The 54,036-nt window shown below is 36.9% G+C and overlaps 7 protein-coding genes across 14 annotated transcripts; 4 read left to right on the forward strand and 3 right to left on the reverse strand.

The window, feature by feature from the left end:
- Positions 1-7,007: 7,007 nt before the first annotated feature.
- Positions 7,008-8,767, reverse strand: LOC121262832 (2-methylene-furan-3-one reductase-like). 4 transcript variants are annotated; one of them, XM_041165468.1, is made up of 4 exons: positions 8,448-8,767; positions 7,654-8,151; positions 7,155-7,408; positions 7,008-7,124 (listed from the first exon to the last, which is right to left on the reverse strand). In XM_041165468.1, exons 1-4 carry the CDS (start codon positions 8,665-8,667, stop codon positions 7,056-7,058), a joined length of 1,041 nt encoding a protein of 346 aa, XP_041021402.1. In that variant the 5' UTR covers positions 8,668-8,767; the 3' UTR covers positions 7,008-7,055. The 4 variants fall into 4 exon arrangements, with proteins under 4 accessions (XP_041021402.1, XP_041021409.1, XP_041021419.1 ...); XM_041165475.1 differs by having other exon boundaries at positions 7,654-8,140; positions 8,494-8,739; XM_041165485.1 differs by having other exon boundaries at positions 8,494-8,634.
- Positions 8,768-11,139: 2,372 nt separating this feature from the next.
- Positions 11,140-13,449, forward strand: LOC121262863 (serine/threonine-protein kinase Aurora-3). The gene is made up of 6 exons (XM_041165528.1): positions 11,140-11,354; positions 11,438-11,680; positions 11,971-12,066; positions 12,492-12,706; positions 12,805-12,877; positions 12,992-13,449. Exons 1-6 carry the CDS (start codon positions 11,226-11,228, stop codon positions 13,076-13,078), a joined length of 843 nt encoding a protein of 280 aa, XP_041021462.1. The 5' UTR covers positions 11,140-11,225; the 3' UTR covers positions 13,079-13,449.
- A 342-nt stretch (positions 13,450-13,791) lies between these two features.
- Positions 13,792-16,601, reverse strand: LOC121262849 (growth-regulating factor 9). 2 transcript variants are annotated; one of them, XM_041165508.1, is made up of 4 exons: positions 16,340-16,601; positions 15,846-16,200; positions 14,781-15,386; positions 13,792-14,336 (listed from the first exon to the last, which is right to left on the reverse strand). In XM_041165508.1, the coding sequence occupies exons 3-4, from the start codon at positions 15,343-15,345 to the stop codon at positions 13,921-13,923; spliced, it is 981 nt and encodes a 326-aa protein (XP_041021442.1). In that variant the 5' UTR covers positions 15,346-15,386; positions 15,846-16,200; positions 16,340-16,601; the 3' UTR covers positions 13,792-13,920. The 2 variants fall into 2 exon arrangements, with proteins under 2 accessions (XP_041021442.1, XP_041021450.1); XM_041165516.1 differs by having other exon boundaries at positions 15,846-16,601.
- Positions 16,602-20,960: 4,359 nt separating this feature from the next.
- Positions 20,961-25,998, forward strand: LOC121262872 (ankyrin repeat and zinc finger domain-containing protein 1; the record flags this gene model as incomplete). Its single annotated transcript, XM_041165540.1, has 7 exons — positions 20,961-21,284; positions 21,939-22,396; positions 22,818-22,932; positions 23,050-23,724; positions 24,318-24,395; positions 25,063-25,176; positions 25,573-25,998. Coding segments are annotated over 7 exons (2,037 nt in total), but the record flags the coding sequence as incomplete, so codon positions are not given.
- Positions 25,999-26,261: 263 nt separating this feature from the next.
- LOC121262880 (peptidyl-prolyl cis-trans isomerase CYP18-1) lies at positions 26,262-29,158 on the forward strand. Its single transcript, XM_041165552.1, has 5 exons — positions 26,262-26,430; positions 26,543-26,617; positions 27,386-27,547; positions 28,350-28,508; positions 28,764-29,158. The coding sequence occupies exons 1-5, from the start codon at positions 26,428-26,430 to the stop codon at positions 28,845-28,847; spliced, it is 483 nt and encodes a 160-aa protein (XP_041021486.1). The 5' UTR covers positions 26,262-26,427; the 3' UTR covers positions 28,848-29,158.
- Positions 29,159-29,923: 765 nt separating this feature from the next.
- LOC121262886 (nucleoprotein TPR) lies at positions 29,924-42,008 on the forward strand. 4 transcript variants are annotated; one of them, XM_041165566.1, is made up of 14 exons: positions 29,924-30,359; positions 30,516-30,682; positions 30,781-30,884; positions 33,412-33,492; positions 33,597-33,644; positions 33,836-33,939; positions 34,050-34,136; positions 34,535-34,737; positions 35,259-35,460; positions 35,563-35,613; positions 35,707-35,805; positions 35,885-35,944; positions 36,441-36,565; positions 40,520-42,008. In XM_041165566.1, exons 1-14 carry the CDS (start codon positions 30,081-30,083, stop codon positions 41,802-41,804), a joined length of 2,895 nt encoding a protein of 964 aa, XP_041021500.1. In that variant the 5' UTR covers positions 29,924-30,080; the 3' UTR covers positions 41,805-42,008. The 4 variants fall into 4 exon arrangements, with proteins under 4 accessions (XP_041021500.1, XP_041021517.1, XP_041021508.1 ...); XM_041165574.1 differs by having other exon boundaries at positions 29,925-30,359; positions 36,444-36,565; XM_041165583.1 differs by lacking the exon at positions 33,597-33,644.
- A 7,701-nt stretch (positions 42,009-49,709) lies between these two features.
- LOC121262917 (4-hydroxy-tetrahydrodipicolinate synthase, chloroplastic) lies at positions 49,710-53,005 on the reverse strand. Its single transcript, XM_041165616.1, has 3 exons — positions 52,448-53,005; positions 51,491-51,571; positions 49,710-50,806 (listed from the first exon to the last, which is right to left on the reverse strand). Exons 1-3 carry the CDS (start codon positions 52,516-52,518, stop codon positions 49,879-49,881), a joined length of 1,080 nt encoding a protein of 359 aa, XP_041021550.1. The 5' UTR covers positions 52,519-53,005; the 3' UTR covers positions 49,710-49,878.
- Between the last annotated feature and the right edge of the window lie 1,031 nt (positions 53,006-54,036).

Genomic DNA, 54,036 nt, shown 5'->3' on the forward strand with positions numbered 1-54,036 from the left:
TGTACTGGCCTGTATTGTACCGGCCGATATTTTAGCCTTTAATTTTTTTTTTTCAAACTACAAGCTCATTTTTTTACCTCCAATTTAGACTAGATTATTTATAATTTATATATATATTTATATATAATTTATTCATATATAGACTATTATTTTAGAATATAATTTATATATATAATTTATTCATATATCGACTATCCCGAAATGGTATACGAAACGGTACTGGTATCGAAATATTTTGTTCTAGTACCTTAACCGGTACGACATCTGGTACGGTATTCAAAACATTGATTCCATCAAGCAAACCCAGCTTATTTTTTTATTGAAATGGCTAGGGTGAATGAACAACTCCATGAAATGTAATTTGGTCTTGTAAGTAGAGGTGAGATGACTACGGTATGAGCATTGTCATTATGGTGAAGGTAAAAAGGTTTGGTTGGGTCTTCTGTGGGCGAAATGGGAGTATGTTGAGCAGGAGTAGATGAATCATTGTTTGCCATTGGCAGTTTGAATTTGAGAAAAAAAATGACAAATGAACGAGAAAGAGCTAAATGCACCGAAGGTGACTTTGGAAAAGCCTAAAAGATGAAGGAGTAGGTTAAGAGATCACTAGGCCCTCTCTGATACCATGATAAGAAAAGTAGAAAGAAAATACAAAGGATGGAGATGAACATTTGCTTTATTCTCATTACCTTGAATGTAGGTACATGACTGGTAATATATACAAGCTGGGAATATATTGGAAGTTAAAAGAATAAGAGAATCATAAAAATACAACCAATTCTGGTATTGTACTATCCTATCCACAAGAATGAAAACAATCCTAATTAACTTCTTCCACCGAGGCAGCTAAATTGTGGGGAATCTTTCCTTCATTCTTAGATAAGGACTTCGGCTGTTGTTTTGCTACATCTTGGCTACAGGGGAGTATGGTGGACTTCACTTCTATAATGTGTTTTCTTTGAGAGATACTTTAAATAAATTAAAAATAAAATGATAAACTTATAAATTAGTCTACGATTAGTTTGTTACTCTATTTAAAATAAAGGAAAGTTAAGTAAAATTGAAATTATCTTTTAATGAACGTCACAATTATATTAATTGGCTTAAAATGAATTATAAATTGATTATAAGTATATGATCAATCATTTTATCCAAACTCTTTGGTCTCTATGGCTTGCCCAACTTGCCCTTCAATATATAATTATTTACTATCAATCTATATTTATTGCTCTCCACTCGTAATAATCACAAGAGAAAATGTTCTTTTATCCTCGTGAAACAAGTTATGGTGTCATAAGCCTTTTGGTTGCTTCCAAAACCCTTCATATTTCGTTTGGTTATGTCATCAATCAATGTCATGAAACAGACCAATCCAAGCAATTTGTGTTTCACAGTTTGTCAAATGCATTAGCATTTCATCATGAGTCCTTAGAGTTAGATATTTGTTCACCCATCTCATCTATCCATCAATTTTGGCAGTTGCCCACTTGTTTCTTAATCCTAATTGATGTGATCATTTTGTCATGATCACACCCCACTTAATTGTTAGAGAAGTCATATTCGTATTAAATTGTAACCAATCCATTTTTTTCCTTTAAACAAGTATATATATTATTGTGTAAAAGACTCAGGTTCTTTCTCTCTTAAAAAAATATCCAAACCCATATCTGATTTTTTTCGCAGGAGTGGAGAGGGAGGCATCACCTTCATTTTCCCTCTCATTCTCTTCTTTCTCCATATATGCACTTTGTTTATAAAGTTAGTTCTCTTTTACTAGTTGGTTTGTTTCCTCAAAGGCTGAAAAGACAAATCTGCAGTTTTCCAGCAACATTCGAGAGGCACACAGTGCACGAGAAGACTCCCAAGCCACAAATTGTTCTGATAGAAGTGGCGGTTCCACAAAAAACACCGCACGTGTGGCACACGTGCCACCAAAAGCCGAGTGTGGGCTTCACGCACCACCCCTTCTGGGAGGTTTTCCTACCACACGCGTTGGGCCAACAAACTCGCAACCATCAGATCCTTCAGATCTGACTGTTGTGGTTGCAAAGATATAAGAGGTGGGTCCCACGCACCTCACAGATTCAGGCATTTACCGAAGTTGGTTCAAACTATAATCCGTCCATTTTTGCATCTATCTTACTGCTTTCCTTAATATTTTTTTCCAAATTTTGTTAGGATACTCTTATATGTAAAGAGTTAAGTAAAATATTTGAATCGTTGGCGCCCGATAATCACCATCTCTTCTTTGGTCCTTTGGCAATCTCTCTCCGCCACAACCCATGAGCCCCACTTTTTTTACTTTTATCCATAGCGCGAGAATCACATTTACTTCGTTGAGAGAATGTGGAGTTTTATGACGATGTATTACGCAATGGAGTTTCAGTTTTTTAACTGGTATTTTGTTATAAGAGTTATCCTATTTGGCCACAAGATCATAAAGACGAGGTAGTGAACTTCCCCAACAGCCACTTCAAGACAAAATATAATCACTATAATCACCATGGTCCACGATCATGGAACTACAATCCCACTCGTGGATTGTATAAAAGTCGTCACTAAGTGCAGCTCCCTCCTAGTAGGGAAGGGTAGGAAACATTTATTTATTTCTAGGGCCCATTTCTTTTTCTTTTTATATAAGGCTGCATTAGTTAAGAAATGGTGTTTGTCGAGGTTCCCCTACCCCTTACTCATGTATTTCTACATCTCTTAATTATAATAAATCGAGTTTGCTTAGAAAAAAAAAGTATATATATCATTAACGTAAGAAAAATGAAATACATGAGGATGAGGTGGAGTTTTCTAACAAACACATCATGACAACAACTATAGTACAAAAGTGAAAAAAAAAATCAGATTTTGGGACCAAAAACTTTATCCTAGGGGTGTCATATTGTGTTAACGGCTCGTATTCGTGTCGTGTCAAGGCATGTACATTACACTTAATGGGTTAACACAAACACGACCCGTTAAGGATTTCGTGTCAAAATTTCAAACCGTAACATGACATAATAAGATAACGGGTTGACACGACACGACTCATTATGACCCATTAGTGAATACAAAATAAATTGACACGATACAACACGACCCGACCTGACCCGTTTCAATTCATTTACGTTAATGGGTTGAACATACACGGCACGACCGTTTGACCTGATTGATTTAATATAAATATAAATAATATCTATAAAAAATAAAAAATTAACTACAAGTCTAAAATTACAATCCAAATAAATATGATCCACACACATTGTAATAATATATTAAAATTACATCCCAAATATAATAAACAAAACACACATTGTAAATATATTAATGTTACAATCTCAAATATAATAAAAACATAGATCTAAACAAATTTAGAACTTGAAGAAGGAAGTAGAGCGTCCTCCTTGCCCTTGTTGTTCTCAAACTCCATTTCATCTTTCGTTAACTCGTCCAAGTTAAATTTTGATCTGCACAACAAAAAAATTAGAAAAGAATCAAACTTTATACAATAACGCATGTGAATAAAAATTTCTCAAATCTACAATAAAATGTCCACATATATCAGAATTTATAAAGATAAGCAACAAAAGAACGCCGCATATGAAGCTAAAGTACATTGACCTAAAATGAAATGTCGACATCCGCCATGTTCAAAATATAAACAAAAAAAAATAGATCTAAAAAAAAAAATCAAATATACAATACAACATATTCGAACGAAAAATTTCTCAAATCTATAGTCAACTTTCTACAACTCTTCGCATAATCTATGAAGACCTGTTAAATTTTTTGCGGAAACAAATAAATGGAGAAGAAGAACTATACGACTAACAACAACAAAAAGAGTAAAATGAAAAAAATGAAAACAAAAACAAAATAAAAACAAAATTTTAGATGAAATTTGTAGTCCAACATATCTGAATCAGAAGTACTCAAATTTAGAATAAAGGTAAAAATCTGTTAAAATTTATAAAGATAAAAAGACAAAGAGAAATAAACGGAGGGATCTAACACAGGCAAACTAATTTACCAAAATCAAATTTACACAAATCCAGAATCAAAGACTAGCCACCAAGTTATAAATCTAGATGATTAGTGTACTTTAACACATGCAAACTAATTTACACTAGGTAAAGGTAGAGTAGAAATATCGGTTGGATTGACTTACAGTGGGCAACGAGCGTGGGCAACGGGCGGCGTGAGTCCGTGACTCTGAGTCTGCGTGGGCGACGAATGGGGTGAAGAGAACTGGATGGGCGACAGACTCTGAGTTTGCGTGGGTGACAGGCAAGTTGAAAAGGCCAAGAGTGGCGCAGTGAGCTTGGTGGAGCCGTGGGTGACGGGGTACTAGGTTGAAGTCGAAGAGGGGGCGGCGTGAGAAGTTAGAAACTTAAGACTTAAGAGTTAGAACTAATGAGGGGTGGCGTGAGATGAGAACTGAGGGGAAAAGGAGTCGCTGTGGGGCCATGGGTTGAAGACGAAGATAGGGGCGCGACGTGAGAAAAAGAAGAGTTAGAAAACTGAAAAAGTTAGAAAAGTGAGGGGGCGGCGTGGGTTAGGTAACAGGTTTAGGGTTCTTTTTAATTTTGGGTCAAGGGTATAAAGGTAAATTCAATTTTCTTAACATGTCATAACTGGTTGACCCGTTAGTGACCCGTTAAGCAATCATGTCTTAACGGGTCAACCCGTTTTGACCCGAACCCGTTAAGGCTAAATCCTAATCCGTTTTTATCGTGTCGTGTTAGTGTTGGATTAATGAGTTATGTCACATATTGCCACCCCTACTTTATCTCCACCCATACCCTGCAAAGAAGGTGTTGTCTTAAATGGTTTTATAGTTCATATAGTTGTGTGAACTATGATGCCATCGTTGGAGGCAGTGGATCTTGATGGTGCACTACAGTTTGTTGTTAGAAAAGAAGAAGGTGCAAAGAAGAGTTAGAAAACTGAAAAAGTTAGAAAAGTGAGGGGGGCAGCGTGGGTTAGGTAACATATCTAGGGTTCTTTTTAATTTTAGGTCAAGGGTATAAAGGTAAATTCAATTTTCTTAACGTGTCATAACGGGTTGACCCGTTAGTGACCCGTTAAGCAATTGTGTCTTAACGGGTCAACCTGTTTTGACCCGAACCCGTTAAGACTAAACTCTAATCAGTTTTTATCGTGTCGTGTTAGTGTTGGATTAATAGGTCGTGTCATATATTGCCACTCCTACTTTATCCCCACCCATACCTTGCAAAGAATGTGTTGTCTTAAATGGTTTTATAGTTCATATAGTTGTGCGAACTATGATGCCATCGTCGGAGGCAGTGGATCTTGATGGTGCACTACAGTTTGTTGTCTTGAGAATCTGAGATGTTTTTTTGAAGATACTCGTATTTCTTGTCTCAAGATCGTCGATTTGGGAAAGCGATAACATAATAGGAATACCGGCATCAAATGGCTTGGACTACGATTGATCTAGTTTCTTCACTCTCGCCCGTGATGGTGTATTGAGACCGCGCGTCGATGATTGTGAGATGGGGTGGGTCAAATCTAAAAGATCTTAAGGTGTCAAGACTACTGGTATGACACGTGTAACTGTTGGATGCATTTTGGCAATGCGGCGCGTGATAGCCAAGCTCAAAACAAGCTGCGAGTGAGGATCATGTGCCAAGATTTTCGTCACGATTCCGCTTTGTCCCTATAAGTCGGCGGCTGGGGGGTTGTGTGGTGGGGTGTGTGCAAGCAGTCGGTAGTCGGAGGGCAGTAGATTTGGCCAAAATCGAACCAATGGAAAGGAAGGATTAAAAATACTAGTAGAGAAATTTATGAACAGACGGGTACTGGAAAATAAACGATGAAGAAGATGAGCTCTTCTCTCATGTGGAAATATAGATAGGAATGGATGAGGAACTTTTATAAAGAACGGTAGTTTCTTTTTCTAGAAAGAGAGAAATGGTTTGTAACCAATCCAATTATTCGTGCATAACTAGGGTTGTAATCGAGCCGAGCCGATCTTTGGTTTGTCGAGCTCGACTCGACTCAAAATACAAGATTTTTATTTCTTCTTTGTTTATGCTCGACTCAATAAGCTAAATTTCTAACTCGAGTTCGAGCTTCGAGCTCAGCTCAAATTTTTTTTTAATAAGATTTAATAATTAATAAATTAGATAAATAAAAAAAATAAAAAATATAATATCAAATTTATATAACTAACAAGTATAACTTCTATTGAATTATAAGATTTTAAAATTTTATAAATAATTAATATCTAACTAGTTGATATTTATCCATAATAATAATATATTATATGCCTACAGAAATTATTAATATATACACATAATATGATATCATATATCTGTTTCATATATAGTTCTCACATACTGTTATATGAAATTATTAAATCTTATTGATTAATTATTATACAAATTATAAAATATAACTTTGAAGTATATTCAATATGTAAATATAAGTAATTACGTTACATATTATATATTTAATTATAAAAGTACTATGCTTATATTATTAGCTAATACATATAAATATGTGTATATACATAGGTATATGTATATATTTATCAATATATGAATAAGTTTTAATCGAGTCAAGCTAACGAGTTGATTTGGGCATAAACGAGCGGGCCTTAACAAACAAACCTTAGCTGAGTCGAGTCAAGATTTATCGAGTATGTGTCATTTACTAATTGCACGGGTATCTACTTTCATGAACGAGCTTTTTTTTTTCAAGAGCTGAGTTCGATTCGAGTTTAACCAAGCAGACTATCAAACAGATTGGTTCATTTACCTATGCAGAACCTATTTCGAGTTAACATAGCCCCATTATGATCCCAAGCGTTGGGTCAACAGATAAAGCTGATATGTTAAAATGGCCACATGTCATGCTTTGATTGGCCTTTTATGTGGCGTAAACCCCACTTGAGAAATTTATAGTTAGATCTTTTGGTAATAAAAAGTTTGTAGACGAAAGGAACTAATTGATAATTTGAAAATTGAAAACATAAAGAGTACAATGTAAAATAGAATTCAGATATATCAGTTGGCATATATGTAGTTCTGCACCACAACTCAGCAAACAGACAATTTCTGAGGAACCATTTCAGATGTTACGTTGTTCTTGCCGGCGGATGGAACAGAAGAAGGAAGATGATGTGAAGGGAAGGGAGAGATGACAACTTTTCCTCTTGCTCTTCCTGTTTCTAGATACCCAAAAGCTTTAATTACATCCCCAAAAGAATATGGGCCAGTTGGATCGATCACAGCATTAAGCTTTCCGCTCTCCAAATATGGCCTAAGCTTCTCCAAGTCATCACCGCACACTGTCAAGCTTGAATATATAGCTCTTGGATGAGAAGGAGGCCATGTTATGTCAACAATTGGGGCATCATCCTTAGCTACCACAAAAGAATTCTTGCAATCGCCTGAAGATCAAAGGTTTTAAGAGATGAAAACCAAAACCAGTTGAATAGTGACTATCTCACGGATAAGCATGCTTTAAGTTAATTCTACCATCTTTCCAACAAACAAGCAGAGCACTACCATTAGAACAACAAATTCCCAAATCCATTCAGCATACCAAGGTGCTGATATATAAGAGAGATTTATCACAAAGCACTACTCTAGGTTGGAGATTCCAAGGAAAATATTTAACCATAGAGAAACTTACCAATTGTATCGTAGAGAAAATCATATTTTTCATCAATGTCATCATATCTAGTCTTTCTGTAGTCAACAACTCTATCAGCACCCAATTTTTCGACGAATTCCACCTTTGGGGTACTAGTTGTAGCAACAACATGAGAAGCACCATACAAGTGCTTGGCTAGTTGAACGACCAAAGTTCCAACACCCCCTGCTCCACCAACTATAAAAACGGTTTGCCCCTCTTTAAAACCTGCAGTTTTGAATCCTTCTATTGCAGTCTGAACTGCTAAAGGCAAGCTTGCAGCTTCCTCAAATGAAAGATTATTTGGTTTTGTTGCAATCAAGCTCTCTTCCACGACTATGAACTCTGCCAGAGTTCCAAGCTGCTTCAGTTTTTCTCCTGCATTGAAATCTTGGATGTTGCCATAAACCTCATCACCCACATCAAATTTCGTAACGCCTCCACCTTTTCCTATCACTACGCCAGCCATGTCACAGCCAGGTACCACCTGCACCAACACTAACGTATATCTTAATGACTATTACATGGAAGATCGGTTTTGAAATATATAGTTCTATAGTAACAGATTATTTGCAAGCCACAAGTACGTATATTTTCAGCCTGCATTAATTTGCATTCTTTTTTCATTTTTGAATAAATTATCTATTGTTGTTTATCTTTGTCTTTTCTAACGGCCTTTCAACAGTTTCCCTATCTCAAAGTTATCAATATAATATATATGTTAGTGAAGTCAGTGTAAAGCATTCCAAACCAAAATCTTGGAAAAACCAGAACATGAATGGCTAAGAGAATAATATGTTTAAGAATACAGATTTGTCTAACACTTTGATTCCTACTTACTGGGAAGTCTGAAGGAAAGATGGGTCGCTGCCGTCTTTTGAAATCAATAGGATTCAAAGCAGCAGCTCGAACTTGGACTAGTAGTTGGTTATGCAGGGGAGTAGGAATAGGGAAGTCTCCCAGCTTGAGGACTTCTTTGGGACTATACTCCTCGTAAAACCAAGCTTTCTGCATATTGTAATTCCCACACAGAGCTATCTTGCCCTCTCCAGCTTATTTATACTGGTTTGGGGACATATGAACTGTCATATTTAATTAATGTATTAAAAACAGTGATTGATGTGTTTAAAGGAGTGGATGCCAGTGGAGACGATGAAAATATCTCTTCTCCTATATGACTGTTAACATGGTGATTTATTCTCTCTACTTCAGAATGATTCCAAGTAAATCTTCTGGTTTTGATCATGAAAAGCAGTACGTATGGCCATAATGTTGTTCTTGTTCTTGTTTATGAAATGAATGAAGAAAGATTGTCTAGCTAGCATTATTATGGTGCACGTAAAGTCCAATTGTTGCCACAGGTTCTATTGGCAGTACAAATTTGATGGAAAACCCAGCTTCCTGAAAAATACAGTTGTAGATGTTTAAACGTACCCTCTCTGAAGTGGTTTATCCTCTCTACTTTGGAATGATTCCAACGTGGGACCAAAGTAAATTTTCTGGTTTCCATGAAGAGCGGCGGCTAGCTATAGCGTTGTTCTTGTACGTGTATGGGACGAATGATGAAAGATTGTAACCAGCAAGCACTGTGAATGTGCACGTCAGTCCATTTGTGGCCATAGGTAGAATCGGGAATTTTGTGGAAAATCCAACTTCATGAAATACATTTCTTGATGTTGATACCCTCTCTGAAGCATTTAATACTCAAACATCTTATAGATATATAAGATCTTACATCTTCAATCTTGAAGGATGGTCATCCTCATCCGATAAATAAGATCCTATCTCTTCAATATAATTTGCGAGTTCGTGAAATATGAAAGAGAATCATTAATTGGAAATTGACCACCAATCCATCCCATAGCCACTCTTTGCAACAGATATCTATCAAGCACATGCAGGTGAGATGTTTGATGGTGATCCGCTGCTTATCTGCAGAATGAAAAATTCACAGCAATAAACATAAGATAGAGACCACACGACTAGTAAGAATTAGTGCCGCCAAGTTAACCATGGATAAGTGTTCAAATCACCGCCATCTTGGTGATGGGACTGAGGAGACGGGGATCACTTGTTGAGGACCACCATGTGCAGCAATCATGTCCAATAAAATATTCGGACGGTGGTCCGTGGAGGTGGTGTCGATTTAGATGGATGCAAGTAAAAGGTACTCGATGTCCCTGGTACTTCAGTGAGCTGTTTGTAAGATCAGATTGGACTTATAAAAAGGCAACGTACGCATTCATTAAATTAAACTAGATTTTGATACAAAAACTATTTCAACTCATCTCATCTTATCATTATAATTTTTATAAATTTTTACATAAAATATAATAAACAATTCAACTTTTTTAAATCTTAAAATAATAATAATATTAAAAAAATATTCTAACAATATTTTATTTAATTTTAAATTTTTATTTAAAATCATCTCATCTCATCCCACTATTTAAATTACGAAATGAACAACATGACAAACGCGCGCGAGGGAGGGATAACAGCTATGGATAGAGCTGGACTTCTGTAGTTTCGCTGTAAATGAGGTTTTAAGTTGTTTGGGTAGTAGGTTTGATAATGGTTTAATTTTTGGCACCTTGATTTTGGAGTTTTTATAGGACAATAAGGCGTTCGGACATTTGGTCGAACATGGTGCGTGCGAAACTACATTAAATAATTAATATATTACTTCAACACCGTTACAAATGATATAAAGGGTATATAATATGATTCAAATTAAAAATCTTAATGTCTTTATTAGAGATAGCAGGTAAGAGTAGTCATCATCACTATGCTACATAAACTTCGTTTGAAATCTCTTCCATAAAAATAATAATAATAAATTAATAAATTGTGGAAATATATTCCGGTTAGGCCCAACGGACTTAAAGCTAAGGCAGGATCATGGCCCATATGTGGCGGCCCACCACTACACAATGAAAATTCGCTAGCAGTATAAACGGCACGCCACAAACACATGCAAAGGGATTTAAGAATTACGTTGCAAACAATCACTTTTATGTATTTTTTATGCATTTTACGGATATGTTTGGCCATAATTATTTTATATTAAAAAAAAGGTGATACAATCAATCATACGATTGATTAGTGACGTGTAAAAAAATACAGAATATAACTGCTATTAAATTTTTCAGGATTTAAACCGTCTCTGAAATAATTTCGATACATTGGAGAACGTCCCGATTGGACGTCGTATTTCTTCTTGTATGTATGGACTAGTCTTTATATCCATTTCGGAAGGTAATTAGGGGAGAACATAGATACGTTTTTAAGCCCAAACGGGACAAATAAAGATTTTGGGCTTTAGGAAGAATGTGGCCTAGCACGTTGCGTTGGGCCAAGATCCAAATTCGTGTGAAAGCCTGTTCTTTTCTGGAAGAAGCTTTCAAAATCCAAAATGGCCCAGCACTTTGCATTTGGGCCACGATCCAAATTTGTGTGGGAGTCTGTTCTTTTCTGGAAGAAGCTTTCAAATCCAAAACGTTCCCTCTCAAATCTCTCGCACCCAAAGTTTCCAATTCTCACTCGCATTTGGATCTCACTCGTGAAACCCAATGAATTCTCACAACATCCAAGCGGGAGAAGCAAATCCAAATAAACAATGGTCCTTGCAAGATTTCGAGATCGGAAAACCCCTCGGGAAAGGAAAATTCGGCCGAGTTTATCTTGCTAGAGAAGCCGAGGTTTTCGGTCTATATTTTCAATGTTGTGATTTCTGGTTGTCTTCTAGGATTTGGTTTGATTTGTTTTCTTTTCAATGTTAAAGAGCAAGTACATAGTGGCTTTGAAGGTGATATTCAAGGAGCAAATCGAAAAGTACAGAATTCAACACCAGCTGAGGAGAGAGATGGAGATTCAAACCAGCCTTCGGCACCCGAATATATTGCGACTCTATGGGTGGTTCCACGATGCTGAACGCATTTTCTTGATACTCGAATATGCTCATGGTGGCGAGCTTTATGGGAAGCTTAGGAAAAGCGGCCATCTTTGTGAGAACCAAGCCGCCACCGTAAACATCTCTCTCTCTCTCTCTCTCTCTCTCTCTCACTCGAAATCTTATCTGCATCTGCTACTATCAGCAAGAAAAAGGAATTGTAATCCGGTGTTACTGTGGTTTACTTCAACTATATGAAGTATGAGCGCAGAAACTAGTATTTTTTTATGTTTATGTTACTCTTTCTTTATTTATAATGGTTTTTCGTCTTCTAATCACTTTTTTCCTCGTGGAATTTAGTGCACAAACTTTTTGTGTTACGCAGTCTGAGAGAAATCCTGATGTATGTCCCTTGTGAATTTTAGTACATTTTGAACCTCACGCAAGCATTGGCGTATTGTCATGAGAAGCATGTGATTCATAGGGACATCAAGCCAGAAAATCTGTTGCTTGATCACGAGGTATACTAAAACTCCTTAAATTTGCGTTGGGTTGTTGATAAATCTCTAAGGACTTCTTTTTTGAAAAACTTAACTCGGAGGCAGATTTTGCACTTCTTAATTTAATTTAACAATTATGTGATACAAACTTGTGAATGGATAGTTAAAAAAAGGTTGGACATATTTTTGCAAAGCCTGTATTGACATTAATTAATTGAGCTTTGTTACTCATCATCCTCGCACACCACCTACCACATTTTTTTTTTTGGTTTTATTCTTCTTAAACTTATTCAATTCTACTACTCATCATCCATATACTACACATTTGGTAAGAGAAAATAAATAAATAAGTGTGGTATGTGGTGTGTGAGGATGATAAATAGAATTTTTCTAATTATTATAACTCATAGACATTTTCTTTTAACATAGTTTAGTTATATGCGTAGGGACGATTGAAAATTGCAGATTTTGGATGGTCTGTACAGTCGAGAAGCAAGAGACACACCATGTGTGGAACTTTGGATTATTTAGCACCAGAAATGGTGGAGAAGAAGGCTCATGACTACGCCGTTGATAACTGGACTTTGGGTATCCTTTGTTATGAGTTCCTTTATGGTGTCCCTCCATTTGAGGCTGAAAGTCAGAGCGATACCTTTAGAAGGTAAGGTAGAGGTTATTGTTATACCCTGTTTAGTATGGATGAAATTGTATCATGAACTGTGTTATAGGTAGGTAGATAATTGTATTTGGTTATACCAGGATAATGAAGGTTGACCTGAGCTTCCCTTCCACTCCTCATGTTACTGAAGAAGCCAAGGATCTCATTCTTCGGGTAAGTTTGTCCATTACTATTTTATGTTGATATCTGGATGTAAACCGTGAAGGAATTGTGTCAGTGATTAGATTTAGTTGCCTTCGTGAATATGTTATCTGAAAATATGTGCAGCTTCTGGTGAGGGACTCCTCAAAACGGCTCTCTCTTCAGAAGATCATGGAGCATCCTTGGATAGTCAAGAAAGCAAATCCTACGTGAATTTGCAGTAACTAAGAGTTTAAACTTTTGATCTGATTCCCCATGGCTTTGAGAAACTGGTATGGTCGAATTCTGCTTCTAATGGCATAATTTGTAGGCAAATGAAGCAACTTCCAGAGTTCATCATTGTAATCTCCAATCTGCCTTCACACTATGCTATACTCAATGACTCTGAAGCATTGATTTACAAAACAAAGCTCGAGTCTCGTGTATGATACCATTTGTATATGAGAGTATGTTCTCCTTCTAGATTAGTGTAGGTAACAACCATTGTTTAGATAATTGGATGTTTGAATCAACTTCCTGCATGTGTTGTTGCAACCATTGAATTATCATTTCAAATGTAAATCACGAGTTAATCTTGCCAGATTGATTACATTGACCGTTGTAACGGTTACAACTTCTAAAGGTTAGCGAATACCTTTGGTTGTTGCACAGTTGGATTATAATTGCAACTAATTTTAGTACACCTCAAATCACAATATTCTCCTGACAGTCAGAAATTGTATCGACACAGTGTTCTCGTAATATTTGTAACAATGGTTTCTACCCAAATTTCTCTTCGGATCTGACGGAAGTATTTCTCCGATGGGTTACTATTATATCAAGTCCGGGCTGTGCCATTTTCTCGAAGAAAATCACCATATTTTTCCATATTTTTAGGAGTGTATCGATACAACCGAATCAAGAGCTTTGTGGGTGAGAAAGCCGAAAACGCAAAACTATAAGCAGCGCATCCATTTAACCAAATAGTTCAACAACGCCTCAAGACTGGTGTATCAACCGCTGGAATGGTACAAAAGAACTTCAAAGATTACATGGTTGGTCTTCTAGACAGCACTTTAAGAGGAAATGTAACCGTATTCATTGGCAGTGATGCTAGTGTCCGTAATGGTAGTGTCACTGCTACTGCTGGTAGTACTTTTTTCATCAATTTGCAGGAGTTGAGAGCTAGCTTGGATTGAGATGGAAAGATCTGTGTTCAGAGAAGAAAGACCTGCCTCGTTGGGTACATTTGTAGAGAGAGATGGTGAAGCTCTATGAATTGCAACACTGGAAGAAGCTGTGGGAACAGATATTTTTTGGGTCACCGCCACACGCTTTTTGGCACCTCTGTGCATGTGCTGCACACAATACTTTCTATCAGGAACAATGTGCCTGCTGCACCGCCACTTCTTCCCATCTGTTCTTCTGCACCTTCCCGGTTCAAGTTCTATGCCATTTCTGATTCCAAAGCATGAACTGTTGCAACCTTGATCTGAAAATAACAGTAAACAAGCAAATGTCCCTCATTTCTCCGTACTAAAACTGTGATCAGCCTAAAAATCTTCATGGGGCATGATGGGATTGAATAAACAAAATTGTCATAAAAGGCTAAAAGCAATGAATTTCATCACATCCTGCTTCAATAATTTACTTTCTATGAAAAAGAACAGCATCTAAACCTAGTTTAACTTCAAAAGCAAACAACATTTATTCAAATCAAGCGACAGAGTTCCAATAACATTGCACATATACTCTACTTATGAACTAACTATTTCATCAAAATAGATTTGATCTTAACTTAGCCCTATATTTCTTACAGCAGCTGATGAGTTAGATTTTATGCCACCAAATAATGTCACGAAAACACCTCTTTATGGGGGAAAATAAAATAAAATTCTTGATGAGGACAAAAGGGCTCAGATTTCACAGACATTACCTTGAAGAACACTCTTTGGTGAGAAGCCCAATCCAGGTGATACAACCCTGTTGCCATTGCTTTTCATGGTGAGACTGTAAATGAGAGGGTTGCCACTTACATCTTTTCTTTCAGAAACACGGTTGATTCTGTTGATGGAATTGGCAGTGAAGGTGGGTAGAGTGGTGGCCCTTGTGGCTGCAGTGGCGGGTATGGTGGTCATGGTTGCTGCAATGGCAGGTATGGGGGTTCTGGTGGCGATAGTATCAGAACTGACATGTTTCTTGCTTCCAATATTGCTACCGGCAGTGGTGGTGGTGGAGGAAAAACTATGGCTGGAAGGGGTCATGAGTTGAAGTCCCACATGGGCTGAATTGGCACAGTTCGGATTTAACTCCCCAAATTTGTCAGATGGCATTGAATCTGAAGGAGATGAGATTTCAAAAGCTTCCACAGGCTTTCTTGAACGCTGACGGCCTCTGTGCATGTGCCGCTCACAGTACTTCTGATCCGGCACCACATGCTTACTACACCTCCATTTCTTCCCATCAGTTCTTCTACACCTTCCTGGCTCAGGATCCATCATGGTCTTATAGTCAAACCCCTGAGGACTAAAATAACCTATAACTGAACACAATCAACCAAAAGAGACAAAAAACCACATCATAATCTTCAACCGACATTTTCTAGATCAACCTCTTCCAATTAACAGAAACCCATCTCAAAATTTCTATCTCGGATAACATGGACCAATTTCAACTGACGAAAATACATCATGTCAAAAATTAATGCCTCTTTCTAAATAAGTTCAAAGAAACAAAGAGCGATCATTTGATTTCACTAAAACCCATCTCGGATTTCAAGTTTAGCCACGAGACTGACACCATTTCAGAAAAAAGAGTTTAAAAAACCCATAAAAATCCACAAAAAGAAGCATGGTTGATATGAACAATATAATTGCAAACCCAATTTCACACACGCACATGCATTTAAAAAACCGCACTAGTAATTCACTTAGAAATACCGAAGCAAAGTGGAATAAGAGCATTTTTTATTTTACAAACAAACCATACACGAAAGACTTACAGCTAGGGTATAGCTTATAAATAGCGGGCCCAAAAAAGCAAGCGACACTCTTCCAAATGGGAACGAGAAGGTGAAGAGGAACAGGAAGACCAGCCTCTAAGTGCTTGTAGATTAGGGTCTGTCCTTGAAGCTCATGCAACTGAGCTGGCGTCAACACCACAGCAACAGGCTTTCCGTGTTCAGTCACGGGTTTTTTGCAGCAGCGGAGTTAGAACCAATCCCCAGGCCTAGCTTGATCCACGTTGGTTGTGCTTCCTTCACCCCCGACCCCTCCTCTCCTGTTCAACCTCCATCGTCGATTCCTCCTCGTCAATCATCCTCTGGGGTCCACCACCACCTCCTCCTCCTCCTTTCCCTTCACCGCATAAATATATATATAAAAACAGAGCAATTGTACCTCGTTCAAATTATCCAGAAATAACAAATGGAAGAAACAAAAACAAAAATAAACGCACAGAAAGAAATAGAGATGGAGGGAGGGATAGAGAGAGAACCATAATGGGAAGAAATGACGCTTTGGGACGGTAGAGCTTCCATTTTCACATGGGCTTCAAGAAGAAAGCAAATCCAAATTGTGCAGTTGGGGAGAGAGGTAGAGACGACGACATAAAAGGTGAATTCAAGAGCCAAAAAGCAAAACCTGAAAGAACTGAGAACGCGACAGCGAGTCTTGACACTTTGACAGACATTGACGTGCTCATTTTTAAAAAGCGCAAATTCAATTCAATTAACCTTAAAGCTAAAAAACCCACCCAAAACACAAAACCAACACCACCCCCCCCCCCCCCCCCCCCCCCCCCCCCCCCCCCCCCCCCCCCCCCCCCCCTCTCCCCAGTCTCTCTCTGTCTCTCACGACCGGTCTGAGACTGTGTGAGAGAGAACGTGAGATTAAAGTGGGTGTCAGTGTGGCAGAAACTCTGACAATGTCAGCCTCGTTTATCTTTTCTCTGCAGCTCTCTTCAGGCAAAAAATAAAAAATAAAAAAGAACGTTAATTTACGGGAGAACACTAATGCTCAGCCTGATGAAACGGGCGTGAGATACACGCACCACTGAGTGGGAGGAGCGGAGCGGGTGTTTGAATCATCACCTAGGCCTTGTCTTGCATTAACGGTCCACGCGCCTTGTCAGGGTGCTTGTTGTCTGGCAATGAGGTTGAGGCGGAGGAGGACACATCGTCGGGCTTTTCCGTTTCGTGGCCCCAGTCAGAGAGTGGATTGGTAGGCCCCACGTGTGCGTGATCAGTGACAGGTGGGCCTTGTCAGAGGCCACGAAGTGTCTGTGTCCTCACATCGATATTCTTGTTCGTTTTCATAGACAATTGTATACTGTTCATGGTTTTGGGGGTGGAGAAAGGAGAGTACAAGAAAAGATTACAGAGATGGGCTGGACCAAGATTTTCCTGGAATTCGAAAAATTCTTCGAGACCCATCCTAACTGTGAGCTTTGTATTGGAATTTGGAAGTGTAAGCTCGACTCCAAACTCTTAACTATAAGGGAAAGTGAAGGCCTACTCTAAAGAATGCCAAATGTATAAGTTTTGTTAAAAGAAAAAAATTTATTTATAATATATTTTTTTACAATTTTTTAATCATCTTATAATGTAATATTAAATAACAGATTTATAAGTGAAATATAATAAATAATCTTTAATCATCTATTATCACACCATAAAATAATGAGAGTATAATGAGAATTTAAATGACAAGTAGAATTACCATTTGTATAAGCCTGTCTCATCAAGAAAAAAGTGAATTCTTCTTGTTTTTCTATGGTGAAGTTTACTTTTTTATAAAATACTTGCACAAAGTTTATATATTTAGGATTTGTATATATCTTTTATCAATTTAATATAATTGAACTTTTCTTAAATCGCAGAGCTAAAAAAACAATTTGATCTCTCAACTTTAAAAAAAAAAAAAAATTGAGATTGCGAGGTTGCATTGGAATGTAACTTTATAAAAGTGACAAAATTTGGCTGAATTGCATATATTTTGGTGGATTATAAGTCCCACATATAATAATAGACTCAATAAAGGAAAATATTTTTTGCAAATTCAAGGTATGTAATTTCCGTATTAGTCTTTTGGAAAAAGGAAATTCACTAAAAAAATAAAAAATAAGAAGTGCCATATTCATAAAAGAATTCTATAAAAATAAATTCATAAATTAACATGATTTGATGTAATATGTTAGATCTATTTTATAATAAAATAATTTTATAATCTAACATATTATATAAAGTAACGTTAATTCATAGATTTAATTTTGTGAGATACATTTGTTACTAAATTATTTATAAAAAAATCCATTGTAATGATAACTTTTTTTAAATAAGGTGCATGTAACTTACGTACTATGAATTTATATTCATCGTTAGTCTAAACCAATATATTTACGGGCTGGCCCAAATTAAAATTATACTATCAGCAGCTGGCCCAAACAGCTTGTTTGCATGCGAGTAGTGATCCAAAATGCCACAGGTGTTATCTAAACTCGAAGGACTTCGCATGGTTATATACACTATCTAATTGAGTGAGGGTCAAACTCACAAGCGGGAAAATGAAGCTGCTATCTCAAGCTGGGAAAGAAATATTTCTAAAGTCAGTGATACAAGTCATTCCCACTTATAGTACAAGAGTGTTCAAGCTTCCTATAAGAATGTTGTAGGAATTAAATAGATTAATGAAGGGTTATTGGTAGGGACAAATAGGATACGAAAGGGAATTGCATTGGCTAAATTAGAATCAAATGGGAAATCAAAAAATAGAGGTGGGTTAAGTTTTAGAGACTTTGAAAACTTTAATCTTGCTATATTAGCAAAACAAGGTTGAAGGCTTATCCAATCCCCAACCTCACTTGTGCATCAAGTTCTCAAGTTGGAATACTTTCCAAGAAATAACTTTTTCCGAGCAAAAATGGATAGTTGTCCATCCTTTGTATGGAGAAGCATGATCTTAGCTAGACCTTTGCTTATAGAATGGATCATTTGGAAGATTAGAAATGGTAAAACTGTTAGAGTTTGCTCTGATAAATAGTTGCCTCGACCAACTACTTTCAAAGTACAAAGTCCAATAAACATTATGGATGCATGAGCTAAGGTTGATGAACTAATTAATTTAGACACAATAGATTGAAATCTCAGTTTAGTCAAAGAAATATTTACAAAGGGAGAAGCAGATCTCATTAGGCAAATACCTATCAGTCACACCAACATGCCAGACATATTAATGTGGAGATGTACTGTAAATAGAATATTCAATATAAGGAGTGCATATCATTTGCAAGGTGAAATATAGAGCAGAACAAAAAGCCAAAGTTCACAAGGAAAACAAAATGCAAAAGAATGGATCAAACTTTAGAAATTGTCACTCCCTCCAACAACAAAAACTTTTATGTGGAGAGCTTGTCTTAATATATTGCCTACCAAGCTCAACTTATGTAAAAATAAAATATTGGTAGACCCTTTTTGTCCTTTATGTTTGCAGGAACCAGAATCTACAGAATATATTTTATGGGAATGCATATTAGCAAGGGATGTCTAGGGATAGTGCTTTATGAAAATTCAAAAAAGTATTGGTTCATTCAAGATCTTCTTAAAGTCATGTTCGTGAAGTTAAAACAAATAGGAGATAGAGGAACTGTCAATAGTGTTATGGAAGCTATTGTGGAGAATGAATGAATTTATTTTCAAAAATACTTTTACTCATCCCAATCTTCTGGTAAAATAAGCCTATCAATTTCTGCAAGATTTTAGAGCATCTCAAGTAGTCGTATCCAATCAGCTTTCAAATTCTATTGTTAGGACTATAGGTTGGGTACCTCCTCCAAATGAATTTGTCAAACTTAACTGGGATGCAACAGTGAATAGAGTTAATTATAAAATAGGAATTGGGATAGTAGTGTGTGACAGTGAAGTCAATATTTTGGCAACAATGAGGAAGAGACTATTTGCTCCCTAGTCCTTTACTAGCAGAGACCTATGCTGCTTTCCAATCAGCTATGTCTGGTAATGAGCTAGGACTTAGGAAAGTTATTTTAAAGGGAGATTCAAAAACAGTTGTGCAGGCTGTTTAAGGACATATAGAAGATTTGAATTTTGTTAGGATGCTAGTAACAGATACAAGGACCAAGCTTCAATGTTTGGAAAGTAACTCTATTAAACACATTCCAAGAGAAGCAAATGTAATGGCGCACACGTTAGGCAATAATGCCTTAGGATGATCCTCCTCACTATATATTATCTCTATTATAGAGACTTTGATCTATGGAAAATTACATAGTTTCTTCAAAAAAAAAAAAAAAACACTATCTAATCTTATCTAATCATGATAATTATTTAATTTTTTTATATAAAATATAATAAATAATTTTAAAATTTAAAATAAAAATAATATTAAATAATTATATTATAATAATATTTTATTTTATTTTTAACTTTCGATCTCCCACCTCTCTATAACCAAACGAGATAATACTAAACAATATTGGGTGGATTTGGATACATAAATTTATTTCATCTCATCATTATAACTTTCTGAAATTCTCATAAAAAATATAATAAATAATTTAACTTTTTTAAATTCTAAAATAAAAATAATATTAAAAAATAATATTTAACAATATTTTATTTAACTTTCAATAAAACATCTCATTTGAGCTCTCTATCCAAACCTACCCTAAATTTGAATATTGAGTCTATTATAAAAACAGAAATGCTTTGAACCCGACTTTGGTCCCCAATTTGTCTCCCGAATGAGATTTATTTATTTATTTATTTTTATTGATTAAAGAAGTATTTTTTATTGATATTGTAAATTTTTTATTTTATTTTAAAATATTTATGATAATTTAAAAAGTACGTGAAAAAAAATATAAAAACTACTTTTACATTTTCGGTGGGTTGTCGGGGGAGATGCAGCAGTACTCTTATAAAAAATACTGAATAATTTATAAATAATAATTAAGTAATTGAGACGACATGAGCCGCCGTCGTTTTGGGAAGTCGAATCGCCGCCTTTTCAAGTGCAATCGTCCGACTAAATGAATGGCCGCCATTCGTGACAGGGAACCCAAAAATCCACGTCCATGGCGACAGGCCCTCCTCCTACTTTGACAACCAAAATCACCAGAGAAACCAACAGGACCGACCCTCAGGAAGAAAAAACGACACCGTTCCATCTTCGACCTCCCGCCCGACTTCTTCGACTCCTGTCATCTTCTCTCCTCGCCTCACTCCTCTCTAACTCCGATCTCCGAGCACCTTGATAACCCCAACAGCTCTGCTCCCGAAACACTAGACTTTCCTCAAGACGACGCTAATGCCCCCAAAAACGTCGTCTTAGCAACGCCTAGATGGACCTGCAACACCTGCAAGGGCGAGTTCGACTCCCTCCAGGACCAGCGCTCGCATTTTAAGTCCGATATTCACCGATTCAATGTAAACCAATTTCCTTGGATTTCACACCCCTTGTCAATTAATCGTTCGTTTTTTTCTCACTGTAATTGAATTGCGAGAATTTTGTTTTGTGGTTTTAGAGAGCTTTATGTAGGTGAATTGTTCGAGTCAGGTTTCTTGTGGATTGTTTGTTGTGTTGTGCAATCTCAAGTTTTCAAAAAGTTCCATTTTGTTTTGAGACATGTCTTCTTGGTGTTTTCTGGAAAGTTTTGTGTTCTTTTGGTGGGAATACTAATTCTTTTGCATATTTTTTTGGTACTCTTTCAACCCCCCATTTTTTTTAAACTACGTCGCACCCGACATGAAAATAGAAATTGAAATTCAGTTAAGGGGAGGTTTGGATAGTGAGATGAAAGTTGAATAAAATATTGTTAGAATATTATTTTTTAAATATTTTTTTTTTTTTTAGATTTGAAAAAGATAAATTGTTTATAGTATTTTGAATGGAAGTTTGTAAAAGTTATAATGATTAGATGAGATGAGATGAGATGAGATGAGAATGGTTGTGGGTATTTTTGAATCCAAACTTGGCCTAAGTTTTTGGAAAACCTATTCCTTTATAGGCCTTTCGAAAATTCGACGATAGAGTTTTTTTGGAATGCTCTAATGCATATGCTTGTTTCTATGTGACAATAGGTCAAGTTACACATTGCTGGAAAAAATATTGTGAGGGAGGAAGATTTTGATGAGTTCACTTCTGATTCTTTCAAAGACTATGATATATCAAGCATATCGGGTTCGGAAGATGAAGCCGAAAAGGAATTTGGCCCCAACCGTGATTTACATCGGGGAACAACTGGCAACTCTAAGCAACATTTATATATCCGTCTTAATACGGGAGAGCGGATTTCATTTTGGAAGAGTTTACTTATCAATGAATCTGAAAACATTTCTAATGGGAATGATATTGCAGTAGACAATGGTGTGTCTGCGTCATGCTTGGAAGAGAACGATGTGATCGAGAGAGTGAAAAGTTTGATTCGTGAGCCTAGAGATAATACCCGTTTAAGAATTGTGTTGCTTGCTAGTGGTGGGCACTTTGCTGGCTGTGTCTTTGATGGTAGCATAGTTGTTGCTCATAAAACATTCCACCGGTTAGCGCATCTTTTTCTTAGTTTTTTCCCCCTGAAAGTTGTGATTATCAATCTGTGCCATGTTAAAAAAACACTTGAGTTCAGAATCATGTGTGGAGCATGTTCTTGCTCTATACTCAATAGGATGAGTCAGAGTGGCAGCTTGAGATAAGCCCTAAACTCAGGCTCGTATGCTTCTCAAATGAATGCTGTAGCTTACCAAAACGCTTCCCTCCAAATAACAAAATGGGATAGTTTTTTGCTATCGTTCAACATTTTTTGTTTAATTGGATAGAATGGAATCCCAGGCATAGTGAAAGCTCCTATAACTCACTCTCTCTCTCTCTCTCTCTCTCTCTCTCTCTCTCCCCACAAAGATATATGACTGGGACATAGTTGAGATTTCTCTGAGTATGCTTGAACTCTATTCTTTGTCATGTAGATATGTTGTAAGGGCTAAGGCTGGAAAAAAACAGTCATCAAAAGATGCCGGTGGCAGGACTGTGCATTCTGCTGGGGCTTCACTTCGACGATATAATGAACTTGCTTTGAAGAAGGTAATTAAAACTCAGTCACATGCATGCTTGAATGCATATTTGTATCTATATTGATTTTATGTCATTTCTTTTAGATCTCTTCTAAGGTTGATGAATTCTTGTCTCGCTTATTTCTAGGATGTTCAGGAACTACTTGCTGCTTGGAAGCCTTATTTTGATGCTTCCACTTGCATTTTCATTTATGCTCCTTCAAACAACCATCAATTGCTCTTCAATGGGGAAATACCTTATTTTAGCCATCGGCACGGTGTTGTTCGAAATGTTCCATTGACTGTTAGGAGGCCAACTTTGAAGGAAGCCAAGCGTATATATAACCAATTGACTCAAGTTGCGTATGAAATAGATGAGAAGGAGATTCCACTAAGCATTGAAGAGGACTTATGTTCAAGAATGAGTACAATAAATGATGGCATCCTGGGCTCCAGCAAAGAAGACATGGGTGACGAGTCGGGTCATGGGGATAATGTGGATGCTTGTTCAAGTTTCAAAAAATCTGATGAACTCTCTGTATCAAGTGAGAGTGAGATTGAACTTATGGGTAGATCAACTCCTTTGCATGAAGCAGCACAATCTGGCAATGCTCAAAAGGTTTTGGAACTCCTGGAACAGGGTCTTGATCCTTGCTGCAAGGATGAAAGAGGACGGACGCCATATATGGTGGCAAATGAAAAGGAAGTGAGAAACAGCTTTAGAAGGTTCATGGCCTCAAACCTTGAAAAGTGGGATTGGCAGGCCGCCAAAGTGCCTAGTGCATTGACTAAAGAAATGGAGGAATCTCAAGCTGCTAAGCAGGTAGGCATATGTCAGTGGCTGATTAAAGAAAAATGATATGTTTGTGCAGTGCGTAAAATGAGAGTTAAACGACTCAATTCTGTACATCATTACCTAAGTTATTTGCTTTTTGGCTGGGGTGCTGTGTCTCTTTTACATAACCGTATGTATTAGTAACATATGGAAGAAAAGTATAATACAATGAGGAAAGGCATCACGCTCTCTAACCAAGGTTTGAGACATCTGTATATAAACACAGGAAAAGAATACGAGATTGGGAATCTTGGTGATTGTGTCCCTTATTGTATTTGGCAACCTAGCTATCCTATGTTTGCTTGTGATAGATCAAAATACATCATGAAGAGCCACATTAGCTAGGAGCAATGTCAAAATATTATTGAAAAAATTGAGTTCCTGGTGTTCAAGCAATCGGGTCATGGGCTAACAAGTTAACTTGCTAGCATGGCTATTCACATTTTCAATGGTTTTGTTAACCAACCTATATTATCAACAGTGATGGGTTTCCCTTGCATTCTTGATCTAATTGTTTGATGATTACATTCTTATGATGAGCAAGATAAAGTGGTTGTTTTCCTTCTTTTTTGGTTCTTCAGGCCGAAAAAGATGCAAAGAGGAAAGCAAGAGCAAAAGAATTGAAGAAATTACGGAAGGCAAAAGAAAAGAAGGCTCAGGTGCGTAGTGCTCAGTTTTCCTTTCATATTTTATGAAAGATGGTAATGGGGTATTTCTTCTCCATTAGCATTTATGCTTTCTGGAATTAAATTTAGGTTTACCATGGATATATTTAGGATAGAATTTGAAGTGATGTGATTTTGTTTGCTTTTGGCCAATCGAAGGGAGCATCAGTGAGGATTAACCTTCCAGTGACTAAATTTTAGGGTTTGAATCACTTTAATGTGTAGAATTTATTATCATAGTATATAATTGTAGAATAAGCATCTCAGTTGCCTTGTTTGGTAAGACCTCGGAGATTTAGTAAGTGCTTTGAGCTTGGACCTTGAGGCGTGGGTGCATGACCCTCCGAGCCTTCAATTTTAAATTATCAGAGTAACCTTAAATTAAATGGTTCCGATCATTGTTCTTTCTGTCAGTCCTTTGTGTTAAGTTGGAAAGGCGATGGATGCCAATTTTGGAATTATTATTATTATTATTTTGATAAGTAAGAAGTAATCAGTTGTGGAATTATGAGGCACCTTTTGTGAAGTAAATTTTTATTAATCAACTATTTAAGTGTGCCATTGACCACATGTAAATTGTAAGGTTCCTTCTCTCTGTTATTTTTTTTTCGACTTTTTTCACACAATTCACTTTCAATTCTATCCTGGTGCGAATTTGCAGTCTCAGCCTGCCCTAAGCCAAAATGCTTTAAAAGTTGTAGAAAATCGAGGAGCTACTTCAACTTCTGTTCTAAGGGGATCCCAATCTAGCAGTGGTTCACAGATCTCTAAAGAGGTCAGTATAATAAAAACGATATTACTGTTATTGTTTAACATGAACTCAATATAAATTAGAATTGTATTGGTTTTGAAAATAGCTTTTGCACATTTTATGGAGTAATGATAGAATTACTACTCATATACAACTATAAACTATCATTAATTTTTTTTTCACTTTAATTCAATTACATCATCTCACAATCATGAGTCAACCGTTCAAAAGTACTGGAAATTTTGGTTTTTTAAACATAATTGTGTTAAAGTTGTGTTGGGGTAGGACAATTAGCACATAACTTTATTTCCCTTTGTCCTTCCTCTCCCCCCGCCCCGCACGAATCTTTGACTGTCCTAATCACAACAAATTGTATGAACTGTTTGTTTTTTTTCTAATTTCTTTCTGTAACTGACTAAGGAGGAGCTGAAAAGGGCAATGGCTGCTGAGAGGGAAAAGAGAGCAGCTGCTGCTGAGAGGAGACTAGCTGCTGCTGCAGCCCTTGATAAACCAGGCAATAGTTCCCCAACAGTAACAATCACTTCACAACCCGGAAGTGGGTTAGCCGGTGACATCAACTGCTCCTGTTGTAATACTTCGCTGGCCGGCAAAGTTCCTTTTCACAGATATAATTATAAGTACTGCAGCACCTCCTGCATGCATGTACACAGGGAGATCCTGGAGGATGGATAATCGTAAAGCCCCTTATAGTTCTATTTTTTATGATTTTACTGGTGTAATTTTTTGACGACCTAAAAACACTCAATTAGAGTTTTTGTTTTTCTTATACTGAATTTTCATCTTGTCTCATTCGTTTTGGTAAAGTAATTGAAGATATAAGGAAAATTCATACGTTTGAGGGAAGAAAACAAGAAAAGTTTCATGTAATTGTTATTGTTTTAGTGTTGAAGTCTATGAGGTAACACTATTTACTATTTAATGTAAGAGAACAATAACTAGCACGCACGTGGTAATTGTTGGTAAGTAAATGAACAATAACACATGAATATAATTTGACAAGTATTGTATGGGATGACTGAGGGAAATAATATGGTGGAGTTTTTCTAACTTCAAGTCATACGAGTTATTCCCGGTTAAACAAGACTCACGACGTCGTTTAGAGACGTGGCACTGTGTGTACACGACTCTCTCTCTCGTTGAGATTAGAGAGCACAACCAGTTATTGCATAAACTTTTCAAAGCTGTGGTGCTCTTAAGAGTTCAGAGTCTAGACATCGTAAAAACAAAGCTCGCAACTCGCAACTCGCTAGCATAATGGTTAATCTTTCGTCGCGTACTTTGATCGAAGTATCGAACACCTTCAGTTCACGAATCAAACCATGATTTCACGCGTTTGCGATTTTTTATTTTTTTGTTTTGGGTTTTGCAGTCAGTCACGCTGCACACGAATCTCGGGGATATCAAGTGCGAGATCTTCTGCGACGAGGTTCCCAAGGCTACAGAGGTCAGTGCCCCGAATTTTACACGTAGTTCCGTGCTCTATTTGTTTCCCCGGGATTTTCCCAGAATCTTTTGTTTGGACAGGGTTTCTGCCTTTCTGCCAACAAAGTAACAAACGACTTAACGAAGTAACTTTTGCCTAAAAAAAACAATTACATGAAGCTACTTTTAGCTTAATTTTATTTAAATGCTAACTCTACGACATATTTTCTTATCATATATACCCATTTCATTAATCTTTTAACTGTCTTGACGAAGGAAGGAATATCTATGTACATGTCTTTTGCTGTCTGTAAAACAATAACTAGCATCCTCTCCCAGCTTTTAAGAATGATTTGAAGTCTCAAGGTCCACTTTAGAATCGACTGACAGACAAGCAAAGCAAAATTTGGGTTGGATTATTGCGTTTACAAACATGCCGAACCCCAGCCGAGCATGATGGTATGTCTACCGGATATCGCCATGGGGTAGAAAGAGTCAAGAAGATGCTCATAGAATAACTGTTATTTCGGTTCCTAGTTCCTGGCTAAAGAACAAAAGAAGAAGAATTTGAGCACTTCCAAACTTCTGAGCAGCACTGAGTGCATGATCTTGCAATGTATTTGTTTTTTTATTATTTGCGCTACCTTCTACTGAGTTCCGTTTAATGGGAATTCCCATGGTCTGCGTTGTTGCATTGATGTCTCAAACCCTTGTTTTATTAGTGATGTTTTTGCTAACAGTTGTTATTTATTTCAACACAACTTGTAAAATTTTTTTAATTTCAACACAGAACTTTTTGGCTCTATGTGCAAGCGGGTATTATGATGGGACCATATTTCACCGAAATATTAAAGGTTTTATGATTCAAGGCGGAGACCCGACAGGTACAGGCAAGGGGGGAACCAGTATATGGGGAAAGAAGTTCAGCGACGAAATAAGAGAATCTCTCAAGGTAAAGTAGTCTAATGCATGAGCCATACTTAGGCCACTAGACTTTTCCATTTGCCTGCTGTAATATCTTTAATTTAATTTGTAAATTTTGGTTGGTCTCCTCTTCTACTGACTTGCGAGTGCCATAACCTCTTTTTTCCCCAAGTTGGACTGGGAACTTCAAGTTATCTAACTCTGACTTATTTATGTAACTTAACAGCAACATATTCTGTGAATCTTGAACTGCAAATGTTGGACCCTGGTCACCAAATTCCATACCAGTAGCCACTGCCCACTAATCCAAGAAAAAGCAGTTCCTTTTTTTTTTTTTTTTTCTCTTGCTAATAGGAAGGGAGATTGGCTTCAATTGCACTCTCAGAAATGTGCATGCTCTTATATATAAGGCTTGCAAGCCGAGTCCTAACCTCTAGTCTTGTTCACGAGAAACCATAGCTTAAGGTGCATTTAGTTTGCCATGGGGTTGCTCTTAGTGGCCATGAATTATACCTACTTGCTTTTGGAATTCTCATCTTGCATCCCTTTTACTTCTTTTTTCAGCTGCAAGGTAAATGCTGCCTAACAAGATGTTAACTCAAATAAACATGACCTTCTTTCTAATATCTACCATTTATGTTCTTTTGTGTACTTCTCCTGTGTGTGTGCTCTATTAGGTAGGATGCTTAATGGAGTATATTGGTTTTGGCGGGATTTCATTCTGATCTTTACCCCCACCACACCCCCCACCCCCCCCCCCCCCCCCCCACCCCCCCCCCCCCCCCCCCCCCCCCCCCCCCCCCCCCCCCCCCCTTCCCCCCATTTTCCAGCACAATGCAAGGGGTATTCTTTCAATGGCCAACAGTGGCCCCAATACTAATGGAAGCCAGTTCTTCATAACTTATGCAAAGCAGCCTCATCTTAATGGACTGTACACTTCGTTTGGTAAAGTGATTCATGGATTTGAAGTCCTTGATCTAATGGAAAAGGTAAAGTATCTTGCTATGCTGCAAGTAATGCTCTTTTGCTATTTGGTTGGAAGTAAACTACTAAGTTTAGCACTTGTCTGTTTACCAGTTCTTATCTCATGCTTCCCCCCCCCCCCCCCCCCCCCCCTTCTCTCCTTAGAAATTCTGTTCTGGAGTAGCTTGAGAATTACAACCGAGGAAAAATTGCTCATCTTGAGTTCCACATTAAAGAAAATCAAAATATGACATCACCGAGCTGAATTTGGGTTTGTGCAGACTCAAACAGGTCCTGGAGATCGACCACTTGCGGAGATCAGACTCAATCGCGTCACAATGCATGCTAACCCACTTGCTGGTTAGTCTTAGCTTGAAGCATTTCTGGCTCTGCTGCATAACGGGGAGGTCCTCAGCGTGATACAGCAGTTTTAGAATTGACCTCCTTAAACCATTGTTATGCTTGTGATTTAGTTTTTTCTTTTTTGAAAAAAAAGATTAGAGCACATTTATGATCAGTTGCAGAAATGGACTTGAGCCAACAGCATGATAGAGAGATTAGATTCATGTTATTATTCTGAGAATTATATAGTGCTGTTACTGATAGTACGGCAGCATCTGGATAACTTGCCAAACTTTACTAGTTGCTTTGAGTATATGTTCATATTTTTATAGAAGGGTTTGTCTGCATCCTTGAAATAATTTTATTTTTGGTCTTCTCAGCAAATCAGGGTTCAACTTTGCTGCAAACGAATTGATCTTATCTTTGCCTAATCTGATTATCAGTTCTGAAGGAAAAGGCTTGGAGATTATACAATACTTGTCTCTTAATCCAGCAGAAGAGGTGGCTATTGAAAAAAAGAAAAATTGTGTACTATGGAATAAAGAACGCCATCTTTAAGACATTGGGGTTGCTAGAGTAACATAGGTGAACACAAAAGAATTTAAGAAATTGAGTTTTTTCTTTTTCTATTAATAATATACGGATTTTTTTTTTGCCAAGTCATATAATCCATTTTTTCTTCTATGTTGAACTTATTAAAATAATTAATTGAAAAAATCTCATTCAAACAACTTCGAAATATAATTATAAAATAAAAAATAAATAGTAATTAATATAGAGAAATGATATTTGTAATTGTAGAATGTGTAAGTATCTTATAATCTTTTTAAAAAAAATGAATAAATACGAGATTTATATAAAAAAATTAACTTTTTAATAATAGACTCTACTCTTTTTTAAAAAATTACACAACATTTATACCCCTACGATCATATGGAATATTATTCTTATATATTTTTTCTTGTGCATCCCGTATGATTGTAGGAGTACGCGAATAGTTTTCTTATATATTTTTTCTTGTGCATCCCGTATGATTGTAGGAGTACGCGAATAGTTTACTTAACTCAGACGGGCTTGAAGCTACATTTGGTAATTGTACCCGATCCAACCGGAGGGAAGCCCAGTTTCCGGGGCAACCAAGAAAGTAAAGCTCACTCCCAGTCCGTACTCCGGTCTCCACTATTTCACTTCCCTAATGCGAAAGAGAAAAACAGTTAATTAGGGTTTCAAACTCCCCGCCAAAACTTCTCGCTACTATGGCTGCTGTAATTGATGAGAACCCAGAGAAGACCTCTACAACTCCGAAGCCCTCCCCAAGCCCTGCTTCCATAGTCCCAGGTACCGGCTCTTCTCAACCTCCTCTTCCTCGTCCTACGAAAACCTCCGCCACCACCACCACTAACGGGTCGTCGAGCGCCAAGGACCACATTCTCTCTGTCGCATCCAAGATCGCTTCCCAGCCTCTTCAGAATTCTGATCCCGACGTATGGGCTGTCCTCACTGCTATCTCCACCAATGCTCGCAAACGCCATCAGGTTATGAACCCTAACCCATTGTATTCCAATTCGTTTTTCGTTGCCAAGAAATAGACTTTGTTACCTACATTGTTTGGGCGCTGGTCCAACGTCGTATGCACCATATTTGATGTTTTTTTTTTGGTGTTTAAATCGAAGAAATTATTGTATTCACAGAGCATAAATATGCTTCTGACTGCGGATGAACATTGCATCGGTCGGTTAGTCGAGGATACACGTTTCCAGATTGAATCAATCGCGGTTAGTGCATATCATTGCAAGATATATAGGAGGAGGCTAGGTGCTGATGATTCGGAATATACAGTCTTCTTAAAAGATACGAGGTTCTGCATTGTTCATTTAGCGCTTTATCCTTGATCTTTTTTTTTTCCCTCTTATTTTATATTTTACTATATGTCTGATTGTATTAAGTGTTTCGCAGTACGAATGGAACATATCTCAACTGGGACAAGTTGAGGAAGAATGGTGCCGAAGTCAAACTCCGCCATGGAAATATTATTTCATTTGCCGCTCCTCCTGAGCATGGTAATATTCAGTACTTCAATCCCACAAAGCTCTTCGTCTAAATTATTGCATCCGACTCATTGAGTAATGGAGTCTAATGTCTCTTCTATTTTAATTTTGGATGAGAAGCATTTATATAGAAGGGATAAAATAAGGTTAAGAACCTTGGGTCAAAAGTCGGTTATAAAAAACATCCTTAGATTTTCAAAATTAACAAAGTAATCTTCTATCTTCTGGTTTGCATGCATTAACAACATGGTCTCTCCATCCATATTCCATCCAAAAGGTTAACCGAAAGCATGCCATGTCTTACGAGCCGCATGCCGCATGTCCAAGATTGTCCACACCAACCTTAAACAGAAAAATAGTAAAAAAAAAAAAAAAAACTCAAGTGAAACCTGGTCGGGTGGTGTCGTTAGAGTGTATAAACATTTTTTGATTGATAAAGAGAATTTATTGAGCATAAAATAGACAAAGGCCCGAGTATACGGGACATATACAAGAGCGTCACCTATGCATGCAAGTTTAGCGATACAAGGAAGTCATGAAAAGACATTCCATTAAAATCAATTACAATCGACCAATGGAGTAAAGATTGAAAAATAAACTTCTAAGCGCATCCATTGGCCTTTCTCGATCTTCAAAGCTTCTTGCACTCGTCTCCCTCCAAATACACCACCATAGACAAATTGGGACCATCTTCCACACTTTTGCAATACGAGGATTACCCTAGATGCCTCGCCAAGAAGCTAGGAGGTCGATTACCCTTTTCGGCATCACGCAAGCTAATCCCACCCGAGCAAAGGAGTTATTCCATAGGGTCATAGCAATCTCACAATGAATTAATAGATGATATATGGATTCTCCACTCCTTTGGCACATACAACACCAATCCATAACTATGATGTGGCGTTTTGTCAATTGTCTTTGTGAGGATCTTCCCTAATGAGGCCGTCCATACAAAAAAATTTGCCTTCAAGGGTGCTTTTGACTTCAAATAATCTTCCATGGGAATGAATTTGTATTATGTGTGATCATGGCATGATAGTAGGAGCGAACTGTGAACTTCTCTTTCTTAGAAGGGCGCCAAAAGATCTTGTCTTTTGGTCCCCTCATTATACAGGTAGAGTACACTAGATCATAGAACTCTAAGAAAGTGTTAACTTCCCAATCTTGTGCGTCTCTAAAGAATGTAACATTCCATTGGGGAGTACCATTAGAAAGGGTTAAGAGGTCAGCAATTGAGGCTTTTTTCATTCTTGCTATGCCATAGAATTCTGGATAAGGGCTATGGAAACACATTAGAAGAGGGTGGGAGGTCTTCCATCAACACACTAGACTGCAATTGGGTACAGGTTCCAAGATTAGGTTTTGGAAGGATGTATGGTGTACCAACAGTGCTCTACAAGACTTGTTTTCTACACTTTTCTTGATTGCAAATGCTAAAGATGCCATGGTGGCGGAGGTTATGGAAGTTGCAGGAAGGAACATTCATTGGAATATCAACTTTAACCGGGCGGCACAAGATTGGGAGATGGGGAGTTTTGTAGATTTTTATAGTCTTTTGTATTCTTTTCGTCCAAATATCCAACATGAAGATGATTTGTGGTGGAGTCCAGCAAGGAAAGGGGTGTTCACTGTTCGTTCCTTCTACAAGGTACTCACACAAGTTCCTGAGATACAGTTTCCCTGGAGAAAGCTTTGGCGCAATAAGGCTCCTCCCAAAGCTTCTTTCTTTGTGTGGACAGCGTCTTTAGGAAAGATTCTCACTACGGAAAATATGAGAAAGAGGAGGATAATTATTGCAAACTGGTGTTGCATGTGTAAAAGAGGGGGTGAGTCAGTGAATCATTTACTTTTACATTGCGAGTTAGCCAGGACTATATGGGATGAGGTGTTTAATAGACTGGACATAGCGTGGGTTATGCCGAAAACCGTGTTGGATGTTTTGGCTTGCTGGACCTCAATTCGAGGTCTGTGACAAATCAAAGCGGTTTGGAAGATGATTCCTATCTATATTATGTGGTGTTTGTGGCAGGAGCGCAATGAGAGGATTTTTGAAGGCAAAGAGAGATCTATGGCGGAGCTAAAAATGTTATTTTTTAGGACTCTTTGTACTTGGGCCATTGCTGTGGACTTTAATGGCATGGATTTTCATGACTTCTTAGTTTTTAATGCTCCTACATAAATAGGGCATATTCTGACTTTGTAATTGACAGTTGATTGGATTAATAGATACTTATTCTACTTATAAAAAAAAAAAAGGAATTCTGGATAAGCTTCATTGAGTGTTGTATCGCCACACCATACATCATGCCAAAATTTTATTTTGGACCCATCACTAACCTCAAAACATTAAAAAAAACTTTCATTTCTTTTTAAAGTTGATGGTGGTATTTGTAGTGTGCAATCTCTAATTGTGTACGTTGCTTGGTTAAACTTATTGAGGTATTTTTATGGCTCTTGGCTTATATTCTTATTGTTTTCAAGCATCATGTTTGAAAAATAGAGTGCTATTAACCCTTTTGTCTTTTGCCCTTAATTACAGAACTTGCATTTGCGTTTGTATATCGAGAAGTTCTTGTGTTCATGCCCTTGGCAGATGGTGCAGCTGCAAAAAGAAAATCAGGTATATTCTTTTGAGCTTTTGTAGAATTAAGTACCAGATGGTTTGTGGCATTGCTATTGTAAATGCTCCATTAACATCAGTTTATCTGCATGTCTGAGTTCCATAATCAGAATCAGTAGATTGGATGGTCGGATATAACTGTGGATGGAAAAGTTGTACTTTTGAGCTACCATATTCTCATTTGTTCATTGAATTATTAAGATTTTTTGTGAAGATGCTCTTATAGATGCTGTTTGTATTTTACTTTGATGGCTTGAAACCTAAACAGTTTGGAGATTTTGATATGCTGATGCCTGTATCCTGCGTCTTTTTTTTTTTTTTTTTCGTGGGGGGGATTACGCAGAGGAATTTGTTTCTGAAAACAAGAGACTAAAGGGTATTGGCATTGGTGCTCCTGAGGGTCCTATTTCTCTTGATGATTTTCGCAGCCTTCAACGATCAAACAGGGTATCTTTATTTGGGTTATAATGAATGATTATGTAAATGAATCTTCTTATAAAGTTGGCTAGAAAGTCTCTGTTTCATAAATTTTGTATGTCTAATATTCAATTTGTCAGGAACTGAGGAAGCGATTGGAAAATCAGGTCCTTACAATCAATACATTACGCGATGAAAATCATGCATGTGTTCAGCGTCATGAAAATGTAAGTGATGCTGGTAAATTCTCTTGCTCTTTCTTCCTCTCTCATGCATATAAGATTCCAGTTGTGCTCATATGGATTTCTTCTGCCAAAAAGGATGCATATCGTTTTGAAGTGTAATTCATATGATGCGACTTTTTATTGAATAATTCTTCATTCATTAATCAAAATTAATTTATGAGAAAAAGGTGAAGAAAATTATTTTTTTGCTAAAGAAAAGTAATTTTCCTCATTCCTTTTTCTTGTAAGAGGGCATGGCAATGTTATGTTTGCCATCTTCATCCTTGTGGAAACAATAGAAACTTTTTAGCCTTTTTTGTTTTTCATATTAATGAATCACCTTTAAAATAGCTTATGGGAACTTCTGTTAAACAACAATTATGCTATATTTGGTTCTGTAGGAAATGAAAGAAATCAAAGAATCAGTTGCAAGATCATATCTTGATCAACTAAATGGATTGCACCATACGCTGGAGGTCAAACAGAGAGAGCTGGAGTCAGTCGGTAGGATATCTGCTGAGCAGAAACATGCTATGGAAGACCTTAACAGAAGGCTCAATGCTTCTATACAGTCATGCACAGAAGCAAATGCAATAGTGAAGAGGTAAGACACATTTTATGGTCACTTATTTGCTGAAATGAGCTTTGTCCCTAAATAGTGAGTTTCTTAGAGTAACTATAGTCACAACAGAAGCAGCCTACCCAAATAGAAGCCTGGTCCTAATACATCAATCTAACCAACTCATGGCCACCCCCAAACCTCCCAGATGTAGTACACCAAGCTAACAGCCAGAGATCTTGTTCAAATGAATATTACCCTTTTAATTTTTTTCCAATGTGCATAAGCTATAAGGCTGTCCTTCATGTGATGCACTAGAATAGGAGGCAGTGGCTTATTACAAATGACTTATGGAATAACTTATAATAGTCACTGTGAGGCGTGATTTGAGTTGGAATAATGTATTGACTTCGGCATCTAATATGACATTGAGGCCTTTTTTATTGAGTTACTTGAGCATGTCTTGACATTTTGGGGAATTGTGTTTTGATCTCTTCAGTTGAAAGTAAAATTGTTTGGGAATTTGTAAGAAAAAATGTATTGATAACCTGATTTCTTGTTTGTAGTCAGAAGGCATCTATAACTGAACTGGAGGCACAATTATTTGAAGAGCGAGACCAGAGAAGAGAAGAACAAGAAAAGGCAGCTGCAGATTTAAAAACAGCAGTGCAGAGAGCACAGTCAGAGGCACAGGAAGAATTCAAACGATTTTCTGATGCATCCTTAAGACGAGAAAGAGAGCTGCAAGAAGTGATTAATAAACTCAAGGTCTGACAGCTTTTTTATACCAAGTGAAAAGAAAGGGATTTGATATATGTAGTTTTGTTTTAAATGAATGGCTTAATTATATATCCATGTTTATATTCTCAGGAATCGGAGAGAGAAAGGTGTTTGCTAGTGGATACCTTGAGGTCCAACCTGGTATTATTGAAGATACCTTTTTTCTTTATAACAAAGTTTGTACTTTACTCGAACCTTTAGAGGCTTGTATCTCAATTGCCTTTTCCGCTGCAGGAAGACACCAGGCAAAACTTAGTTATCTCTGACAATAAAGTCCGCCTGCTGGAAACTCGAGTTTGTGAAGAGCAGCTGGCCTCTGCAAATGGAAGAAAAGTAATCTTTTTTTGCTTAATTAGATATTATATAGATGTTGAGGCTAATGCTCATTCTGACATTTTGGGTGTTGAAGCAGAGAGTGGAAGAACTTGAGCATGAAATGAAACAAATGCGGCAAGAGCTTGAGATCGAAAAGGTAGAAATGGAAGTTTCTTTTCCCTGTTTAAAATATTGTATTTATTCAATATAAATCCTTGTTATCCAAATTCTTTAAGACCTCCACTGTTAGAATATATCTTTGATTTAGTTACTACCATTTCTAGAAGTCCTTGCATGTGAGATATACATATTTTGTAGTTCATTTCATTAACTAATATGATGTGTTCACATTGATGAAATGGATATTGTTAACCGTGGAAAACATTCGAGGGAAGTCTTTTACTGGATATACCATAAATGCTATGATATAGCACGTGTTTACAGATGCTGGGTTTTTCTCTTAGGTTCTTGCAGTTTATATTCATTTTTTAAATTCATTCTGGTGAGATGCTTATATATTAAAGTGAAGGATTTAACATTGTGTTTTATTCGTCAAATTTCAATTTCTGTAACAAGATGTACCCTATGTTTCTTTTTTGGCGTCTAGTGAATCCATTCCAGTTTTAAGCTGAGGTTTTTCTTGCTGTTGTTAGCAGTCTGCACGAGAAGAAGCATGGGCTAAAGTTTCTGCACTTGAGCTTGAGATAAATGCTGCAGTGCGGGATCTTGATTTTGAGAGACAAAGGTTAAAAGGCGCCAGAGAAAGAATTATGCTCCGGTAAGAGAGATCTAAGGCTGTAGATATACTGTGACCATTAGCTATTGGAATATGCATTTTGCTCCATGTGTGTGACACTTGTTTCAATGGATGGTGAGTTTTATTTTTATAGAAGTCATATGGTAATGGTAGTGCTCAAGCATCTCATTAGTGAAGAGTTGTTTTGTAGATTTTTATTAACTGGTTCTGATGGACGTTTGCCTAGTTGTAAACTTGTTCTAATTAAGAACAAATGCCAGTATTTCCTCAGCACCATCAGGTACAACATTAGTGGTTGTTCTTTTGTGTGAGTAGAGAAACCAAGAGATGTCCAATCTGGGCATGTGGTTTTAATTTCAGTGAGGTTTTCTTTTGGTTACCATGGAATATTATATACATCTCGAGGTGAAATATTGATTTGTGGAGAGTTTTAACCTTGATTAACAAGTTTCAACCCTTGGAGGCAAAAATCAAGGGCGCTTTGGTTGAAGGAGGGGTATAAATGCACTAAGTTCTTTCACAAGGTGGCCAATTCTCATAGGCGCAACAATGCTATTGAAGTCCTTCACTCAGGTTCAAATGTGTTACATTCTCCCGAAGAGATCCAAGATCATATAGTGCAGTATTACGAGGATCTCCTAGCTGAAAAAGTAGAATGGTGCCCCAAACTTGACGGTTTAAGTTTTGACAAACTGGATTCGGATGTAGCAAGTTGGTTGGAGAGGCCGTTTGTTGAAGAGGATGTGCATCTAGTGGTGAGAGGTATGTGCAAAGATAAAGCCCCGGGCCCAGATGTTTTTTCTATGGCTTTCTTTCAAGAGTATTGGGATATAGTGAAGGAGGAAGTGATGCAGATTTTCCATGCTTTTCATTCTAATCTAAAATTTGAGAAGTTATTAAACGCTACTTTCATTGCACTTATCCCAAAAATAGTTGGTGCCCATGATTTGAAAGATTTCTGGCCTATTAGGCTTGGTAGGTGGGATCTACAAAATCATATCAAAGGTATTAGCTAATCGTATGAGTTTGGTGATGGATAAACTCATTTCCAAACCTCAAAATGCTTTCGTTCGAGGTCGGCAAATTTTGGATTCAGTTTTGATAGCAAATGAATGTTTAGACTGCTAGTTAAGAGAAGGCATTTCGGGGGTCCTTTGCAAGCTAGACATGGAAAATGCTTATGACTATGTGTGTTGGGACTTCCTATTTTATATGCTTAGAAGATGTGGTTTTGGGGATTGGTGGTGCGAATGGGTTAAACATTGCGCTTCGACCACTCGGTTTTCGGTTTTAGTCAACAGAAAATGTTTTGGTTTTTTTCAGACTTCGAGGGGTTTGCGACAAGGGGATCCACTATCACCTTTCCTCATTTTTATAGTAATTGAGGCATTGAGTCGCATGGTGGAGGTTGTTGTAAGGGGGGATTTCTTGCTGGTTTTTCAGTTGGCAACAATACTAATGGTGTCAGTTCCATTTCTCACTTACTATTCGCAGATGATACGCTCATCTTTTGTGATGTTGTTAGTGAGCAGATTCAAGCTCTAAAGACGGTTTTGTTGTGCTTTGAAGCTGTTTCGGGACTCAAGGTGAATTTACCGGGAGATGTGAGTAATATTGCTTCTCTAGCAGAGTTGTTGGGCTATAAAATTGCCTCTTCCTATAAAATACCTTGGACTTCCCTTGGGTGTGTCATTCAAAGTAAAGAGTATTTGGGATGGGGTGGTAGAGAAGATTGAGAAAAGATTATCGGGGTGGAAGCGGCTATATCTATCAAAAGAGGGGAGATTAACACTTATCAAAAGCACCCTCTCCAACTTTCCCACTCACTATCCTTCTCTATTCCTATTACCGGTGGGTGTGTCAAACCTGATCAAAAAGTTGTTTAGAGCTTTCTTGTGGGGTGGCATGGGGGAGGACATTAAATTTCACTTTGTAAGTTGGCAAATGGTAGCTGTCCGATTGCGAATGGTGGGTTAGGGGTGCGAAATTTGAGCACTTTTAACAAGGTACTCTTAGGAAAATGGTTGTGGAGGTATCAAATGGAAGGGAACTTCTTGTTGTGGAGAGAGGTTATTGATCACAAGTATGGTAGTGCGTGGGGGGATGGTGTTCTAAGGAGGGTAGGGGGTCTTATGGAGTAAGCCTATGGAAATTTATTAGAAAGGGGTGGAACACTTTTGAAAAACATATTCAGTTTGAGGTAGGTGATGGAGCAAGAACCCGCTTTTGGTTCGATGCTTGGAGTGGGGAGAGCCCCCTTTCCACAGTTTTTCCAGTTGTATTTAACTTGGCAGAAAATCAGCAAGTTGCAGTTTGAGAATTGTTTTGTCTTGCAAATGGGACGGTAACTTGGAATGTCATTTTTACTAGAAATGCTCAGGATTGGGAACTTGAAGAGATGACAGATTTTTATAGCTACTTGTATTCAGCAAAGTTAGGAGACAATGGGGGTGATCGTATGTTGTGGATTCACACGGGGAGAAAAAAGGTTTACTGTTAAATATTTTTACAAGGCTTTGACAGTCCAACAGCCCACATTCTTTCCGTGGAAGAGCATTTGGAAGGTTTTAGTTCCATCTAAAGTTGCGTTTTTTACTTGGACAGCTGCACTTGGGAAGACTTTGATGGTTGATAATCTAAGGAAGCGTGGTATGGTGGTCATGGAGTGGTGCTATATGTGTAAAAGGAATGGGGAATCGATAGATCATTTGCTTTTACATTGTGAGATGGTTGGGGAGTTATGGGCTGGTATCCTTAATAGAGCCGGGTTGAGTTGGGTAATGCCTAAGAGTGTGGTGGAACTACTAGCGTGCTGGAACAGGAGGCATAATAGCACTCAACTGGCAGCAGTGTGGCGACTGATACCTTTGTGCTTAATGTGGTGTTTATGGTCGGAAAGAAATGATAGGTGTTTTAACAACAAGGAGCGTGCAGTGGGGGAAATCTGGAATTTATTTGTATTCTCTCTTTTACAGTGGTTTTCTGCTATTGTATTTAAGGGTGGGAATGCCTATGAGTTTCTATCTTCTTTTCAGCTCACTAGAATGTAATTAGTTGTCTCACTTTGTATACTTCCATTGTACTTGGGCATTGCCAAGTTTCATTCAATTCAATATAGATTCTTACTTATCAAAAAAAAAAAAAAAAGTTTCAACCCTGACCAGATATGCAACTCTATAGCATATTTGAAATCTTGATGACACCATGCATGCTTACCTTGTGGCCATAAACCCATTTGGCACTTATTCTTCGTCGCTATGGTGTCCACTCTCTGTTGGTTTCACCCCTGTAATAGTAATTTTGCTGACCCCTGAATTGCTTGAGATATGAATAGAGTCGGCGGGCAAACATTGTTGCTGGTTCCCCAGTCAAATTGAAATAGAGAATGTTGGCTTATTTTGTCCAGAGTAAGGTGTCATTAAGAGAGACAAGAAGGAATATAGTAATTCCAAATATTTTGTATTGATCCTGGTAGTTTAATCAGAGGTAACTTAGGGGTTGTTTGGGAAACACATCCTCACTCATCTTATCTCAAAATTTCTCATATTTTCCTTCCCAAGCATCACTTAAATACAAACATTTTTCAATTTCAAATTTTCAACTTTTTCATTTAATCATTACTTAATCTTTACAGCTTTTCCAAACTATTCAACTTTTTCAAATCCCAAAACAAAAATAATATTAAAAAATAATATTCTAACAATATTATTAACTTTATAATATTTTTATTCAATTTTTTTTCTCTCATTTCCCACGACCCAATAAAACATCTTAACTCAAACCATTTTACTACTATACAAGTTTCTCATCCCATCTCATTTCCCAAGCATCCCTTGTTCATGATTTTGTGTTAGAATTTGACACCTGCATCTGAATGTGGGAGTTCTCCAAATTTTGCATCTTTCAACATGCTTCAATATGCATAACTCAAGTGGTTGTGGTTTGATTCGTTTTAGACACATGGTTTCCATACAGGGAAACACAACTACGAGCATTTTATTCCACAACTGAGGAGATTTCAGTACTGTTTGCTAAGCAGCAGGAACAACTGAAGGCAATGCAGAGGACTTTGGAAGATGAGGAGAATTATGATAACACGTCAGTTGATATGGACCTCAATGTACCGAATGGAGTCATAAATGAAAGTGGGGAAAAAGAAGCAACTGTGTTCTGTAGTAAAGTAACTGCTAAGGCAGGCCCAGCCACTTCAGCGCAGGGGTTTGAAAGAGATCAAGTTGAAACCTCTAGCAATGAAGGCAGCACTACCGAGAAGCATGATTGTGATTTCAGGACCCAAGAACAATGCCAAAACACCCAAGAGGAAGAATTTACGAGTGCAGACCACAGTGTCAAGGCTGGATTTGGTTCTGAAATTGAGGGTGTTGGCACAGCACCTGTTTTGGAGGGAGATGCCTTCGGCACTGAGCGAGTTCTTGAAACTGAGAGCCCTGGAATTGATGTTGACCAAAGTATTGATTTGAGAAAGTGCAGCACTTTAGCTGGGGAGACAATGCAGCTTGATGATGAAGCCCATGTGCAAGATACTGATGACCGAACACTTTGTCAGGGTGCCATGTGTCACTCTCAATCAAATAATCCCTGTGAAAATTTAAAATCTATGGAAGACACAGAAGTTGGGGGAACGATTAGAACGGCAGACCTCTTAGCTTCTGAAGTTGCAGGTAGCTGGGCTTGCAGCACAGCTCCTTCAGTACATGGAGAGAATGAATCTCCAAGAAGTAGAAGCAATAACGAGGAAGCTGCTGCAGCTCAACATGATTCCAATGTTCAGGTGGCCGAGAGTCAAAGTTCACCCTGTTCTGAGGCTATTGCCAAAAGATGGAAAGAATCTACAAGAAGTACAGGCAATTCTGAGGGAGGTGCTGCTGCTCTACTTGATTCCAATGTTCAGGTAGCTGAGAGTCAAAACGCCCCCTCTTCTGAGGCTGTTTCTAGTAGACGGAATCATGAACGTCAAGCACTAAGTGAAATGATTGGAATTGTTGCTCCCGACTTGAAGGGGCAGTTTGGTAGTTCAATGGATAATGATTGTGATCAAGGGAGAGAGAATCAGGGTTCTACTTCGGACTCAGATACTGAGAGCTGCACTGATGATGATGATGATTGTGAAGTTGATGTTAAAGGCATATCAATTTCAGATGCAGAGACTGTGGATAGTGATCAAGCTGAGCAGGATCACAAACCAGATGATGCAATGGATGAGGATGACGAAGCTACCCAAGAAGATTCTCTTGGATAGAAAGTCTTGTAAACATAGTTTTTTCATCGTTTTGGCACAGACGGGTGGATGAAAGCTTTTTTATAATTTTCTCGTCTTTGTTCTCCCTTTTTCCATTCAGAAATTTGTAGTGATGTATTTAAGACCCTAATTATAATGTACATGCTGTATATGGCCTTTTCCTGCCTTTTCACTGAATGACATTCTCTTAGCAACTTTTGGACACTGATCAAATTGCGGTGATGGATCTAGGAGTTCATATAGAGATTGGCACCACTTTTGGTTCAAAGTCTTTCTGAGTTGCTCATGTACTTTACCCAATTTCTTTCAGCTCAAGAATCCTCACTTTTCAAATGGGTACCCGAAACTTTCATGCTTCAGAATTCCTGCCCTTTCACATTTTATTTTTAACTTGGCTGATGATTTTGAATGATCTTTCTTTGCTCGCTCAAAAGAGACCATTACTTCAATAAGCAGTATATGCACTTGATAATTTCACTCATACTTGATATATAAGCAGTATATGCACTTGATAGTTGCATGAACGATGCAGTGCGGGTCTATATGTTCCTCAATGGTTGGTTTGCCTCTCGCCCCTCCTCCCTCATATGACTTGTGCTTTGCATAACCTGCCCTCGTTTTTGGGGGCCAACTTGTGCTAGAGATTCGAACGCGCAAATGCTACTTTTTAGATGCATATACGAGGCAGTCTCCTGTGCCCCAACACTGAACTTTTCTTCGTATTATGTTTAAAAAATTAAACTCTTTTGATAGCAAGTTTTATTGGCTTCAGAATTACCAAAAAAAAAAAAAAAAAAAAAACAAGAGTAAATAAAGGGTTGCATATCTCTGGAACCAAGATCTGCCCACACTTACTGCATAACTAGAATGGAACCTCAATTTCCCGCTGATGCAAACCGGTTCTATCTCGACCTTTTGGCCCGGATTGGATTGAGAGGTGAAATGAGTTGAGATAGTTTTAGATAAGTTGAATAAAATATTATTAGAATATTATTTTTTAATATTATTATTGTTTAAGATTTGAAAAAATTAAATTGTTTATTATATTTTGTGTGAAAATTTAGAAAAGTTATAATAATAAAATGAGATGAGATGAGATGAGTTCTCAATCCAAATGGGGCCTAAATGAGCATTGCCTCAAAAGTCTGAACCAGTGAGATATTATATTTGAGAAGTGTTACAATTATAAAAAAAAAAAAAAAAATTGTAAAAAAAAAATTTATAAATTAATTATGTGATACATTATAAATTAATAAAAGTAAATTTACAATGTGACATACAATATCAAATTATGTATATTTGTATTTATTTTTGTAAAATTCTGTGGCCAAAACATTTTTCATTATATTTTGGATTTTGATTGCTTTGGCACATATCTTTATTTAAGAGCTACCCTTCCATTCGAATGGAAAATAAGCCAGAAAGAACCCTTTGTTTCATTCTCCAAAGCCCTAAGAACGTAAAACTATGCAAAGGGATTGATTAATTAAAGATTGATAATGCAAATTAAGCAGAATACAGAGATCCAAATTAGACAAAGCTTATTTCTTTTGCGTGCGTGGGGGTACCTTTTATTCTACTGATCATCCTCGCCGTAATGTAATTTCGTATGAGCTATTATGATATGATAAAACGTACGTAAAAAGTGTCATGATTGTTGTAGAAGAAGAAACGATACCGAGGGCGTGTACTGTATCTTGAGGGCAATCGATTGCTGTAGATAACTGAGTGGAAGTGATAGCATAGAATGGCTTTGTTTTTTGAATGGTGATATTATTGATGGTGCTGATGTGGGCCACGTGCATGGTTAATGGTGAGAGGCCCATCATCATGAGTATGAACAGTCCTAATACCTTGTGCATGTCAATCTTGTAACACGTGTTCTTGTTGCCCTCGTTTTTGGATTCTCCTGGCGGCTATCAGGACAGGCTGCCGGCCAAAGAAAAAAAATATATTTTTATTTTATTTTTTATACCCTTCCCTTAATTATCTAATTTTTTTTAAATTACGATTGGACAGTGATATATTTTTAAATATTCTGTAAATATTAGTGAAAAATAATAATAAAATATTAAATAATAATAAAAAATAAATAAAAATAATAATAAATAGTAGTGAGATATTTTAATCCGTACCCAAACTAGGACTTATTAGTCTATAAGGAGAGGGCAAATATCAAGGACCTGCTTGTTTTTCATGATTATTATAAATGCGTTCTCAGAAATTGGTCTTGTGAAAAGGTAAGCTTAAGCTTAATTCATTTACTTTACAAAAGTATTCGCTGGAAATTAATTAATTCTCAATTCCTCAGTATATAAAACTCCAAATGCATCCTTCCAGAGTGGTGTTGTTCTAATGATTTGGGTAGGGACTTTGTCAAGGAGGGTAGGAAGTTGGATAGATAGACTGCAAATGCTGTACCATAGACATAAACACTAGGGAAACCCCATACAGCCTGCATTATCTCGGCCTACAAAAGGGAAACCTCAACCTAGGCCGACCCCATGTCTAGCAAGGTACATGCATATGTACAAGACTAGTAAAACTAAGCAAATGTTTTTATCCAACTCCATATTTTGTCTTATTATTATTATTAGTTAGTTATTGATATATATATATATATATAAAAAGGATAAAAAATATAATATTAATATTTCCTAAGAAGATTACCCATGAAGTTATCTCTGTTTTTTTTTTTTTTTGTTTTTTTATTATTATTGTTGTTAGTAGGTTTACCCATTTTTGAATATATGGAAACTAGAACATTTTTTAAATATTTGGGGGTTGGAGTCTGATTTCAAAGTTGACTACCGCTACCTTCATGCCATCCCTCAAATAGTAGTGCTAGTCTGCAACGCGTTTGGTATTAGTAATACAAGAAATGAGTAAGAGGTAGTGGTCCTTGTCCTCATCAAATGGCTTGATCTCTCAATTCAAACAATGCATGATGATGGGTAGGAAGCAGTCCCCCTATTTTTCTCCTACATTCTATAATATAAGGAATCAGGATGTCCATGCATATCTCTTCTCTACACATGTAGTCAGCAATTAAAAAAGTATGCGTGTGTTTGAGTACAAAATGAAAAAAGCCATGATTACTCTCTCTCTCTCTCTCTCTCTCGGCTAATTCTTGGTGGTTTCTTCTTCTTTTTGCCACCATAGGAAAAATCGTTCTTGCTATTAGTCAGCCATGAAAGTGTATTTTGAAGCATAATCTTACTTGATTGGTTAGTGATACCTACATATAATAAAAGCATAAATTAAGAATTGAGAAAAATCTGACCAGAACTGATCATCTTTTTCCTCCATCGATCCTGGTTTAGCTTCTTCCAACAAATAAAAAGCACTGAGTTTAAAAAATAAAAAATAAAAAGAAAGAAGCATTTTGGTCCCCATGCATTCTATTGTGAGTGAAGGGACCATGTGAAGTGGCTGAGCTGAATTTGGACAAAATAGCACCACCACGGCCACCATCATCATTATGATAATACAATACAGTGGACGATAGAGATAGAGAGGCCAGAGGGGGGATTTTGGTGATGATGATGATGGAAGAGAAGAAGATGAAGCCAAAATGGAGGTTCATTTTCCAAATAAATGAGCATGGCTCGGGTACTCAATTACATGAAGAAAAGGGACAAAACAAGGACCTAACTGCATTGACTACACAACCCAACTCTCATCCTCATACCCTTTTACTTTCCTTCCAGTTTCCTCCTACTCATTCTCTCTTGGCTTCTTATTATGACCCACACCACACTGAATGCCCACATGTGATTTGCTCGTGAATTTCCACATGATATTCCTTCTTTTCAAGCTTGGCCTTGGACGTGTGTGAAAAATAAAAGAACCAAAACAGTGAAGAACAGTTAGGTGATAGAAAACTATAGAATTCTATTTGCATGCATGGCAATCTTTTGGTTTGCTAATAATCTCTTCAAATGAATGCAAATGACTTATAATTAGCACAGAGAGAAAACTTTTTTGGACTTGGAGAATCTAATTTAAGATACAAAGTGTTGTGTAAAAGCAAGAAGATTGGAAACGCTCATGGTGTCTGCTTTTCAAACATGACCACCTTTCCCATAACCGACGTTTAAGAATTAATAGATAAGTCCTCTCTGTCACCGATGCAATAATGAAAACAAATCATATCTTTTTGACCACATGCTGTTTATGTTCTCAAGCCAATTATACGACATAGATCTCACGTGTATCTATATACATATATGAGAAAATGACCACAAAACGATAGAACCAAAGCAGTTTATGATGATAACTACTACAAAATCAAAATCCGGCCGTCAGTTTAGTACTAGTATTTATAATTTCGTAGACCTTCGTTATTATTCGTTTTGAATTTTGTCATCACCTTGTATTTGTTGATAGTGCACGCATTAATTAATGGTACTAAAGAATAGTACTATCACTCTGCATCAAAACAGAGAGAGAGAGAGAGAGAGAGAGAGAATTTTAAATCGTATTTTGAGCAGCTCCTAGATTTTTATGAATCCTGGAGAAAAGGGAGGTTGCCTAGTTTGAAGATTATGTCGAAGTTGTTTTCCACAACAATGATGATAAGAGATGTTTGATTAATACATCTTATGACCAATTTATTCTCCAATTTTTAAGCCTCTGCGTTAGAGGAAGGACCGCAAGGGTCTTGAAACTGAAGGGAGAAACGTTCTAAAATTCAATAAAGTTACTCTAACTTGGAGAGGGATGCCGTATAAGTTCTATTCTATGTGCCTCCACAGTCCAGCCCCACATGGCACAAAGTTATAAGAGTCTTGGGCTCCCAGAGAAAGTAATAAAAAAAAGGCAAAAGACTGAAGCTCTGAAGCCATTTCTTCTTCTTCTTCTCCTGTATTCTCCATCTATTGCTGGCCTTCGTAATCATGAGTCCTTGTGCCATCATTGCTATGAAAAGCCTCTCTCTCTCTCTCTCTCTCTCTCATGTGCAAATAGAAACACGATATCACAGCTATACGATTCTTGCTCACAAGTCTCGACCTATTTAAAGTCCAAGAACCTGTCGCTTACAACACACCTTTTCTTTTTCTTTGATCTTATAGCTACCATTTTTTCATCTCTTTAGAAAGAAACCCATCTCTTTATCTCTCTCTGTTTTTATTGTATGTACCTCTCTTTTCTCAAACAGAGAAACGAACTTTTTGGGGGAAACAAGATGAGCGTTAACTCCTCATCGATCCCACGTAGTCTCTTGTCGTCTGCTTTTTGCCATCCACGGCCGTCAAAGCGACAGAATCTTCGAGTCGGACGGCTTTGCAGGTTCTTTCCTTCACAAGTCATGTATCTCTCTCTCTCTCTCTCTCTCTCTCTCTCTCACAAAAAACTTTTACATGTAAACTAACAGGAGAAGAAGACTACTGAAAGAAGCAAAAGCGAAGAAAAGCATGGGGGTAGCGAAGGCAGAGATGGAAATCAAGAACTTGAAATTATACATGGAGAACCGAAGCATCATAGAAGAGAATGAGAAGCTGAGACAGAAAGCTTTGATGCTTCACCAAGAGAACCAGACCCTGTTACTTCAGCTCCAAAAGAAGCTCTCTCAAGAGAAACAGCAACAACATCACTAATATGAAAACATATACTGCTACGCGCTCCTATGCAGAAACAAAAAGATGCCTTGTTTTTTTTTTTTTTGAGGGGCTGTCTCAATAACTCCTTTGTCCTTGTTTTTTTGTTCCTTTTCCTTGTTCTTTTGGTTCAAGTTATGTTTTTAATTGAAATAATTAGGGTGGAAGAATTACAATAAATGGGTTATCAATTATATTAGCCTTTTACGAGTATTATATGCACATAACGTAGAATGGTTTGACTATGTGTGCTTTTGATTAGTGTTATAATATGATCTTGGATGCTACGACTCTGGCAAAGGTGATTCCATATCTAATCTTATATCTTTGAAGTCTAATTTGTTTTTACAACCATTCTCATCTAATCTAATTATTATAACTTTTTCAAATTTTTATACAAAATAAAATAAATAATTTAAATTTTTTAAATCTCAAAATAACAATAATATTAAAAATATATATTCTAACAATATTTTATTTAGAGTATTGTTATATTTACAAAGAAATTATATAAAAATAATTTTATAAATTGATGTGATTTTATCTAATCTATTAGATCTACTTTATAATAAAAATAATTTTATAATTTGACGACTGCATCAAATCATGTCAGTTTGAAAACAAACGACGAATTAGAGCATAAGTAGTTTTTTCAATTTATTTGTAGGTGGTGTTGGCCTTCGAGAGCTTCATGTCTAAGAGAATGACGGATTAGATTAGAAAAAATAATAATTATAACATTTTTGCATCACACTGATCATCGTTGAAGTCAACAGCAACAAAAATGCCACAGAAAAAAAAAAAAAAAAAAATCCCCCCAACACGTTTTTTTAACCAAAAACACCCCCCAAAACTCCCAATTCCAAACACTCGACGAAAATGTGTTTGGGGAACAAAAAGCACTGAGAAACCATATTACGCATAAATGCTATAACACCAAAACATCCATAAACTGAAAATGCTATAACACCAAAACATCCATAAACTGATCCGTTTGTGTTGAATGAACATTGACACAGCCTCGACTAAAGCGCTGGGCTGCCAGTTTGTTTTGAACGTGTACTAAAATTAGAAAACTTGAGATGCGGGGAGATCTCTGACTTGTAATATCATATACAAATATAAAAGGTCTAGAAGACTAGAACCCAGGTTACATTCAAGTCAGCTTAAATTATGCTAAACTGGGCCAAGGCCCAAGGGTGCAGCTCTTAAGCACTTTGAACGAGATGAACAACATGCAAATATTTCGGTGACATTGTCGCATACTAAGGTGGTAATATGTTATACGATTCATTAATTTAATATGAACAAGATACAAAATTAATAGATTTGAGTTTGATGTTAATGGGTTCGGATTAAAACAGATTGACCCATTAAAACACGATTTATTAACGGGTCAACCTGCTTAACCTGTTAGTGACCCGTTAAACTTCTTACTCAAAATTACAATTATATCTTTTTTAATCCAAAAAAAAAATACCTTAATCATATTTCGTATTTCCTAACTCTCTCTTAGTTCTCAATTGAGTCGATTCTCACAAGTTACAACTGTCTCCCACACTTCTTATAGATTGTAATTTTGGTATTTTTATTGTTTGAATTGTAATTTTAGACTTATGTAGTTATTTTATATTTTTGGGAGATTGTGATTTTAAATTTTATGTGAAAATTAGATCAAATGGATTATTTGGGTAAATTCAACTCATTCACATAAACGAGTCGAAATAGGTTATTTTGTATCAGTATATTTTTAATTAATTCATAACAGGTCGAAATGGGTCGTGTTGTGTCACGTCAACCCGTTATTTTAATTAGTCGTGTTAGGATTTAAAAATCTGACTTGTTAAGCTTAATAGATCGTGTTCAGATTGACCCATATCATATAATATATACAACTTGACACAATACGAACATGATCAATTAACATGATTTGCCACCCCTTGTCATAACCCGACCCAGGTCATATCCAGCAAGACACGAATGTTTTATTGAATTTTTTAAAAATGAGATTTAGAAATTTGAATAAAAATATTAAAAAATTAAAAAATTATTTGAATATAACTTTTTTAATACTTTTTTATTTTGAAATGTATTTTTTATATTATGTTATTTAAAAGTTTGAAAAAATTGTAATGATTAAATAAAAAATTAAAAATTTGAAATTGAAAAAATGTTACATGGAAGGAAATATTGAAATATTTTGTTTTGAGGCCTTAAAGCAATGGCCACTAGCCATTAGGTCAATTACCACGATTAATCAGTACTATCATAGGAAGCAACAACCACCAACTCACTCAGAGCTAAATGAGGTAAACCAGTCCAAATATCCCTTAGGAATTATACTTATAGCTGTAAGTAAATATCACAAATTTGGTGACATAATAAATGGAAAAAAAAAAACTCATAACTTCAAGATCCAAGACAAGGCTCTAGAGCATGAAAAACAGACTAATACAGAGACCAAGCAAAACATTCTAATACCGAGAGACTAGTATAAAGTCATCGTCTTCAAGAACCTTAACATCCTGTTCTCCAACAAACTTCTCCCGGCCAATCTCCTTTACCAAGTTAACAAACTCTATCCTCTTTGCCAGAGGAAGAGGTACATATGGGAGCCTGAAAACTGGCCTCACTACTCCAAGTTGAGCAAGAGCTGTGTTTAAGCCAATGGGATTTGGCTCATGGAAAAGCCACTCAATCAGAGGCATGAGCTTTGCATTCAGTGAAGGGTTATTTCCTCCGAACATAAGTTCCTGCATTAAACCTGGAACCAAGTTGCTAGTAACAGATATCACCCCAGTTGCCCCATGGCTCCATCTAGCATCATGGCATTCATCATCATTCCCACTCCACACCACTATCTTGCTCTTCGTATACTGTTCAACTCGATCATTTCCAACGCACTCCTTAACACCAGCCAAGTTGGCACTCTGGGATACAGTGTGAATCACACGCGGGGGAATATCTTGGCCAGTCCGTGAAGGCACATTGTATATGATGGTGGGGCCCATAGATAGAACACTTTCGAAGTGAGAAACCATGCCCTCCAGGGAGGTTTTACCATAATAAGGATTAATGTGAAGGGCAGCATGCATTCCAACAGCAAAACCCTGTTCAGAGGCATGAATTGCTTCCCTTGTCGAATTGCTACCAGTGTTTCCAATTACCTTAATTGACCCACCAAAACAGTTAACTGTGTGCCCAATAAGCATTATATGTTCATCCCAGCTCATCAATTGGCCTTCACCAGTTGTGCCCCCAACAATAACTCCTTCAGCACCGTTGACAATCTGCATGTTCACCAAGTCATCATATGCTTCTAGATCAAATCTACCATCAGGTAGGTATGGAGTTTTGATTGCTGTTATCAATCTAAGAGACTTTATATCCTCTGCTGATGTCCTGCAACATAGTAAGGGCATAAATAGCACTCTAGGGCACCGGTTTTCAATTTTTTTTTAAAGTAGATATTTAAACTTCTACAGGTACACAAACTATTTATTTGAAAATAACTTAGAATTTACCATCATCCCGATTTGACGACAGGGTTAGAGTTAACGTGGTACCACACAGAAATGAACTAGCACAAATGCAAGCTAATCTACAATTTGTGCACGCTTTGTTTTTTATAAGTCACAATTTGTACACACTTACTGGTACACTAAAAGCAATCAGATAATACAACCTGAAGTTTTTACATTTTACTCTATTGATGCCCGCTGCTTGAAAAGCCTCCATATTAGTGTTTTCAGTACACAGTGCTAAATACTTATATGATGCCTCAGTTATTGGAACTTAGAATCTTTACTTGAACAATTCGGGAATAAAGTGTATGTGCATAATTCAAGCTTTTATCTTTGAAAAAAAAAACACTTTTTAAGGCTTTAGAAACACAGAACGCACATGATATGGAATTTTTTTCTAAGCTCTTCCCTGAAAACTTAAGAAAAAAAGAACTATTTTCCGTTAAAACATAAGTACATTATATATGGACACACATGGCGTTTGTCAAGCATTAAGAACAGATGGGTACCGTCCAGACTGCACATTGGAAGATGAAAATGCGTATTTTGTTTGTTAACTTACCTATTTTTAACCTCCAAACTGCGCATTGGAAGATGAAAATTAGGTATTACAGCTGCTTGTGGAGACCTCCACTTTGCATTCCTACCTCATAGCAATAGAGAAAAGAACATAAGCAAACTAAGCAAAACAGAGTATGTGAAAAGAATAATTGGCACATTTATACTTTTTTTTTATAAGTAATAATTGGCACATTTATTCAGCCAAAAGACGGCCCTGGGTACAATATATGGAAACCTATATAGATTAATTACATGAACAGAAAAAATTGAGTAAAACGTGTAGAAAACAAGAACATTAGGTTTGAAAATGAATTAATTGTACAATAGAAAATGTGGCCAAGCAGAAATTGCATTTCGTTTTACTCTCAAGACTGAGGTCTAATGCTAAACGCAGCAATCCTTGTAACTTGAAAAAGGGTTGAAGGAAGGTCAATGAACGAATGTTCTCGATTCAAAATGATGTCTTTACGTGGTAAAGCACATTATTTTTTTCCCAGATACTGGCAATAAAACCAATATCCATGTAAATTACTAGCAAAGTAAATTCTTTGTGGGGAACATCAACAAAACACGTATGGGCATGGTGCAGAAGATTTCTCCTATATCGTAGTAACTAACAAAAAAAATATCTGAAAGCAGCACACAGACTAAACAAGGCTGAATACGCAGTAACAGAGATCATCAAAGTGGATCCAAGCAATGCGACAGACTGACCCCCGTAACGTTCAAGAAAAGGAAAATAACAAATATTCTCCATTTAGTTTGTGTTACTCAAACCATTCCATTGATTAATAAATGATACAAAAAGGAGACAAAACCGATGAAAGCCTCGCGTGAGATAATATATACGAATATTTTTTAATCGGAATAATATATATGAATATATATTATAATCGATTAAAAATTAACATATATCTAACTACACACTAAAAGAATTGATTAAATCTATCGGATTAACCTCTTATAATTATCGCCACAGTTGGGACGCGGAGACTGGAGAGCAGAGCCCCTCAGACACAAGGTAGCCATATTTTCTTCGACGACAGCTAGCGAGCAAACCCAGATCAGATTACCGGATTGACCCGATCCGAATAACAAAGATTCGAACAAAAGAATCTCGGCAAGGGATCCGAAAACGCACGCGCGAGTTGTATCAAAGGCGAGTACGAGGAGTGAGTTGGGCGAGGGTAGAAGTGGGATTTTCAGTCAATGGTAATGGGAATAACGGTGGTGGAAATGTCTGTGGCGAGGGTCGTGGAGAACGGGGTTTGGTTGAGGAGGCTGACGGAGCTGCGATGGGCCATGCCGTCGGATTGAGGAGAACGAGTGGTGAGATTGGGTTCGAGAATGGAGGAAGGGAGGGAGTAACAAACACGGAGGCGGCTAAGGACTATGGTCCCCTGTACATTTTTCTTTAGGGTTTTGTTATCTGGAGGCGGACTGAGTGCCAGTGACTGACTCGGTAGGGTAGGTACATTGGACACTGGGCTTCTCTCCTTCACTCGAGACGTAACACCCGGTGGTAATGCTGACGCGTGTAATACTGCTTTCGTCTTGACTCCTTGAACTGCATGTCGTTTTGAATTTAGTTGTTACCGATCACGAGCGTTGTTGTAACTTTGTAAGTTGAATATTACATGCTAGCTTCGTTAACAGATACTTATTACTATGCAGTATATTTTATGGCAAAGACGTAGAAAGGGAATTAAATTACAAATTTCTTTAAAATCCATAGATGAAAATGTGTAAAAATAAAATTTTTGACGGATCTTTTACAGAACGATAAAAATTTGGAGTCTAATTTTATATTCGCACGTATACATATATACGTATATATATACAAAATTCTTCTTATCAATCACTATTCATCACTTCACACTTCATATTCTATGAAAAATATATCTATATTCTATAAAAAAATTATAAGTATGGAGTGTGAGAGTGAATAATGATTGATGCATAACATTATTATTATATATATGTATTTATATTATTTTTAGCATGAATAAATCAATAAAAAAATGATAAGAAAAACGCATCATATCCACATACGCACGTAATCTTGAGTTATATTAATTTTAAATTAAAATTTTAGGTAAAGCAAGATTCTATTCTAACAACTTTTTAAAGCAATTTAACTAATAAAAGTTTCATTTGATTAATATGATATATTTAAAAGTAATTATTAAAAACTAGTTTGTATATAAATAATTTTAATAAAAAATGATTTTTATGACAAAATTGAAATAACTCATCAAATACCTAAATATCCTCGACCTTAAACCAAAATTTTACGAACAGAATCAATGCTAATTTGTCCAGACGAGAGCAAGACTCGGTCAAATATGTCGTCCTAAAAATAGGAAGGGGAGAAAAAGGTAATGGCATGGTAATAATTGTCCCTTGCTGTCTCCTACACCTCCAACATATGCCATCAAACCCCACGCTTTCAAGGAATGGGCGAGGCGAGGATACCCTAGTCTATCTATATATGTTCAATGTTGTTATCGTAAGTTTCAGTTGTAATTTGAAATCAATTTTCTCTCG

The sequence above is a fragment of the Juglans microcarpa x Juglans regia genome, chromosome 1D, assembly GCF_004785595.1.
Source record: "Juglans microcarpa x Juglans regia isolate MS1-56 chromosome 1D, Jm3101_v1.0, whole genome shotgun sequence".
Lineage (NCBI taxonomy): Eukaryota > Viridiplantae > Streptophyta > Magnoliopsida > Fagales > Juglandaceae > Juglans > Juglans microcarpa x Juglans regia.

What these genes read in the sequence shown, in the direction of transcription:
- LOC121262832 (XM_041165468.1), bottom strand. Translation starts at nt 8,667, where the DNA reads ATGCAGAAAGCTTGGTTTTACGAGGAGTATAGTCCCAAAGAAGTCCTC. An exon ending in AATCTGTATTCTTAAACATA is followed by an intron (nt 8,152 to 8,447) that starts TTATTCTCTTAG and finishes GATATACGTTAG; the next exon opens with TGTTGGTGCAGGTGGTACCT. An exon ending in TTTTCTCTACGATACAATTG is followed by an intron (nt 7,409 to 7,653) that starts GTAAGTTTCTCT and finishes TTTGATCTTCAG; the next exon opens with GCGATTGCAAGAATTCTTTT.
- LOC121262880 (XM_041165552.1), top strand. An exon ending in AGGTTCCCAAGGCTACAGAG is followed by an intron (nt 26,618 to 27,385) that starts GTCAGTGCCCCG and finishes ATTTCAACACAG; the next exon opens with AACTTTTTGGCTCTATGTGC. An exon ending in TCCTTGATCTAATGGAAAAG is followed by an intron (nt 28,509 to 28,763) that starts GTAAAGTATCTT and finishes GGGTTTGTGCAG; the next exon opens with ACTCAAACAGGTCCTGGAGA.
- LOC121262917 (XM_041165616.1), bottom strand. Translation starts at nt 52,518, where the DNA reads ATGGCTACCTTGTGTCTGAGGGGCTCTGCTCTCCAGTCTCCGCGTCCC. An exon ending in TGTGGCGATAATTATAAGAG is followed by an intron (nt 51,572 to 52,447) that starts GTTAATCCGATA and finishes GCTATGAGGTAG; the next exon opens with GAATGCAAAGTGGAGGTCTC. An exon ending in AGTTTGGAGGTTAAAAATAG is followed by an intron (nt 50,807 to 51,490) that starts GTAAGTTAACAA and finishes ACTATGTTGCAG; the next exon opens with GACATCAGCAGAGGATATAA.
- LOC121262849 (XM_041165508.1), bottom strand. Translation starts at nt 15,345, where the DNA reads ATGATGGATCCTGAGCCAGGAAGGTGTAGAAGAACTGATGGGAAGAAA. An exon ending in ACCAAAGAGTGTTCTTCAAG is followed by an intron (nt 14,337 to 14,780) that starts GTAATGTCTGTG and finishes TGTTATTTTCAG; the next exon opens with ATCAAGGTTGCAACAGTTCA.
- LOC121262863 (XM_041165528.1), top strand. Translation starts at nt 11,226, where the DNA reads ATGAATTCTCACAACATCCAAGCGGGAGAAGCAAATCCAAATAAACAA. An exon ending in ATCTTGCTAGAGAAGCCGAG is followed by an intron (nt 11,355 to 11,437) that starts GTTTTCGGTCTA and finishes TCAATGTTAAAG; the next exon opens with AGCAAGTACATAGTGGCTTT. An exon ending in CCAAGGATCTCATTCTTCGG is followed by an intron (nt 12,878 to 12,991) that starts GTAAGTTTGTCC and finishes AAATATGTGCAG; the next exon opens with CTTCTGGTGAGGGACTCCTC.
- LOC121262886 (XM_041165566.1), top strand. Translation starts at nt 30,081, where the DNA reads ATGGCTGCTGTAATTGATGAGAACCCAGAGAAGACCTCTACAACTCCG. An exon ending in AAGAGCTTGAGATCGAAAAG is followed by an intron (nt 35,945 to 36,440) that starts GTAGAAATGGAA and finishes TGCTGTTGTTAG; the next exon opens with CAGTCTGCACGAGAAGAAGC. An exon ending in AGAGAAAGAATTATGCTCCG is followed by an intron (nt 36,566 to 40,519) that starts GTAAGAGAGATC and finishes GTTTCCATACAG; the next exon opens with GGAAACACAACTACGAGCAT.